Source organism: Choloepus didactylus, chromosome 14 (assembly GCF_015220235.1).
Source record: "Choloepus didactylus isolate mChoDid1 chromosome 14, mChoDid1.pri, whole genome shotgun sequence".
Lineage (NCBI taxonomy): Eukaryota > Metazoa > Chordata > Mammalia > Pilosa > Megalonychidae > Choloepus > Choloepus didactylus.
In genome coordinates this window covers 13,460,935-13,533,023 of record NC_051320.1, presented here as the reverse complement: position 1 = coordinate 13,533,023, position 72,089 = coordinate 13,460,935, and the positions used below count along the sequence as shown (strand labels likewise).

Below are 72,089 nucleotides of genomic sequence, written 5' to 3'. Positions count from 1 at the left end.
TGTCTCCAGGATTTACATATGTTAGGGGCAAAAGCAGAAGGAATGTGCTGGCAAACCAATATCTGCTAGGGGACAGGTTTCACCTCTCGAGAAGGGGGTCGGCCCACGTTCACCACTACACCCAGGAGCCAGACTCACTCTATCCCAAGCACAGGGTTAATTTGTGGGTCCTAGGTTGCCCTTGGACCCACCCCACTACAGGCCCTGTGTCTCCCACATGGCAAATTTAAAATTAAATTTCTTGCTTGGCATGTTGGACTTTTATGATAGTATGACAAAGTTGAGAACTGACATTAAACACAAATGGGACATGACAGAATGTAAATCGTGACATTCAAAGAGCATCTGCCGATGGAGCCAGGGGGAAGACACACTTGGCAAAGCTCATCTGGCTCATAATCTTCACAACTCTACAATGTTTTTAAATAATATTTTGTATTTATTTCACTTGGTTCTCATGGTCGTCCTGGGAGGTAGTCCCGCCCGTGAGAAAACGAAGACACAGAGAAGCGACCTGCCCACAGTCCCAGTGGAGGTCAGCGAGAGCATCTAGATGCCTGCTTCTGGCTTCCATGTTTACTCTCAATCCTTCCCCAAAGCCACAGTTCTGGTTGATGCCAAAAATGCCAATGATGCCGAAAATGCCAATCACATACGGGAAACTCATGCAAAAGATGATGATGATGATGATGATGATGGCTATAGTTAGCATCATCCTTAGTGCTTTATATGTAATATCCCAATTCGTTTTTACAACAGCCCATGAGGTACGTGGTATGATTATGCCACCTTTACAGATGAAGAAAGTGAGGCTTAGAGAGGTTAAATACTTAACTCAAGACCATCAAGTTCACACATGGCAGAGAACAGATTTGCAGCCGGGTCTGCCTCCAAAGCCCGACTCTAACCGCCAAGTCACACTGCCTCATGTCTGGGGTGCCTGGGCTTGCTGTGGCCTCTTGTTTGGTCTGTTCCATTGGTCAAATGCAAAACAAGCTTAGTGGACACTAGGAATTGCTGAGCAATGTTTTGAGATTGCTTTGTTGCCTACCAGATCACAGATATGGGAGCTCAGGCTGAGACCTATTTATGCCAATCATTTCATCAAGGTATATGTCATATAAATAGGCAATGAACAGTCACATTCTAATGAAACAGATCACTAATATTTTTCTTTTCAAACTGGATATTCTGTTGCAGTTAAGTGAAGATGTCTAGCTTGGACAATTTTATGTGAGAATACATGGGATGAGATATGAGAATTGTGGGGTTCAAAGGGGAGCAATTGTTGTATGCGGATGGGATTACTGAGATGTGAGTGGGAAGTTTAAGTTTCAGGCTGATGGTTTCACAGAAAAAAAGTTTGGGTACTTTGCTAAAGTTCCTGCCAGGGCCAACTGATATTAAAGCAACCAATCCCAGGCCCCTGGGACTCCAACTCAATATTCACTATATTTGGAGAGGAGAGCAGATAGCCAAACCTGGATTAGGAGGAAGAGTAAATATGGCCATCAACTGAGGAACTTCACATGAGCAACTCATTGTAACAAGTGGGATGATAAACCTTATCACCCAAACTAAACCGAACTCTCCCAACATTCCATTCATATGACCTCCCTAATCATAAAGAGAGTGGGATGTGGGGAAGACCACTGCTAAATAAGTGTCTGTAATCAAGAAAAAGAATGGAAGAGGAGAAGGAGTGCATGAGAGGTGATTACGAGCCTGGGGTTGGTTGCTGACACTGGGCAATCATATGGCTGCAAAAATCCATGAGAGAGAGTTATCTGAGTCACCTGCAGACGGAGGTGGATTTGACTGGAGCTAATGATGCCTAAGCTCCACGGTCCTTCCATAACGGCTCCTAGCAATGTGTTCCCATGATCCTATATGTTATAAAATAAGAAAAAGTAAGAAATGTTTCTGTCCTTCTACTTAAAGAAGTTCCACCAAAATGTCTAAAATCAAGCCTGATGAAGACTGAGGCACCCCTGCTTACAAAGTTGTTCTTTCCACGTAGCTGCCACCATGCTCCTGTGCTGCAGTGTCAGCTTAGGCCATGCAGGAACAAAAGCTTTTCTGAAATACCAACACTAGTCCTCCGAATTCTTACATTTTTTTGAGGCCACAATTATCGGGAGAAGTGGAGAGAGCGGTCAGCAGCTTGCCCACCACGGTGGTTGGGCCTAAATTAGAGAGTATATTAGAGAGCCTGCCAACTGGACTGGACAAAACCATCCATTATATGTCATGTACCGAGTGGTCCATGGAAAAAGCTATACCCCGAGGTTGAAAGCATACGTCATGGCCCAATATTGAAGTAACTTTGCCAGCGTGCTCTGTGGTAGAAGCCCGATTTTCTCTGTCCCTGAAAAATCTCTTGCCTAATTGCACGTGTTGGAAGCTAAATGTCAACTCATGGCTTTCTTCTGCTGGGGACACAGGTAAATCCATCCCTTTTAACCACAAAGAGGCTGTGAAGACTGAAGAGTCAACCAGTAGGAGCATTGTAGGACAGAACTCAGGATATTCCAGAATTAATTGTCAGACTGTACCAAGGCACATAAAAAAGATCTGTGATCTGCCTCCCTTTCTTCAAGTGGTGGAGGGGGGGGGATGACAAGGAGAGATGACAATTTCTCCCCCAGAACAATGAACCTCTGAGAGCTGAGTAGGAGGAATTAGTGACAATAACATGATGCCTGTCAACTTTTGAAAAACTGGAATCAGGAAACCCAAAAGTAAAATCAAAAGACAAATTAGATAAATGAAAATTTGACACATTACTCAATACCTGCTAATGACAAAAAAAGATTCCCTTTTAACTTTCTTATTGTTTTTAATGCATAATACTTTAAAATCATGAAACATTTTTATAAAAGCATAAAGGGTATTAAAAAATCCTTGCTCTAATATAGAAGAGAGTGACAGGAGCGTGAAGCTCATTCTCGAAGAAAGGCAGAAGCTCATTCTTGAGTCTTTTTTTTTTTTTAATTTTCTAAACCTGTACTCTAAATAATTCAGGTGGAAACAGAGAGAGAAGCCTTAAAGCATACCAATTGTGAGTGGTTTTGCTGTTCTGTCAGAGGTTTTAAGAAACAGATTGCGGTAATGGGAGCAAAAGTGTAAATGATTATCTAATTTGAGTATCTTCCTCAAGGGATTGAAGATCTGAATCATTTGTGTGGTCAGCTGATATAACAAAACCACATGGCCATGTTTTTTTAACTTGATTGAACATTTTAATAATGCTAATATCAATGATAACTTAGAGATAATTGATAATTATTTTAGGAGAAGCTGTGAAAACCGCACGTCCCTAAAGACTGCCCTTGAAGTGACAGTGCATGCTTATTTCCAAACCAGGGACTACAATTTGAAGTACTTGGACTTCATAAGAGAAAGTCTTCAGTCCAACAGTTCTAGATTTCAATCGCATCTCTGCTTCTTATGAGCCATATAACACTGGGCAAGTTCTATAACATTTCCAGACCTCGATTTGGTGTATTGTGTGGATCCAAAGAGAGAAAACATCTACCATCAAATCTGTCACATTATAAGACCAAAATAAATGTTAGGAAAACTTTAGAGAAATGCTTTTCTGACTCAAGCAGAAGGTACGAGAAGATGCTTTTCTGACTCAGGCAGAAGGTACGAGAAGAAGGCCTTCTTATCCAAATTAAGCCCTTCCCACATTCTTTACGTTATGCTGGCAAAGGCATTACTCAAGTTAAATATCTCTGTAAACACGTAAGTTCTTGATGATTAAGGTAGCTATTAACTTGGCAGCTCACAAATAAATGAAACATTTCAATGCTGTTGTTGTTTTGGTTTGCTAAAGCTGCTGAAAGGCAGACACCATAAAATAGGTTGGCTTTTATAATGGGGATTTATTAGTTTACAAGCTTACAGTTCTGAAACTGTGAAAATGTCCAAATCAAGGCTTCATCAAGATGATACCTGGACCGTCTGTCAGATGACAAGGCACATGGCAGTGTCTGCTGATCTCTCCCTTCTCTACTGGGTTTTGTTGCTTCCAGCTTCTGGTTTCATGGCTTCCTCTCTATTTGCGTGTCTTTCTCTCTGAGCTTCTGTATCTTTCTCTCTCTGTGTCTTTCTCTCTGTGTTTCATCTCTTGTAAAGGACTCCAGTAAGAGGATTAAGACCCACCTGGGGCATGCCTCAACTAAAATAACCTAACCAAAGCTCCTGCCTGCAATAGGTCTATACCCACAGAATGGATTAGCTTTAAGAGCGATCATGATCTTCTGGGGTCCATAAAGCCTCAAAACCATCACAGCTGACAAGGAAATGAAATATTTCGCGGCAATCACGGATCTGTCAAGGTCTGAATTCCTGATTGTTAATTATCCAACTCCCTAGATTTCCTTTATCTCTCCCACTCAACCTTGGGAACTCTACTAGTTACTACAACCTCTACTAAACAGAGAGCAAAAGCGAGACAAAGAGGAAAGGGTCACCCAGACAATCAGCTTTACTCTTTCTGAATGGTATTTTAAATAGCAGGGGAGCTACTACTGAACATTGTGTTGGTGATTTGGGCCAAAGTACTAAGACAAGAGAAAGCAAGTGGTATAAGAATTAAAAGTAAGATGTAACAATATTTCTATTTGCATGTGATAGAATTATATATCTGTAACACCCTACCCCCTGCAAAAAAAAAAGAAAATCAATTGAAAACCACTACTGTCAGTAAGAGAATTTAGTGCAGTGCTTTATGTTGATTTTTTTTAAGTAGCACTCACATATAAAACAAAGCCCAATTAAAAAGATATAATGGAAAAGAAGACTATTTTTACATTCAAAGAAAAACTTGGGAGGGCACAAATCTAATAAAATTAAGTAATATACAATATCTAATGAGGAAAATCATAAAGTACTTCTAGAAACTACAAAGTTTATTGAAAAATTGAAAAAATAATGTAGACTTTGGTAGGAAAATCAGTGCTGTAAAGTTGTTAATCCTCCCTAAATTGATTTACAAGCTTAATGCCATCTGAGTAAAATATCAACAGATTTTTTTTTTCCTGAAGCTATAAAAGGTTATAAATTTCATTTGGAAGAACAAACAAGCAAGAACCTTACTACTACAAGGGTAGTAGGTGCAATGGATTGAGGTGTGGTAGAGAAACTAGTTTTTGCAAATATGCAGCTACAACATAAATGATTACTACAGCATCAATAATAAAGTTTCTATAATTGAAAACTATGACTACACAGACAGACCATTGGAACAAATTAGAAAACTGAGAGCAATGGAACAAGATAGAAAATCCATAAATAAACAGAGTTTCAGGTGGAAATTGAGTCTATGAGAAAGACTGTATCTCAAATTAATGGGGAAAGGATGGATTTCTTAATAAGTGGTATTGGAATGACTGAATAGTCATGTGGAAAATGATGAACTGGGAACTATTCTTACAATACATACTAGGGAAAATTCCAAATGGATAAGACATTTAAATGTAAAACAGAAAACCACACAAGTAAGAGAAGAAAATGAGTGAATTTCTCCATTACCTGACAGTGCATAAAACTTTCCTAATCATGATAAAAAGTATAGAAGTAATAAGGGAAAATATTGATAAATTCAGCTACATGATATTAAAACACTTTTGCAGTAATGAAGTACAAGACAAATGACAAATTAGGAAATATATTTGCAACACTATTGTAATATTTAAAGAGCTTCTAAAAGTAGAGAAGAAAAAGACCAATAATCTGATAGAAAAATAGTCAAATGATGAAAATTAAAAGTTCCTAGGAAACAAAGTACAAATGATCCTTCAACCTATAACAAACTGCTCAACTTTGCTCACAGAAAATAGTAAATTAAAATCTACTCTTCCAGAAGATCTGTAAAATCCAAATAATTGACAATATGCCCACCACCACCTTCACCCTCCAATCTTTCACCAATTGCTACAAAAGGTTCAAGAAGTAAATGAACCAGTAAAAAGATCTATGGAAATATTTTTACATTCTTTAAATCCCAGATGGTGTTATCTGATCTCACTTAGCCAGAGTGATAGGAAGAATGGGAAACTGAAGGCAACAGACAATCCAAAATATCAATTTAGCAGATACAGTGCTGCACTCTCCTCCAAGATCAAGTCTTTTCTTTTGAGCTTCAGAAGTAATAAAAGCAACCAAGATGGCTTTGCCTTTCATTTAATAAGCCAGTATCAATCACCTACCATGTCCCAGACATAGGTACCTGTCCTAACTTCCAATCTTACAGAAGGATCAATAATTATCAACATGCCCTGAGTATGTGTAGGGGAGAGCGAAGTGGAGAAGAGGTACCCAGAGGAAGAAAGAGGGAAAAAGTGCAGAAATGACAAAGAGAAACTGGCCAATCAGGAGGCTGAATAGGTTCTCTCAACACAACTCAACAGATGTTCCTGAACATGGTTTGAAGGTTACGAAACCCTTTGCAAATGTCTTCATTGATTATTTTTTCCTAAGACTGTAACTGTGCATTACTCTACCAAAACCTGGGGTTTCCAGGCTCCTTAAGATGGTGTCCAATCTGCCAACAACCCCAGGGCTTAGGTCTTCTGTCGATGCTGTGGCAACCTGTCTAATAAAATGGCCCTTTGCCTGGGACAGAACAATTTCAGCATTAGTTCTGGTCTACATGTCGCTGGCCCTTTAAAATCCTACAGCAAGTCACAAGGTGTCTTTCATCTGCAAAGTCTGGTAAGGACATCGGGGAGACTTTTCTGCATATCCAGCCTCGGGGGTTGAAGGCCAACATAGGAATCCTGCTGCTCCATCACCAATAGCAAGAGACATCAGAAAACACTCTGAAAAGGCAACAGGAAATGTTTCCTACCAACACCCTGCTCAACTGGACATATCCCTTCTGCAATTCAATCTGGTACACTCGATCAGAGATGTTCAGGGTAAATGGCCCTTTGGACATCTGAAAGCAAAATAACCAGGTCTGTCTGTGGGAGATCAGGTGTGGGGCTGTCACAATATTATTCACAGTCATTAGAACAGTTCCAGAAAAGACACAGCAAGGTAACATGGCACCCGTTAGCTGGAGCTGTGAGATTAAACTGACAGGCATGCTGGCATCAGCTGCTGCTGGCCTCAGGACAGGAAGCTGCCAGGGCCCTAGAGGTTTCCCAGGGCCCAGTCCTTTGGCCAAGAAAGAGAAGGAGGAAGTCAAGGCTTTTGTGTGAACTGAAGGAGAGCTTGAAAATAAAATCCCCCCCAAATATGTCATACCCTGATGGTTCACAGCTAGATGCACTCTGAACTTCAGAACTTCTTCTGCTCCCAAGCGTGGAGTCTTTCCGCTGCACTATCCCCTCCGGTGCCAGGTGTAATTGGGCCTATCCTAACAGCAAAATGAAAGAACTGCCTCACTGGATGGCAACACATTCAGCAGCCAAGAATAAAGGCTTTATTTTCTCCACTGATCATTACCTAAGTTAGCTTTTGATAGATTCTGCTTGCCAGGGTTTGCCACCTTGGCCTATTACCAGGGATGTTTGTTTTCTTCCAAATACTGTCATATGCCCTCAGCCCACAGGGGCAGCAAGAAAACAATCTGTGATTGGAAACCATGGGCATATTACAGGCTGGGATGGATGACTGCAGCAGAACTGAAGGAAAAAGATGAAAAGGGAACGACCTTGCATTTCCATTGTGGGCAGAAAAACCCAGACAGACCTGGGGTGACATAAGCCCAAACAAAGCCTCCTTCCAAAACACATTTTATATTTTTTTTAAGATGCATTGTAAGAACTATTCATATCTTATTTTGAAAACTTTTCCTGATTTCCTCATGGGGCTCTTCCTAAACCATCAAAAATTCAGTTCCAGGGCTTTTGAACAATAAGAAGCAAAATACGCTTATGTTAAAAATGTCACACTCAGGGGGGAATGCAGCAAAGTAGTGCACAGAGCTACAAAGCATGATATGATTTCTCAATCCCTTATAACTAACACTGATGGAAGGTAAAAGTGCACGTCCCTCCTCTTTAACCGCCTAAAACAGCCTACGTGGGAGACACACTTCCTTCCTGACCCCCAAATCAGGCTCCTTTAGGAATTCATTGCAATCGCCTTGGCCATAAAGACTCAGGTTAGTTTTCATAAAAATGAAATAAGAGTTTTTCTTTCATTTATTTTAACATTTGTTCAGAAGTATCTGTGATTTTTTTATTCCCCATTCTTATCGCCTTTTATGCCAGGTTTAATTGGAACATACTTTAGGGCGCTGCTATGCAAAGGTGGCCAGGTATTCTCTGGTTGGAAATAGGGAAAGAGCATGGAGCAAAAGTATGCATTTAACAATGCTATAAGGCTGTGCCCCTGATTTAGGCTTGGTTACTGATACAGGATGAAGAAGGCAACAACTGGATGGAAATTTTATTGCATCCAGGAGTGCAAGAAGGAGCTTTTGACTAAAGAACATTTGAAATGACTTCGGAGATATTTCTAGCTTCCTCTCCAGTTTGATTTTTTTAGTGATCTGCACATAGGTCTTGTCTGTAGACACTATGTATATTCTGCAATATAGATGTCTGTTGGGGATTGAATCATGTCCCACACAAGGACATGTTCAAGTCCCAACTCCCAGTCCTGTGGGTGGGAACCCATTTGTAAACAGGACTTTTGGAGATGGTATTAGTTTGGGTGTGCCCAAACCAAATGACGGTGGGCCTTTATCCAGTACGGCTAAAGTCCTTATAAGCCAAGGAATTTGGGCACGGAAGGAGAAGCCAAAGGAGAAACACAAGGAGACGGATCACCAGGAGACAGAAGACTTCCCGAAAGCCAGCGAGCTATAGACTATGAAGAAAGCATGGGCTTGCCAATACCTTGGTTTTGGACTTCTAATATCCAGAACCGTGAGACAATAAATTCCTGCTCTTTAAGCCAACCCGTTGTGTGGCATTTGTCATAGCAGCCCTGGCAAACTGAGACAATGTCTTAACAAGTTCCCTTGAAGAGATGATTTCTTATAAAAAAAATTGGTGTTTTATATTTGTATTAAAAATATGCACAGTACAAAGGATACCTGGCACTGACTCCAGACATGTTTGCTGGAAATGTGTTCAGGCTATTATCTCGAAGACAAACCTGAAATCTAAACATATTTTTAGGCTGTCCTTTGCCAGGACATATTGCAACATCTCAAAAATAGGTGTGACTCAAGGAGAAATGCCTATGCTTGTCCAAAAGTTGGAAAGCACATCCAGAAGTATCTTTTATCAGGATATTTCCTAAACACAAGGAGTAAAATGATTCTAGTGACACCTACAATAGACCCCTTAATTTATTTATTTGCAGGATGAAATTTTAACTAACTGATCTTAATAGGGCACTGAAAGGATCTTACAGATAAATATTCAACAGATATTTTCTGCATTATATTAATATAAATTCATTGTGATTCCAAGGAAAATTGTTTGATGTTCACAAAATACTTCTAAAGAATGAAAGCACAGAAATGCATGACCTGTCTTTGAAAGTTTTTCCTCTATTATATGTTTCAGCCAACAACACAGATCAGCTACTAGAAACAAATACACTGAGACTTTTGGAAGCATGAGGATATGAAGGACACATACCCCTCAATCACAGGTTCACCTTCATGGCAGCTTGCCAAATAATCATCCAAGATTGCTGGGAGATAGAAAACAAATACTGCCTGACGCTTTCTCTGCTCAAACTTGAGCAGTCCACTGTTTGTACTGAGAGGGATAAAGAGCAAAGCTGCTTCCAATAGTTTGCCTGTCAAAAGCTGACTGCCCACATTTCTTCCTCACCCACACCTCATCCTGTCACCCTCACCCCCAGGGCTCAAAAGGCTGCCAAATAGACATGACTCCCAGGGGTGTAAGTCTCCCTGGCAACATGCGACAAGACTCCCAGGGATGAGCCTGGCCCTGGCATCGTGGGATTGACAATGCCTTCTTGACAAAAAGGGGGAAAGGAAATGTAACAAAATTAGGTTCCAGTGGCTAAGAGATCTCAAATAGAGTCAAGAGGCTACTCTGGAGGTTACTCTTCTGCAAGCTTCAGCTAGATATTGCAAATTGCCACTGTATGCCAAGCCCCAACCAACAGTATTCCTGAAGCTCTAAAGAAAACCCAGGGCTCTATCTAAGACATTATAAAAGTTTCACTCACTAAGTTTATTTATCAGAAACTTAAAACCTCCAGATTGTTTCTATGCCAGATAAGCCCTGAAATCCAGAGGTAGCAGTCTCTTCAAGAACATCAACCAGTTGCATTCCCTGACTCCATAATATTGATACCCCTTTTCAACATGAAAAAGTTAGGATGGTCATTGCCCAAATATTCCTGAAGATTGAGAGAAAAAATCTAATGAGAGGGAGGAGTTGTAACAGAGAAGATAAGATTTAACAAATGCTCACGACTACGGAATTATTATAAAGATATTTGTTTTTAGTCTCCATTGTATTAGAACAGTTAGAAGGAAATACCTGAAATTGTGGAACTGTAACCCATACCACACTTTGAAATTTGCTCTGTAACTACTTATTAAACTGTATGTTGAAATTTATCACTCTTCTGCATATATGTTATATTTCACACACACACAAAAAAAAAATGTTTTTAAAAAAAAAGGCTGGCACATCAAGGTCAGGCCACTTTCCCTCCCTCTTGTTTTTCCCCATTAGATGTGAAAAGCTGCTCTCAGCAGAGCTGATATGATTTCTGACAACATTCACATTTGCACATATAAAAAAGTCATTTATAGTGTATATAGTTGTATGTTTTGATTTTATAGTTGGTGTTTTCCTTTCCATTAGTCCTCTTTGCACTCGTTCACCTCCTTGGGCTCAATCTTCTCAACAGTGAAATGAGGAGGCCAAGCTAGGAAAATGGCTAAGATTCCTTGAGTTCATGTTTCCTACATCCCTGTGCCTCTGCAAACAGGGCTTTCAAAAACTACTTTGACTTCAGTTCAATTTAACAAAGAATTGAGTGTGCATTGTGTGCCAATTGTAAGCACCCAAAACAGGAGATGTATAAGTCATATTTCTAACATCCAGGAACTCCCCATCTCCATTTTGATAAGTATGACATGGAACAGTGAATGTGCTATGCAAGCATCAGGTACCAGGATTTTCAGTGCTAGAAAAAAGAGCTGTAAATAAAAAATCCTTAAAGTTAAGTTAAAATCTTGTCATAGATTTTTTCAATTAGAAATCTATCAAAATTCATTTGCACTGGAAAGTCAAGAAACAATATCAACTCTGGTGACCAAATGATGGATTCTAAGCAACATTCCTCACTAAAAGAAATCAGGGCTTCTTGGAGAAATGGCTGTTTCCAGGATTGGACAGGAAATGTTCAACTGGAGCCTAAGACGTCTTGGGCCAGAGAGCAAGGAAGCTGCAGAGCTTTACCTCCAAAACAGAACTAACTGGAAGTAGCCATCACTGGCCGTAATGGGACCACCTAAACACCAAAAACTATTCATGAATAGTTTGAAACACATCAAGCATGTAAAAGCCATGAGTTCTTAAAATTCCAAATTAAAACACCCCACTGGACACTACAGCAAGGATACTAATTTATTATTCTGAAAATCAAAAATAGAGGCATTTATCTTGCCTTTTCTCTATGTGCCATATTTTTTAGTAGGCAAATAGTTGAGGAGGGAAAGATCTTCATATGAGTTCCAATTAATAAATACAGAATGACAATTATAAAAAAATGACTTCACAACCTTAGTGAAATCTTTGACCTGGGCAATGGTAGCCAAAACCATCAGGTGAGAAGCTGATGGGGAATTTTGCATCAGATGGATCAGACTTACAATACCTAGACCCAGTGATTGATTTTAACATCACTACAAATAGGATGACCCAAGGTGAGTAACCCCTGATGTGACACAGTGTAAAAGTACACACCACCACCCACGATGTACGAAATGGAGCCTCCAGATGTCCAACAATTTATGGGAAATATATGGAATAGAGAAACATGTTAAGCAACACCTCAACTTTGCAATCAGCAATTCTACAATACGAGGGAAATTCTACAGGGAAATTAGTTCATTTCTTTAACCTACAAATAGAGGAAAAAGGAAGGATGGGGAACTGCTATCTGTTTAATAATCTTTACAAGATCCGCATACCAAATGTGTTCCCAGATGTTACTCTAATTTGAAAAATAATCAAGTCTGAAAAGTAAACTTTTTGGGGAAATTTGAGGAAAGCTGTATATAGACTGAGTATTGAATGATATTAGCACATTGTTAATTTTATTAAGTGTGATAATGGTATCTCATAACTGTTAGAAATACACACCAAAGTATCTGGAGGAGAAACTGTATGGTCTGAGATTTGTTTTAAAATACTCAACAATTAAAAAGAGAGTTATAGATGAAACAACAAAATGGCAAAAGCTTCACTGTTGAAGTGAAGCTGGATGATCTGTAAATGGGGAGTTCATTTCTTTTTTCTCTCTTTGTATATGATTGAAAGTTTTCATGATAAAAATTTTTTCAAAAGTAAACAAAAACCATGGGACACTTGAGTGAGGGGAATTATGTGTCATACACAATCCTTTCAGTTGACATGCTGCATTACTCCAAATGATTCAGAATCAGAGGCAAGCGAAAAGTACACTGGACTGGACATCTGAAAACTGGCCTCTATCCCTGCTCTGCCATTAAACATCTCTGTGACTTAAAACAGGTAATTTTCTTCTCTGCATCTCAATATCCTCATCTGTACAAGAAAGGGGTTGACCTGAAAAATTCCTTCCAGCAATGCCGGTCTCCGAGTTTCTAAGACGGAAGCAGGTGATGTACAACATGGATCCGAGGGGTCAATCTGCCCTGAATGCAAGTGCATCTGATAGCAGATGTTCTGGGTATTTAGGAATGAAGACCCTTCATGAGGACAATGCTTACTGTATCCAGTGCACTGTGGATGCTCACTAATGTTTAAACACTAGCAAAGTCATTTTAAATACAAATTGCAGGGATGGAATGGTCCACAGCAATCCAGAACACCTACTGTGGCTGAGGTGATACCTAAGACAAGACTACAAATTCATTTTCTCAGCATTCTCTTCCAAATCAACCAAGCTGCTTAAAGAAGGGCACCAAGACATATCATTTCCAAAAACAGGCAGCAACTACACAGAGGTACTAAATGAAATCCAGGACCTGAAATCACAAAGCAAAGAGGGTTTTCAAGGAAGCTTTAGACAGGAATCAAGGAGTCTTGCCCAAGACTCAGCTGAACAGGTTGGAAACGGAGGTCAGAATTGGCAGCAGCAGCCTAAGGGAGCCCAGGATCTGAGTTTCTTCCTGTTCTCACTCGCTCTCTGAGCCCCTAAGACTGGCCCTCTCATCACAGTTTCCTGCCTGCTCCCCCAACTCAGAGGGAGAGTCGGGGTAGCCGAGACCCAACAAGTTGCTTCTGGTCCAACCGGTAAGCCCAGGCTGATGCAGTTGCAGAAGCGCTGTAATCAGCAGGAAGTTAAGCGTAACATGCTGGGAGTGCAAGTGTCTCCATGATGCAACATAGGTAAGGAGCACCAACAATTTACGAGTCTATCCCAAGCACATGGAAGGCATCCTTCCAGCAATTTGTCATCCAGCCATCCTGCTGACCAAATGCTTGAGTCTGAAGTGGATTTTACAGAGAAAGCACAGTACTGGGCACAAGCCATACAATCAATGGATGTTGAATGAGCGAGCGAATGAATGAATGAAAAAATAAAATTGAAAATTGGCATCTTATTTCTATTCTCTCCTACCTCAACCTGTGAAATGGTGAAGGGGGTGGGATGTGGGTGGGGATGCCTTAATTTTTTCTCTTGCTTTGGAGCTTGGAACTGTGGTATCAAGTTTCAGAAGAGAAGCTGTGGTTCCTTTTCGATTAATGATTCCACATTCTTCTATGCTGCTTTCCAAATAAATGCATGGAGAATGACTCACAGTGCAGGTCATCTTTCTGATACTGTGCTATGAACCAAAGAATAAACCAGTAGGAAACAATTTCTTTTCATGCAGATCTTGGTTAAGAGATTGAAATAGATGATTTTTGGTTTTGACCACAGAGTTCCCTGAGCAACAGCTACAAAACTGTTCAGACAAAGAACAATTAAGGGAAAGAGCTTGAGTGAGAAGTAGGAAGGTTAGCCGTATGACAAAGCTAGTGCAATTTGCCCACCTGCTGGTGAAAAGAGGCAAAAATGCTTTCTATTCTTGAGTTATGACAATGGCATAAATTTCAGTGTCCTGGTTACTTTGGACCTTGCTGAAACCAAGTGACTTCAGGAAAGCTCTTCTGGTTACATACTACACCAGTGCAGGATCAGTCACAACTATTCCATGAAAGGCTTTAATTTTCTCAATCCTACAGCTCCCAGGAATTAGCCTGGCCATTTTTTCTTTTTTTTTTTTTTTTTCTCTTTTTCCCTCTTTGTTTCTGAATGACAAGGAAGCCTTGATGACATTGCTATTATGACTAAGTCAGGGAAAAGTAAGACGTCTCCACGCTTAAGAATTCACTGGGGAAATGTGGAGAGAAAAACGTCGAACGTGTTCATGTCTCGGCTAATTCCACCATCCTTTACAGAGGGGAGTAAAGACCAATCCATCAGACAAACCGTAAGAGTAGAATTAGAAGGAGAAAAAAGGCGAGTAGAAGACGGAGACTAGGAAACAAGTCCAGGCTGTTCTGATATCTCTGTTATTACAATAAGAAAGGTGTTAGTAAGAGATTTCTTGTGCACACAGCCACAGGAAACCTGGCTAGTGAGATGGGTAGTTTAAGATGTTTGTGGGAGTGTGGTCCAGACAAGAATATACACAAGAAAGGGCATACAGAGAAGAAAGTTAAGCCGACAAGCAGGATAAAAGCCCAGAGATATATAAGGATGAGAGCAAATAGGAAGAGTGAGGGACTTTTGAGTAAGAAGGCACATTAAAAGAGGTAGCCAGGTAGTTAGACCTGCTTGGGGAAGTTTGCTTAAAACTGACCATCCATGGGCAAGAAAATGCTGCTAGTTCCTGCCATACAACTGCTATACAATTGCCACAGGTACCTCTGGTTCTTCACATTTGTGATGAAGATGTCTTAAATTCCCATGCAAAAGTACATTCCGTGAGCTAATTAGATCTGCCTCCAAGCACCCACAAAAAGCGTGGTAGCAGCTCTTGACTGCCTGTTCTTAAATCCGGCAGGTGCCTTCTGCCAGGCTCTCTGAAGTTCAGTGAGATCAGCCTCCAGAAGAGCCAACACAGTCCAAACAATGAGTTACTTTTGCTCAGTGTCAACTCAGCTCCCTACAAACAAAATGAGAGCAGCGTTTGGTTAGCAATTGGAAACACATATCCAAGGGCAGGAGCTTAACATAAAACAGATTTTTCTGACCACCTTCAATATATGTTTGGAAGAATGAATTGCTTCGTCATAGCAATGCAAATGTCGGTGATTATGAACATGTGGACAGCAGCTTGCCAGCAATTTGTTCTTGTACCTTAATGATGAGACTCACACAGAATCCAAGGCTGGGTGGACTAAGGAGAAATGAATGGTAGTAGCAGGAGGGAACCCTCAGAAGTCCTGTGAGATTAACTCTTGGCAGAAACACGACGGTCTCCTCATTTGCAATCCATTCTTAAAAATTGTAAATGCACATCTCCTCTCACTAATATTAAGACTCCTTAAAGAATGCAAATTTAAAGAAGTTTAATTGAGAGAAAATGAAGATTCCACTACCAGTAAAAGAGGAATCACTCTTAGACAAAGAGCTCAGAGCAAAGAAAATGCCAGTTGGGCAAAAGCAATCTGAGGCCTTTTCATTTCAGAAATCCAGACGCATTTCACATTCTGTTTCACAAACGAGTACTAGAGTCAACCCCGGAAGGAAAAGGTTTTGTTAGTGTACATTCTGAATTCTTTGTAACAGAAGAATCCCTTAGGATTCTTAGAATGTGCAAAGAAAAATGAAAAAGCTGTGGTTGGAGATGTTTCTGAGTTAATATCAGTATATAAAGTATTTGCCTTTGGTTTCCGTTTCGCAAAAAAAAATGTAGTGGCCAATGCATCCATAAAATAAAGTACTCCGTGTGTACCCCACAAGAGAATTGCTGAGTTATTGTATTGGCAAAATCGGTTTTCCTCCGTTTTGTTTCCTTTCTGTGGCTGAAGGAGGAGAGTTCCAGTCCCCTTACTGTGTCCTCGTGCTCCGGGCACACTTGTTTTGTCAGGCTGATTCCCTGCTTAGAACAGACTCTCTCCCTTTCTTTTTCTTTTAACCTTTTATTATAGCAACATACATGCAACTCAATATGTCTTATTTTAACCACTTTCAGGTGTACAATTCAATAGTATTACCTATATTCATAATATTGTGCTACCAGCCCCAATACCCTTATGCCAATATCATTACCTCAAACAGAAACTCTGCACCCATTAAGTCAGTAGTAGCCCATTCCTCTCACCCATCGGCCCTGATAACCTGTAATCTACTATCTGTCTCTATAAATTTGCATAATATAGGCAGTTCACATAAGAGAGATCAGACAGTATCAGTCTTTTTGTCTCTGGCTTATTTCCCTCAACATGATGTCTCCAAGGTTTATCCATGTGGTGACATCTACCAGAACATCATGTCCCTTTTTAAGGCTCAGTATATTCCTTCATATGAATATACCACATTTGGTGTATACATTCATCTGTTGATGGACACTTGGGGTACTTCCACCTTTTCACTATTGTGAATAATGCCGCTATGAAGATCGGTGTGCAGGTATCTGTTCAAGTTCAATTCTTTGGGGGTATATGCCTAGAAGTGGGATTGCCAAGTCATATGGTATAGCTCTATGTTCAACTTTCTGAGGACCCACCAAACGTATTTCCACAGCCTTCTGCAACCACTTATCCCTAACAAAGTTCTCCCCTCCTCTGTGTACTTGCTATTCAGTGCTGCAGGGCTTGATTCCATGTTGCTTCAAGCTATTATAAAATTATTTTAAAAGTCTATTCTCTTCGGCCAGGTGGTAAGACCCCTGTGGGTTGAGGCTTGTTTAGTATCCACTTTGCATCACTCCAGATCTAAAATGGGACCAGATATGCATGAGAAGCTCAAATAAGAATTGATTTTCTGTTCTGCACAATTCTCCAAACACATAATGGAACAAATATGCAGGCTTTTAGGGTATTTTCACACTAATGATTTGATGGTGGAGGAAGAGAACAAAATATGCAACAATGGGAAAAAGCCCATCAAATGTAGTAATTCTGATAATTCAGGAGAATGCATCTACAGGAGAAAAGGGTATATTTGACGAGCAAAGCTAAAGTGCACAAACTTAAACTGGGAAGGGAAACTGAAAATTGAAGTAAGGAGGCTTAGATGGTCAGGGATGTGATTAGCTGGAAGGAGGTTACTTGAAAAATTTCTTTGGATTTTATGAGGATTGCGGTCTTCAAGTAGGAGGATTTCTCTCTCATTCAGTTTTTACTCTTATGGAAAACAATTCGGCATTGATTTAAAACATTCAAAGGAAAGAAAGGAAAACCAGAAACTAAGCCCTAAGGATTCCTTTCATCAGAAAACAGAATATTTAATTAGTAGATATCTAGCAATATTGTGGACCAAGTACTGTAAAGAGACCCATTCCTGCTAAAAACACATAAGATGCTGGATAAAATAAGCATAAAATATATATTCAACTATAAAACCAAACTGGGAAGATAGAGAAATTCCCAATTTTCAGAAATTAAGAATGATTCAGAGCCCAAACAATAGAGAAATCTGATCCTGCAGTGGCCCAGAAAGGGGTTAAGATATAGACCCTGGAGCATGGGATTCTGAATCCTATTGCCACAAGCCTGCACCGCGTGGAAGAGTGAGAAGTTCTGGTATAAAACTGGGAGCCAGACAAAATAAAAAACAAATAGCAACAACAAAGTCTGCCCAGCAGCCTCGGGAAGCTAGAAGAAATGTTGCTGTCTGTCTGGACCATGGAGTTGGAAAAAGACATTTGTAGAACTGCACAAGTATGTTTTGGAAATTATGCCACCATCATGACACACAAACCTGAAGCCAATAAATTAATATAAAAACTGTACCAGGAACACTGAAACCCCAAGGACCCATCAGCAAGCAAGCATAAAACTGCTCGGTTATGTCACTTTCCCAACTTTAATTTTAATTCTACAGCTGTATTTTCTGACTTTGCAAACAATGTTGTAGAACTAAAGGCCCAACACACACTAAATTAAAGTTCCAGAAGTAAAGAACAGAGTGGATAGGAAGGGGCAAAATTCAAAGATACACTGGCTGAAAATTTTACAAAATTAAAGAAACATACGTCTTCAGATTAAATAAAACAAACTGCAAAACAGTTAAGGAAAAATCAAAAAGCTACCAGAGAAGAAAGATACAAAGTAATGACAATTTTCTCAAAGGGTACATCTGTTCAGGTTTCTTATTTATTATTTTATTGTCTGCTTTTTATATACCTGTTAAATACTGTGCTGATATAAAGCCAGCTCCTCTATTTCCCTTACTGATAAAAGAAAATACCTTCAAAACTATCTAAGTTGCTTGTACTCTAATCATTTATTTTCCTGTTTTGAGTTTCAACTCTGATGAGAACCATAATATATCATTTGAGATTCATAAATTCAGAATAATTAAGGTATTCTTTGTACTTAAATGTTGTGATTTACAACTATTTTCTTATAAAATACTCTGCTATAATTCTACTCAGATAACTCTGACATAAGCATACCACCTTAATATACTACAACTAGTTACTGTCTTTGGGTTGTTCATGATTTCCTTATGCAGTGAAAGCAAAGGAATTTCTAACTTGTGACCCTCATTAATTATTATTTAAATTTAAAATTATTTATTTAAAAATAAATTAATAACTACTCATTGACAACCACCCAACATCCAAAAAAAAATCTCACTTATTTATATTAAAGCCTATTCTAGATATAATTTTAATTAAATTTTTATTCTCAGATAACTATGGATTTGTATGGATTTGTGAGAAATAGTACAGAAAGATATAGTATCTCTCCATATCATTTCTTACAAATTTACCAATTTCTTACAAATCCATATGAATTAACAGTATTCCCCAATGGTAACATCTTACAAAACTGTCGTACGATATCACAACCAGGATACTGCCACTGACACGGTCAAGATACATTTTTCCACTAACCACTACCCTTTCCGCTACTCACCACCCTTTTATAGCTACACCTACGTCCCTCCTGCTCCCACCCCCTTCTCACCCCGGCAACCATTACTGCTCTGTCTTCCAGTTCTATAATTTCTTATTTCAAGAATGTGATACAAATGGAATCATACGGCATGTAACCTTTTGGGATTGGCTTTTTTTCCCATGGCATAATTCTCTGGAAATGTATCCAGGTTGCTGTGTGTATCAAAAGTTTGATTCTTTTAATTGCTCGGTAGTATTCCATGGTATGGATATGCCAGAGTTTGTTTAACCATTTACATATTGAAGGACACCTGGATTGTTTCCAGCTAGTATAAATAAAGCTGCTATAAATATTCATGTACAGGTTTCATGTGAACTTAAGTCTTCATTTCTCTGGGATAAATGTACTGAATTTAATTGTTGGGCAGTACTGTAGTTGTATATTTAGTTTTTAAAGAAACTGCCAAATTGTTTTCCAGTGTGATTGAACCATTTTACCTTCCTACCAGCATTGTATGAATGATCCAGTTTCTCTACATCCTTGTCAGCATTTGGTGTTGTCACTATTTTTTGTTTTACCCATTTTGGTAGGTGTGTAGTGTTATTTCATTGTGGTTTTAACTCACGTTTTGCTAGTGGATAATTATCCTGAACATTTTTTCATGTGCCTATTTTCCATCTGTATCTCTTCTTCAGTGATATGCCTCTTCATGTCTTTTGACTGTTTTATAATCGAATTGTTTTGTTTTTCTACTGTTGAGTTTTGAGAGTTCTTTATTTGGCCTAGCTACCACTCCTTTGTTAGATATGTGGATTGCACATATTTTCTCCCCCTCTGTTGCTTGTCTTTTCATCTCATTAACTTTTGCAGAACAAAAGTTTCTAATTTTGATGAATTTATAAATTTTTCCTTTTATGGATTGCACTTTTAATGTCAAGATTAGGAAATCTTTTCTGTAGCCCCAGGTCCCAGAGATTTTCTGAAAGTTTTATATTTTGTGTTTTACATTTATGTCTATGATCCATTTTTAGTGCATTTTTGTAAAACAGGTGAGATTTAGGTAAAGTTTCACTTTTTTTTCCTCCTATAAATGTCCAATTGCTCCAGCAATATTTGTGAAAAGTCTACCTTTCCTCCATTGAATTGCTTTTGTACCTTTGTCAAAAATCAGTGGGGCAGAGGAGGGACAAGATGGTGGCATAGAGAGGAGTGGAATTTAGTCAGTCCCCTGGAACACCTAATAAACAACAAGGAACAACTAGTAAATAATTTGGAATAACTCCTGGGGGACAACCATGACTGTCCACACATCGTACACCAATCTGGATTGGGAGGAACGCCTGAGATCACAGCATAGAATCTGTAAGTAAAAGCTGCAGACCTGCGCTGGGAGGCCCCTCCCCCCACAGCAGGCTAAGCTGCAAAACCTTGCTGTGGTATAAACTAGCAGCAGTCTCCAAGCAAGTGAATATAGCTCAGCTGAACTCCAGCTGGGGTTTTAATTAACAAATGTGGACTGCTGAATATAAGCTACAAACCCCCAACAAGCAGACAGAGGCTTTTAGTGGTGACTGACCTTAAACAACCAGAAGACTCATCTGTCCCAGAAAATCAGGTGTTACCTCTGACTGACGAGTGAAACCGGGGGGCTGTGGACTGGCTCTGAAAGGGGGCTTTCTGTCCCTTTTTCTCTCTCTCAGCCTGAGGGGCTCAGAAGAGAGAGCCACAGTCATTTTCACTTCTCAGAGTTCTAACACAGACAGGGGTGGAGATATCAGAGTCAGAGAAACCATTGAAATGCAGATGCTAACTCCCTATGGGGTGTATATTCCCTAAGAGTAAGAAGGTGGGGCCCAGCTTTCCCTTCAGATCCAGACCCCAGACCCTGGGGGAAAACAGCCAAAACAGAAACTACGGAGGCCACAGCTTCTTACACCAGTCGGGAGTGACAGGCTGACAGGCACCACCTGCCGGGCAGGTTAGGAAAAGCACAGCAACTGGAGACCTCACAGGAAAGTCTGTCATTCCTCTAAGATACACCCTGAATATAACCACATTCTGAGACCTGAACCTTTTCTGGTCTGGGAAAATCTGATTGAGGTATCCAAGGAAACCAGATGCTTAGACAACAGAAAACTACAATCTATAATAGGAAAAAAAGGATACTGCCGAGTCGAAGGAACAAACTTACACCTCAATCAAGATACAGTTGAGATATCGTTTCACTTTAATGAAACAATCTAGTAAAGATTTTCAAAGAAATATGCTAAATCAAATAAAAAACCAAATCGATGAGTTCAAGGAAGATATAACAAAAGAGATGAAGGCTATGAAGAAAACAGCGGGTGAACATAAGTAGAAATCAAAAGTTTGAAAAACAACTGGCAGCATCTATGGAAATGAAAGGCACAATGCAAGAGATGAAAGACACAATGGAGACATACAACAGCAGATCTCAAGCAGCAGAAGAAAACACTCAGGAACTGGAGAACAAGACACCTGAAATCCTAAACACAAAAGAACAGGTAGGGAAAAGAATGGAAAAATATGAGCAACACCTCAGGGAATTAAATGACAACATGAAGCCCATGAATGTACATGTCATGGGTGTCCCAGAGGGAGAAGGGAAAAGGGGCAGAAGCAATAATAGAGGAAATAATCAATGAAAATTTCCCATCTCTTATGAAAGACATGAAATTACGGATCCAAGAAGTGCAGCATACCCCAAACAGAATAAAACTGAATAGGCCCATGCCAACTAATTAATAAGCAAATTATCAAATATCAAAGACAAAGAGAGAATCCTGAAAGCAGCAAGAGAAAAGCAATCCATCCCATACAAATGAAGCTTGATAAGACTATGTGCGGATTTCTCAGTAGAAACCATGGAGGCAAGAAGGAAGTGGTGTGATATATTTAAGATACTGAAAGAGAAAAACTACCAATCAAGAATCCTATATCTGGCAAAACTGTCCTTCAAATATGAGGGAGAGTTTAAAATATTCTCTGACAAACAGACAATGAGAGAGTTTGTGAATAAGATACCTGCTCTATAGGAAATACTAAAGAGAGCACTACAGACAGATAGGAAAAGACAGGAGTGAGAGGTTTGGAGCACAATTTTCGGTGATGGTAGCACAGCAATGTAAGTACACTGAACAAAGAAGACTGTGAATATGGTTGAAAGAGGAAGGTCAGGAGCATATGGGACACCAGAAGGAAAGAGGAAAGATAAATACTAGGACTGTATAACTCACTGAAACCTAGGGTGCTCAACAATTGTAATAAAGTGTAGAAATATGCTTTTAAGTGAGGGAGAACAAATGAATGTCAACTTGCAAGGAGTTAAAAATAGGGTGGTATTGGGGGAAAAAATCTAATCAATGCAAGCTATAGACTATAGTTAACAGAAACTTTGTATTATGCTTCCTTTAATGTAACAAAGGCAATATACCAAAGCTAAATGCCTATAAGAGGGGGACATAAGGAAGGGGTATGGGACTCTGGACATTGGTGATGTTTTCTGACTCTTTTATTCTACTTTAATTCTATCTTTCCTTTCATTGCTTTTTAGCTGCCATGTTTTTTTTCTTCTCTTTTTCTTTTTCTTTTGTCTCTCTACTTTCTTTGATGCTTCCTCCTTCTTTGTGGAAGAAATGGAGAAGTCCTTATGTAGATAGTGGTGATGGTGCTGAATACATAAATATGTGACTATACAGGGAACCATCAATTGTATACTTAGGATGGAATGTATGGTGTGTGAACAAAACCATCTTAAAAACAACTGGTTGATGAAGAAATTTTGAGGGCACTACATTGAGTGAAATAAGTCAGACATATAAGGACAAATATTGCATGGTCTCACTGATATGAACTAATGAAACATATAGACATAAAATATAAGTTAACAGGATATAGAATGAGGCTAAAGAATGGGGAGTGGTTGCTAAACATGAGCAGAATGTTCAACTAGGTTGAACCTAAGTGTTTGAAGTAGACAGAGGTAATGGTAGCACGTTATTGTGAGAATAACAGTGCTGAATGGTGTGTGAATATGGTGGAAAGGGGAAGCTTAAAGTCACATATGTCACAAGAAGGAAAGTTGGAGGTTAAAAGATGGGAATGTATAAAATAGTGAATCTTGTTGTGGACAATGCCCATGATTAACTGTACAAATATTAGAAACCTCTTTCATGAACTAGAACACATGTATGACACTATAACTAATAGCAGAGGGGTATATAGGGGAAAAAATATACCTATTGCAAACTATATACTACAGTTAACAGTATTTTAACATTCTTTCATCAATAGTAACAAATGTAATGTGCCGGTTTGAATGTATTGGGTCCCCCAAATGCCATTGTCTTTATAGTCTTGTGGGGCAGGCGTTTTGGTGATGGTTGGATTTGCGTGGAATGTGCCCCACCCAGCTGTGGGTAGTGATTCTGATGAGATGTTCCCATGGAGGCGTGGCCCCGCCCATTCAGGGTTGGCCTTGATCAGTGGAGCTATATAAATGAGCTGACTCGGTGGGGGGGGGGGGGGAACAGAGTGCAGCTGGGAGTGATGTTTTGAAGAGGAGCAAGCTTGCTAGAGAGGAATGTCCTGGGAGAAAGCCATTTTGAGGCCAGAGCTTTGGAGCAGACGCCAGCTGCCTTCCTAGCTAGCAGAGGTTTTCCGGACGCCATTGGCCATCCTCCGGTGAAGGTACCTGATTGCTGATGTGTTACCTTGGATGCTTTGTGGCCTTAAGACTGTAACTATATAGTGAAATAAACCCCCATTTTATAAAAGCCTATCCATCTCTGGTGTTTTGCATTCTGCAGCATTAGCAAACTAAGACATGTACCATACCAATACTATAGGTCAATAATGGAAGGAGGGTGGTTAGGGGTAGGGGAGGAATTGAGTTTTCTTTTTTTGTCTTTATTTCTTTTCTGGAGTAATGAAAATGTTTTAAAAACTGGAAAAAAAATTAATTGTGGTGATGGATGCACAGCTGTATGATGGTACCGTGGGCAACTGATTGTGTACTTTATATCTTTGGATAATTGTATGGTATGTAAACAATCTCAATAAAATTAAATTTTAAAAAATCAATGTGGCATATTCACCTGGGTCTATTTATGGGTTCTGATTCAGTTCCACTTATCCATTTACCTATCCATCTGTCTATACCACATAGTCTTGACTATTATAGATATATATATATCGTCTCAAAATCAGGAAGCCTGATTCAACCTCCTTTTTTCTTCTTTTTCAAAATGGTTTAGTGATTTTAATTCCTTTGTCTGTTGGAAGTGTAAATTGGTGCAACTTCTTCACTAAACAGAGTATTTTGCCAATACCTGACATGGTGAAAGGTACACATACCCTAATCCAATTTGAGGTATAATTCTTGACAGATTCTGTAATATGTGAACAATGAAACAAATTCAAGGATATTTACAGCAGAATTGTTTGTAATGAAGATAATCCAAAGGCTCATAACAAGGTAATGAGTCATAAATTGTGATTTAGTCATTCAATGACATTCCATAAGGCAATTAAAATGACTGAACTAAAACTCTATATATAATCATAGATAAATCTCAAAAACATAATATATTTCCGAAGGATATATACAGTATGATACCATGAACATGTGATTTTTAAAAACACATAAAACAATCCTGAATATCTTATGAGTGCAAAAAGATGAAGTAAAAGTATAAAGCAGAAAGAAAATGGGTTGATAGGGGAAGCCTGGCCTGGACATCTTACCCCATACCAAATGCAAAATGGGCAGACGAGTTTCAGAACTGGAAATGTCATAGCTCCTTATTTTACAGATGAGTAACTTGAGGCCAAAGAGATCAAGTCCTTTCTAGACTCTGAGATCAGGCTCTTAGTAAAGACTTTCGAGCCAGCAGTTGAAGTTCACTTCATCTTCCACTGCTCCGTGACGCCTCTCCAAGATTTCCAGAAGATACCTTGGAGAAGGGGCAGGGCACTGGTTCCCACAGTTAGTCTGAGCCAGTCACCAGGCACCTGGCTAATGCCAAGGGTGACTGTTCTGCCCATCTTCAGCAGACCCTAGTGGTGTCCTTGAAGGGACAAAAGAGAGGGCCACACCTTCAAGGGATGTGCTGCTAGACAATTAGAATGGGTGAGACTAGCCAGGCAGGGATGGGGACCTGTGGACCACAAACCATCCCAAGACCAGCCACCCTCAGCCTCCACCAGCACCTTCAATTCTGAATGGGAGCAAGGAAAAGAGCCAGATCTGATCTCCAAAACAAGCTGGAAATCCAAAATTTAATGTAAGATCTCTTATTCTTAAATGCTGGAACCCAGCTCAGAATCTTTAAAACATATCACATGAGCCAAGCAAAACACATCTGTGTGCCAACTTCCAACCTCTGGTCACTATTTTGCAACATCTACAATAAAGAGCTTGGGCTGAGGCCTCCTCCTGGCCAGTTTTTATGGCTCCTGAACTCAGGAAAAGAAAACAAGTTATGTTCAAAGCTGCTCCTGACGTTTGAGACATCCAAAATTAAATGTTCACTGCCTAGATCCATTTTGATGAAAAGCAGAAGTTGAAAAACTGATCAGTTTGTACTGCTGTGGTTTGCAAATAAAATTGGCCACCTAGCCCATCCAGTAAGAGCGTGGATGTCAGGGTTAGATTTCTGGGTGATGAGGTGGGAAGGAGGTTGGAAGAGAAGGCCAAACTTGAATGCCCGCAGGACACCCCATCATAACACTTCCCTCCACACTCCTCCTCTCCATAACTCTAATTCCCTCCGCAATCTCCTCTCATCTTCTGCCCAGTGAGGAGCAGTTAGAACAGAAGACTGACAGGTGAGGAGAATGCAGAGGAAGTCAGGGGACCTTCAGCAGATGCAGGCATAATTCCGTTTATTAATGTAAATTGGCAGTTATCCACTCTTTACTATGTTTCTTACCCGACTGTCAGCACTTTGCATTTTAATCCTCGCAACAATTCCATGAGTGAGATGCTATAATTCTGTCCCCTTTGCAGATGAGGCTTAGACGCTTTAATAGCTTAGCCAAGGCCACAAATGACAGGGTGGAGGGACTGGAACTCAGGTGTTCTCCAACCCCAAACCCTGCCCTTTGCCCTTAACCATCGGCCCTCCTACTGCCTCTTCACGTGATTTCAGCCTTTTGTCTTTTATTCTCCCTCTACATCATAGGATTCCACTTCATCAACACCAAACAGTAAATATGAAATAAGTAAAAGATGTTGCATATGTGGAGCAGTTCTTAAAAAGAAACATTTTAAAAGGAGATTTAGAATCTGCCTTCTCTTTCCACTATAATAGCAACAGTCTGTCCAGCAGCCAAGTGCAGGTTCTGAGAAGGACAAGGCGGTGAGCTCATTCCTATTATGTACACAAATTTTTCAAGGATTTTGAGAAGTTTGGGGAAAAAGACTTTTCTTCTCTAAAATGCTGCTGTCTTATAATTTGCTTTTTCAGTATCTTAAATGAAAAAGAGAAACGAGTGTATTATGTGTGCAGGCAATGCTGGTATGTTTGTACATGTTTATGGGTATGCATGTGTGTGGATGTGCATGTGTGTACATGTTTGTACCTTGTTTGGCAATTTGCATCTGCATATGTGCAGGCAGATGTGTGCATAAATGTGTGTTGCCACGTGTGTGTACTTGTGTGTACGTGTGTGTGGGCATGCATGGGCATACATGTTTGCATCTGTTTTGGAATGTGTGTGCACACATGTTGGCATGTGTGTGTATGTGTGTGGGCGTGTGTGCATGCATGTTTGTGCTTGTGTGTTTAGGCATATGCAAGCAAGCACATGTGTGGGGATGTGCATGTGTGTGGGCATGTGTGTGCATGTGTGTGTGTGTGTCACTTTCAAAGTGCCACTCAGGGTAATCAGTGCAGCCACATGCTCTAAGTCCAGACATCAGATCATCTGGATCCATTTGTGTGTTTTATCCAGTTCACAACATTTCTCTAAGTATGATCTGATGATACAACTGCATGAGAATCAGCTGGGGAATTTGAACAAGGCACACCATCCCAGTTGATTTAATGCAATGTTGTTCAAGAACAACTGCTATAAGCTCTATATAACGTATGTATATGCTATAAGCACGTATATCCAGTTCATGTATTGTGATCACATAAGCCCAGGATAAATGGAAAATAAATGGGGAAAAAAGATTTTCAGCATAGCCATCTTGTCTTACTCTTCTTGCATTAACTAAAAGGTGGCAAACAGAAAGTCACACAGAGGCAAGCATCTTTATGTTCTCAGCTTCTGAATTCATTTTGAATTTGACAAGCACATAAAACCTTACATGAAAGGAGGACTTGATTGACTAGCTGAAGTGCATAAGCACGTTCCCCTCCCTCCAGACCTCCCCAATCTGCAGAAGCTGTTGTATACTGCTAATAGCCGAGGTTTACCTTCTCAAGAAGTCAAAGACAAACAGTCCCTCTTTTAAAGTGTTTGAAACTGTTAATACATTTGAGTTCTCTTTGCTTTGTTTATGTGCCATCTGGGCTCAGGAATTCTGTAGCAAATATCCTCAGTGTTGCCAGTGAAGACTTCTTAGATGTGGATGTTTTGTTACAGGTGGTATCTCTGGCAGGTTGGGGTGGGGGGGGTGGGGTCTAAGAGGCCTGACTCAAATCTCTCAACCTCATTTATTTAAAAGTTATACTACCTAAATTGTAAACTTTTCTCTGCTAAACAGCATGCAGGCCAATAGGAATAAACTAGTAAAGCAAACCAGAGTCAAAACCCAGAAAGAGGATAAAAACAAAATGTATGCCTCGCATAGGGCCGCCGTTTTCCTTTCCATCAGCAACAGTCTACAGGCCAGGCCGGGGTCCAAGTCTCAGGGATGGAAGAAGAGCTTTCAGGGAATTAGCCCCACTGGATTGTTCCAGAATATTTCTACTGCCTTTTGGACACAAAGACTTTTTCCTCCCAACCTCTTCTATCTTCCATTGCTTCTCTCTTCTCATGGATGCTACCACAACATGGGACATGGTGAGCTCGTGGCAGGAACCCTTCTGAGAAGCAGTGAGGATGGGGATAGAGAGGAGAGGACAGACGTAGAGGAGTCCTAGAGAAAGGTGATGGTTGGGAAACAAATTCCTGACCTGACTCACCAGATTTTGGGGTTTGCAAAGTCATACGCCCATTGGGAACAAGCAGGTAAACTATATTAGTAAGGAACGGGGACAGTGGGAGTAAGAACTGTGGGAAACCAGAGGGCACGTGAAGGGAACCACCCCTCCCCAGTTCCAGCCAGTTGCTGCCAGTTCAGAACCAAAGTCAAGAGTTTCGTATCTTCCTGTTTTCAAGAGAACCTAGAAATCTTGATTTCCTTACTAAAAGCCTGATTTTTAAATGTTGAAAATTATTTTAATAAATTTAGAAACACTGTGTGCTGGTTTGTATATATTATGTCCCCCAAAATGCCATCATCTTTGATGCAGTCTTGTGTGGGCAGGAAACGTATTGGTGTTAATTGGGTTGAAGACTTTTGATTGGATGTTTCCATGGAGATGTGAACACTCAACTGTGGGCGAGAACTTTCATTGAATAATTTCCATGGAGGTGTGGCCCCACCCATTAAGCATGGGCCTTGATTAGTTTACTAGAGCACTATTTAAGCTCAGACAGAAGGAGTGAGCCTGCTACAGCCAAGAGGGACACTTCAAAGAATGCACAGGAGCTGAGAGAGGAGCTGCAGAGGAGAGAGTTTAAAGATGGCCGTTGAATGCAGACTTTTGCTCTGGAGAAGTTAAGAAAGGGAAAACACCCCAAGAGCAACTGAGAGTGACATTTTTGAGGAACTGCAGCCTAGAGAGAAACATCCTGGGAGAAAGCCATTTTGAAACCAGAACTCTGGAACAGACACCAGCCATGTGCCTTCTGGACTCCATTGGCCATCCTCCAGTGAAGGTACCCAACTGTTGATGACTTACCTTGGACACTTTATGATGTTCAGACTGTAACTTTGTAACCAAATAAGCCCGCTTTATAAAAGCCAATCCATTTCTGATGTTTTGCGTTCCAGCAGCATTAGCAAACTAGAACACACTGTATAGACCAAATAAAACCTGTGTGTGAATATAGCCTGGAGTTTCCAGTTTGGAGCCTCAAAAATAAAAGACTGTCCTATTGACCAAGAAAAGAAGCTCCTTCTCTCTCTAGATGACGCCTTTCCAAAAAATTAAGATAAATCTATAATCTAGTCCGACTACCATGAACACTCAAGATTGGAAAGGAAGCTACTTTCAGCTAAAGCGAATATTCTTCTCATTCTCTTTCTACCTCCAAGGTTCCTTGTAAGTGCGAATCCATTACTCTGACTGCTGTCAGCTCCCACACCCTACATCTGCATGCAGTGCTGTGGCTTCGGAATCCATCCTTACCTCTCCTTACTCCCTCCTCCTAGGCTTCTCTCCTGAGAAAATGCAGGTGAGGATGTGATTTGACACTTACCCTGTTAAGATGAACAATGGATAATTTGGATGCCAATCAAGCATAGAAACATCCACATTTTTCACATCAGTCAAATAATTGTCAAATCACTTCACTTCGCTTCTCAGATATAGTTCAAGCTATGAGACTCCCCAGAGTTTCAAGTTCTCAGTGCTTTCCAATGGTCTTTGAAGCCTACACCCAAATCAACTTGACCTTGAAAGTGAATTCCTTCATTCCAAAAAACTTTTATTAAGTGCTGACGCCATACAAGCTCCTTGCTTGCACTTGGATGGTGAAGAGGAGACTATGAGAGGTTGCATCAGACCAGGAGAGGGGAAATGTGCTATTACATAAAGGCACAATAGCGTTAATACGTATGAAAGTTTGTCCATCCATGACAATTTAAAAAAAAAAGAGCTAGTAACAAACAATTGGAAAATAAACTTAAAATAATACCATTTGCAATGATCAAAAAGTAGGAAATACTCATGGATCAGAAGAAAATACAATTAAGACGTCACTTCTCTCAAAATTAATCTATAGATTCAATGTAATACAACCAAAATCCCAGCAGGCTTTTTTTTCAGAAATTGACAAATAGATTCTAAAGTTTAGATGGAAATGTGAGGCACATAGAATAGCCAAAACAATTACAAAAAAAAAAAAAAAGAAGAAGAAGAAGAAGAAAGGTGGAGGGCTTACACTACTTGATTTCAAGATTTACTATAAAGTTACAATAATCAATACTGTGTGGAGTTCCGCACAAAGAAAGGAATATTCATCAATGAATGGGATAAAGAATCACAGACAGAATTCAGAAATACAGTCAAATATATATAGGTAATTGATTTTCAACAAAGTCCCCAGGATAATTCAATGGGAAAAGAAAAGTCTTTTCAAAATATAGTGCTGGAACAAGTAGATATCTATTTTTTAAAAAATGAAACTTGACCTCTATCTCACACTAGACGCAAACAGAACTCAATATTTATCAAAGACTTAAATGTAGCAACTAGAATTATAAAACTTCTAGAAGAAAACAGGAAAAAAGTCTTCATGACCATGGGGAAGGCAAAGATTTCTAAGGACAAAAAGAATATGAAAGAAAAATTGATAAATTGTTAACCTCATCAAAATAAAAGAAAACTTCTGCTTTTAAGAGACACCATTAAGAAAATAAAAAGCAAGCCTCACACTGGGAGAAAATATTCACAATATATAAGTGTGACAAAGGACTTGTAGCCAGAATATACTAAAACACTTGCAACTCAATTGTAAAATGATAAACAACCCAATAAAATGGGGCAAAATATTTGTATAGACAAAAAATATGAATGACCAAAAAGCACATGAAATGAAGTTCAACATCATTAGCCATGAGAGAAATGCAAATTAAAACCACAATGAGATACCATGACATGCCCAACAGAATGGCTAAAATTAAAAATTAAAATGGAAAGGGGATGATTTCCAGATGTCTCTGCTCACTGAGAGTGAATACAGAAGCAAGGGCAGATTTGAAGGATTGATGGCTAAAGTAGTTTAATACAGGATAAATTTGAGGTGTCTGGGGCACATGTACATCGAGATATGTTCAGGTAGACAGAAGAGGAACCTGAGCTGGAGACAGAGATTTAGAAATAATTAAGCTAGAGTCCAAAATCAAGCCTAGGAGTGGAAAAGCTTTCCCAAGCAGAATTTGAGAATTCAGATGAGATTAAGCCATAGGGAACATCATCTTGTAAGGGACAGATGTAGGAAGAAAAGTCCCAGAGTGAGAAAAAAAAAAGGGACACACACCACAGTAAGACAAAATATTATCACGGACACAGGGTAAGAGAGAGTTTCTAGAATGAAGGAATGGACAACCACGTCTAATATTGCAGCTATGACAAGGAGTGTAAGGACTGAAAATGACTCATTGGATTGTCATCTACAAGGCTATTGTGACTTTAGCAAATGTAATTTCACTGGAGTGGCAGGAGCAAAAGCCAAATTGAGGTGGAATAAAGAATTTATGGGTGAGAAAGAAGCACCAGACCAACAAGGAAGCTAGACGATCCTTCAATGATCTTAACTGTGAGGAGAGAGCATTAGGAAAGAACTTGGGCCAGAAGGAAAACGAGGACAGATTTGAGAAAGTGCTCTTTTGTAAAACCAAGAGAAAAACAAGCAAGTTTATATGCTGAGGACTAAGAAGCAATGGAGAGGCAAAACCCGACAATACAAGAAAGAAAGGAGAAGTCAACAAAACATGCTTCCCAAGGATGTGTGAGAAGGTCAAATACAAAAGCAGAGAGCATGGAATTGGAAGAAGCAAATACACAGAAGCAAGCATGGCAAGAAGCTGCAGGGCCAATTGCCCTGATGGGTGTGTCCTGATGAAGGGTTAAAGTGTCTGAGACATCCTCTAGGGGAGAATGATGGACAAGGCAGGTGATAAGAGGTGTGATACTACACACCCCCTCTCTGCCTCATTCCCACATTTCCTCTGGGGCTTATGAAGCTAAAAACATAAACACATCATGCCTGAGGATCAGAATAAATTCTTTTCATCCCATCACTGAACACATCTCCTTGAGGACATCAGGCTCTATGGTAAGCTCGTGGCGCTAGTGGCCATTTAGAGGGAAGAAGATGACAGTGTCCACAGCCTCTAAGTATGGTGATGGCCCTAAGTGGTCAACTGCTCTTCCCCCAACAGTGATCACAGATTCCAGGGAAACCTCAGTCCTCTGGCCTCGTTATCCCTCTGCCACATCTCGCAGGCTACCATGCTGCTACAGCCACCCACCTGGAGAGGTTGAGGAATCTCTTTCCTTCTCCCAGGCTCCACTGCCAATACCCCCACCCCACCCCAAGCAGAGCCTTACCAAGTGTTGTGGACTGAATTGGGTTCCCTAAAGGAAAGTTTCGGTCCTAACCCTCAGTCCTGTGTATGTGGACCCATTTGTAAATAGGATCTAGGAAGGAGTTGTTATTAGTTAAGGTGTGAACTTATTTAGATGAGGCCAAATAGAATCAGAATGGGTCTTAATCCACATGGTTGAAGTCCCTAGATGCAAAGGAAATTAGACACAGAGGTAGAAGTGAGAGAAACCAGAAAATGAAGCAGATCGCCATGCAAGGAGGCAGAGAAGCAAGCCTACGGAGTGCAGTAAGCCAGCATCAGAATGCTACAGACCCCGGCAGGCAGCATTGGCTGTCGATTCTTTGGGTTTAGACTTCTAGACTCCAAATCAGTGAGACAATAAATTCCTGTTGTTTAAGCCAACCAGTTTTGCGGTATTTGTTATAGCAACCCTGGGAAATTAAGACACCACGTCAGGCAATTCCCCATCCTTACTCCCCTGCACCTTGACAGCTGACTTACCCGATCAGCTCCTTCCCCCTCCCTGCCTTTGTCCTCTCTCCTGTCTTCTCTATTTGTTCCATCCCTGCCCTTCTCTGGAGCCCCGATGACCTGGTCCAAATGCTCTACTACACCTTGTTCCCCCATTATTTGCTCTGCAAAAATGTTGGAGCTTAATGCCACATAATGGAATCCAAATGAAAAACTAAATGATAAGATTGTGTGTGTGCTGTCGAGAAGTCCTCTTCTCTTCAAGAAGCAGCTTGTTTATGCAGTTACCATAAATTGCTCTATCATTATAATTTTTTATTTGCAGCCTAGGATCCACAGACTGTTTCCTTCAACCATTATCAAAATACTCTACTGGCTTCCTTTCATGATTTGAAAGCATCACTAAACCAACCAAATGGTAGCTCTGAAAGAGGTCAAGAACAGCACAACAGCCCAGGATCTGAGAAAAAAAGGCATTTTGCCTCCTAATTTCCAGCTTAACACAGCACAATCAAAAGGGCTATTAATATAAATTCATGCCTACAATGTGTATATTAGGTTTTCCTTTAATCCATTCAACAGATCGGACTTACCATCCCCATTGTACAAACGAGAAAAGGGAAGTTTAGAGAGTAACTTTCCCAAGAATACACATCAATTGATAGCAGAGCAAAAGGAATCAAAATTAGCATTCTCTGATCTTCACTCGTAATAGCAAAATAATTGTTTTCCTCAACAAAATCTTGCACTAAGAAGCTAATTTCTAGGATATCTGCTAAGATGCTCCCTTGAGTTTGCTATTCCACCAAATATATCATCAGATAAGAGCTTCAGAGTAGAAAACAGTGTATGTTTTGACCCTTCTGTTCTCCTCTGCCTTCATTTATGCCACACAAGACCACGTTCTGTAGGCTAATTTTTACAAGATTCATGCACATGCAAAAACATTTTGGTCTTCGGTCTTTGTTGATATCCATATTCAACAAAGTAGATATCGAGACAGTAAGAATGGAGTTACAAAAGAGCATCTACAAGGATTTGAGCTCTTTCCCTACATAATTTTACGAAAATGTTTGCCTTTTGAGTACACCCCATAAACATGGGAGCCATGGAAGGTGTAACTGCACATAGGAACAATATTTTTTTTAAACACTTGCTTTTGCTAAGTTCTATGCTGTGGATCATTCCTTCAAGAAGCCCCGAGCCACTGCTTGACTCCAATGATCTATTATTGCTCAAAATCTGTTAAGAACTTTTCTTCTAGCATTGCTTCAATTGTGTAAATTGCTTCCTTGGTGTTTTTTCATTCAATTATTAATATTAATATTAATTATTATTCATTTATTAATTTAATTAATATTAGAAGTGCCTTTTGTGCAGGTCCTAAAGATGGGATGTGGAATTTGGTTTGGGAAACAATAAAACAAAATCAAATTCAAACTCTTAAATAGATTTTTGACTAACTGAGCAATACAATTTTTTCACATGGCTCTTTCTCTGGTGTGACTATTAAATGACTGGAGTACAATTCCAAAAGTCATTTTTAAAAGTCAAGCTACTCAATAATCCCTATATTGGTTGAATTCACAGCTATATCGCCTTTTAATCTAATGAATCATAATATAACTTGTTTTGTTTATGGTCTAATTACCTGTTCTTGATTCTAAGATTGATCTTTTCCCTCTCTGAGAGTTGCAGGCCAAATTGAGGGAATGTATTTCAATCCTAAGTTTACAGTATATAAATGGCATGTTTGATGTGCTTTGTTTGGTTTCCCTTTCCTGCTATTCTGGTGTCCTCTCCCCTCACCCCACCTCACCCCTTCTCTCCCTCTAGCACAGTTTCTATTATTAAACTCAATTTTACGCAACTTTGTTCCAGGTTACTTATTCTCCCAAGGTGAGTTATCCTGCTTCCTGGATTTTTGAAAATGAGAATGCGCCAACACTTGCTTTCCTTATAACGGGGATTTATCACACCATTAAAATATCTCACTCCAACCCATTCCACTTAAAAGTCTCTCTGCTACCATGTTCTGAACCAGGCTGAAAATGAATCCCTGTACAGGGATACTTCGTGGTAACATGCCCAGCTCACAGAATCCCATTTTGCAAAACACACGCTTAGATTGTAACTGAAAACAGGCAAATTTCCCCTGCCTCTGGCGTGCCTCCAAACATCTGAAATGTTAGAACATGGCCCTTTTGTGCCGAAACATTACACAATCCCCCGAGCGCAAAACTGCCTGTTTCCACTACTATTATTTTAAAGAGAGAGGGGTAAAGAGAAGGAATCAGAGCTCTGTAATAAACTGTGTGTTGGGGTGGCAGGGAGGGGAAGGGAGCAGAGACACCTGAAAGATATCATTCAATTTAGGCATCTTCCATTCTGGAAATGAGGGAAGAGAGCAATAACAAGATTTTCTTTTTTTTTTTTTTTTTTTTTTTTTTTTTAATCGCTCCTGTAAAACTCCCAGAATACTTAAAGACTGAGTAAAGTACCACTTATCATCAGGGTTTTAAAGGTCACATCTCCAGGTCTCGAATGAATCCCCTTGTCTCATACTTGGGAACCCCTGATTAGAAGGCGGCAAGGTCTCGATCGTGACCCAAGAATCAGAATTCTCTGGATTGAAGTATTTAAGACATTTATTCCTTCCCTTTTTTGAGTCTTAATTCTGGACCAACATTCTCCCAGAATGTAACTAAAAGTCAAGTCTATTAGTGCTTAATAAATTTTTAAAGGGTCATGAAAAAAAGGACAGAAGCTTTCCTTTCCGTTGGAGAGAGGGGAAACTGCTAAAGACACCATCCTCGCCTATAAGGTCCAGGGAAACGTGCTTCTCCCTTAAAGCCGTGATGGATGTCCTTCCTCCGGCCGCCCGCGCTCCGGTTTCCCGCCGCTGCTGCAGGGCTGCGTCCTGAGCCGGCCAGGTGAGGCGTGCCCCGAGCCGCGGAGCCGTCCTCGGCAGCCCAAACCTACGCAGGAGAGCGCTGCCCTCTAGCGACCGAACTGGGGGGTGCAGTGCGGCCCGAGCTTTGGACGAGCTGAGCGGCTCCACTGGACCCCGCGACGTTTGAAATGGTGGCTTGTCCTTTGCAGAGGGACACAGTAAAGCCCGGGGACTCTTTCTCTGTGTTTAGACTCCGGAACTGTTTCTTGTTTCCCTCTACGGTCAGGAGGAATAGTTGGATGTATAGATGGATGAATAAATAGGTAAACCATAGAGGTACGTTAGACAGGCGAATGGATGGCTGACGGTTAGAAGCGCGTTTGTGGGGTTTGCTAATGTGCCAGGCACAACCCTACGTGCTTTCGTTCCTTGTTTCGCTTGATTTTCTCTGGGACCCTGAATCGCATACTACCTCTGTCCCCATTTTCCAAACAGGGAAACTAAGGCCTTAGGGAAGGTCAGTAGCTTGCCTTTTGGCAAACTTTTGCAGGGTCAGGAAGGAGCCAAGTGGGTCTTTATGGCCAGCTCCAGCCTCTACCGTCGGCGCTCGGCCTCTTCGGTGCCTCATCGCTCGCCGGTGACCGCGCTCCTGGCTTGCTGACGTCGCCCCCACCCCGTCATCCCCTCTCACTCGTGAAACACCCCAGGACATCTCTCCACCTGGCCCAGCGGCCCTGGGCAGCAAGCTCCAGACAGCGAGTACCCACGCCTCAGTCCCGCCGGAGGAGCTGGACCAAGCGGGTCCCTCCAACCCCCGCCCCCGGCGGTGGCTGAACGCGCGCCCCGCGGCTGGGGCGCGCGCAGTGCTGGGAGGCTGACTCTGCTTCCACGCTTGCCGGGGAGTTGCGCTAACAGGAAAGCTCAAGAGACTTAAGATTCCCGGAAAGTTTCAATCATTCGTAACCATTTATTGAGCGCCTACTACGCGCCTGGCGCTGTTAGGCGCTGCCTGAAGGACTCGGAGGCAAGTGCGGGGCAGACGGTTAGATAAATGGCGACAGTCGGGACGGCTGTGCTTGAGCCGACGGGGACCAGCAAGAGCGCCCGGGGAGGAGCCGGGGAAGGGCAGGACACCCGCGCAGAGAGTCGCCGGCACGTTTCGGAAATCTAAGCCAGTCCATGCGCCCCCCTAACGCCCCCACTGTGCATTTCAGTGACGTGATCCCACCCCCCGCAGCCGTGCAAAAGTCATAACGACCCTGGGTTCCTAGCAGGCAAGCCCTTCATTTACTGGAGGTGAGCAACCAAGCGCACCTCCCACCACCACCACTATCCCGGCCCGGCCCCGGGGGGCGGCTCGCGAGTCTCAGACGACCGCCCCCTCCCGCGGGCTGCCGCGCGGGCTGGCGTAGGGCCTGCGTCAACGGCAGCCCTCCGGCGATTGGGGCGCGCGCGCCTCCTGCGGGTTGGGACTAATTATAAAGTGGCGCGAGCCTCTGCCAGCCCACCACGGCGACGCGAGGCAGGCGCTCGGAGCCCGGCCCCCAGCGCGGCCCCGCGGCAATTGGAGGACCGCGACGGTAAGGACTGCGCCCGCCCTCCCGCTCCACCCGGCCCGCTGCTCCCGGCGCGCCCTCCTCACCGGTCCTCTTCTCTCCTTTCTAGAGTGGTTCCTGGCGCCCGCGTTCTCCAGCCAGTCCTGCTCCATCCGAAAAGCCGCAACGTGAGTGAACTTGCCCAAAGCTCGCGTTTGCTGCTTGCGCTTAGGACCCGTCTCGCCTGCTCTGTATTGCTCTTCGTTCCATTGCATGGGGTTCCCCAGCTTTCTCCTGGTCCCTATTTGTCACCCGGGTCAATGTCGCCCCTCCTGCTCCGGCTCTCGCACTTGATCTCGGGCGTTCTTTCCAGAACGGGCATAGAGGGGAAGAGTGCGCGCCGTCCCGGTAGCCGCTGTACATCTGAGAGGTTCCCCGGTCTCCCACAACGGTGTCGGCTGGGTGGGCGGGGCCCTGGAGGGAGGGTACCTATGGGCTTTGGGTTATCGAACCCCCAGGTGGGGCTGCCGCGGCGAGGGCTCCCTCTGCGCAGGGCAGCCTCGCAGCGCGCATCCCTCTCTCCCCGCAGCCCATGGCGCGGTTCCTGAGACTCTGCGCTTGGCTGCTGGCGCTCAGCCCCGGGCTCCTGGCCCCCGTGCGGGCGGAATGCAGCCAGGACTGTTCGTCGTGCAGCCGCCTGGCGCACCCGGTCGACATCAACCCCCTGGTGAGTGTGAAGCGGGGAGGTTGAGCGGGTCGCCGCGAGAATCCACCGCCCGCTGCGCGGCGCGTCTGGGGCACAATCGGTCGGAGCCGCGGCAGTCCGGACCCCCAGTGACCCGGGTGTCCCGTCTGTTCCCGGAACACTGACCGAATTCCGCCCTAGCTCTCAGTTTCCGGGACGTGCGCCTGTCTAAGGTCGGGTAAGGGTGACTGTGTATGTACAAAAACCAGATCTGTTTATCCCGGGGATGCTGACGCCCCGAGGTGGGCTCCTTTCAGCACCTCGGAGAGAACTAGATGGTCGCCTCCTCTGGACCAAGGAAGATGCTGTCATCCCAACTTCCAACTTAACCCTAAGGGCTCCGTCCCCACACAACCATCCTCTCGTCCTTCCCGCAAATCTAGCGGTATCAATGTCGTCGGGTTTTATTACGTAGTCTCTCTTCGATTTTATTTCTCTAGCTCTTGTAATCTCCGTCCCTCAAGCCCTTGCCCTTACTTGTGGATGGGAGAGAGCAAAGGGCTGGGAAGGGGATCAAGAGAGAGGAAAGAACAAGTGCAGTAGACAGTAATGGTCTTACAGGCAAGTGACGCTGGTGTTTGGCTTGTGTCTTGTTTTCACTGTACTTTTGCAAAACCTACTAAGACAACAGTTTCCCTCTGCTTCGAAAATAAGGCACAGGAGAGGAGAGGTGGCCAGCTGAAGAGGTGGCAACAGCCCAAAGAGAAACCATGTCACAGGGGACTTAGAAGGAAAAGCTAGTGAGGAAAGAATTTTCATTCTCATCATAGCGCATTGCTCTTGAATCACCCTGGTGCTCTGATTGAGAATCTCTGGCTTCAGAGCCCAGGAACCTTCATTTTAACTAGCTCCCCAAATAGCTCTTTGGCAGTCTCTTTGCAATTTGATGCAATTCTGCAACGACTTTAAAGCTCAGTAGATAGTTATTTATTAATCCAAGGACTGAGCCTTTGAAAAAAATTGTTTGTTGTAGCTGCATAACATGGGGGAGAAAATTAAGAAAATGATTCCAAAAAATAGGCAAGGCATCTGTTTCAGATTAAATGTTTGTTGGTTTTGTTTGAATTAGATGAATCCATTCATTTTCACATGACCTTAGAGAGAAGACACATATTAGGGTTTTATATTCAGACTGTGAGAAAAATGTTCCCCCTTAGATAGAAATATCCTTCATCCACTTTTCTTCTCCCTGCTGTAGACCTGAGCTTTTAAGCCATGCCTAAAATTGAGCAAGTGGCTACAAACAGAAAGATAGCTCTCTAGGGTAAAGAACTGTATACACAGAAGGAGAGAGAGAAACCCAAAACATACATACATAAGACCCCACTTCCTGAATCCATAACTTCCTCCAACCCCATACACCTTGCCCACTACTGGACATACACAGAGTATAGCAATAAGCTCCTCTTTCGCTCGAGTTCTAATAAAGATTAGCTGGATTCTAGTACAATTTTTAAAATCACACAGTCTGACCTCAGAGTAGTGTCAGATTTATTTAAATTATATGATTCAGTGACTAGGAATGACCTTTAACAATGCATGTTCAAATATTTTCTTATTTAATCTGCTGATTTCACCAAGCTCCCAAAATACTACTAATCTTTCTTTCTCCATTGTTGAGGAATTTGAATAGAGCTCATTTTCTAGCAGATAGTCCTTCCCTAGATATCACCAATAATTGTGATTTCTTTCCTTTTTTTCTGCCCCCTTCACCATTTAATTGGATTTGGGGTGGGGGGAGATTACTGCGCTTTTGAAAATTGTCCTTACTGCTTTTTATGCTGTTGTTTTTGTAGCTTTTTTTTATTGTTTTTATCCACATGCTGGTATGGAAGGCACATGTAGTATAAGCGATTTGGAAAAAAAAAGATAATAAGGAATCATTAAATAAAACCTATCAGTTTTGTAAAAAGTTATTTTGAATAATACAGCATGGATACATTTTGTGTTGGGATTTACACTTAGGGTTGTTATTTTCTCAGTGACAAGGCTTTGTTTATGGCTATGTTGCCCCTTTGGAATTTTAGCTAGGATGCAAAAGAAAAATGGAAAATGAGGTTGCCTAGCCAAAAGATGTAGGAAAATCACTGTAACAAATATTTATTGAGCTTCTACCATACGAGAGTCACCGGTGCTTGGTTCTGTGGAGTATGCTTGGATGAGCGCACATGCAATCGCTGATGTCCAAATTGAATTTACCATCTAGTAAGGATAATTTACCGTCTAATATGATGTTGACCACAGAACACAGAATGTGATAAATACTATAATAGATGCATAGATGGCTATAGGTACATTTAAATTAGCACCATTTCTTTAATATGAGAGTGATATTCCGATTATCTGTCATTATTTGTTTTCATAGAATCTCAAATCACCTACTTGAAAAAGCCTTTTGATAAATGAATATAAAATATTCAACATTGGTTTGTGGCAAAGAGACTTTTAAATTTCACTTTAGAATGGAAATATTATTGCCACTTGAACAGCTAAGGTTTACTAATGATGTTTTCATTCTCAGTTAGATATCAAGAATAAAACAGAACTGTTTTAATTAGATTATCTTCAGATTTTTTTAATGTACTCATATATTTAATTTTCTTAGACACAAAGGTTAAATAATCATTTAGAGCTGATTAGATGTGTACTCTAAAGAATTTGTTGCATGAATAAAATGCTTTCTGTCATTTTGAAAATAATATGTGTGTTATCAATTAAGGTACCAGTATATTTTTAAAAGGAAGGAAGGACCTGATTTTTTCATCTAAATCAAGGGTTCTTAACCTGGATTCTATAAATAGACTTCAGGAGGTTATGAAAAATCCTAAAAGGCTAATAAATATCATAAATATTTTATAAATATTCATGCCATATTATGACTTTTATTGTGCCCAAGTGATGTGCTGAATAGAAGAGAATCTTAACAAAATCATTAGAAAATGTAGCCTAATTCTAACAATGATTAGAATTTAATTATTGTACAATAAAAAGGAAAGAATTGTATGCTGATTATTCCTATTTTATTAAATAATGTGATTTTCATTGGAAAAGATTTTTTTATGCGTGTCAGTAACTAAATGCTGGGGGGGGGATGTGAATCACTTGAATATTTGAATATGTATAACTTCATATGAGACTCCATCATTATGAACATTTGGTGGAAGATGATAAAATATATTTTAATAAATCAATGGAAAAAGAAAAGAAAAGCATATCTACTTTCAGAAATTCCATATATCATAACACAAATAATTCATAGGCTTTAAATTGAGTTTTTAGGATGTCTTTCCATACTTATTTTGAAATTGTTTTCCTTTAAAGATTGAAAGTGTTAATAGTAATATCAGATACTATTTCAGATAAAATATTAATACAAGAAAACAAACAAACCTTATGTTATAAATATTGATCTTATCTGGAAGTGAAGACGTTAAAGGAATTTTAAGGGAAATTGTCCCTAAGGAGGTAAAGAAAAATCTCTCCCTTTTGATTAGAAAAATCCCAAACAAAGTAAAATAAGTAGTGGGAAATTATCCAGTAAAATTAGATTGTGAAAGCAGCCAATCTAAGTTAAAATTGGGTGGAAAAAATATTTTAAAACATTGAAATGGCACAGATACACAACCTGTCAAAAACCCAAAGACAAATTTCTGATTCGATTCTATTAATTCCCTCCACTTTCCCCCTTTCAGTTTCTGTTTCATTTGTCTGTCCAGTGTGATGAGAAGTTTTGATAAGAAAATGGGGATGATTGTATTATATATGGGTTTTCAAATCAATGGAAGTCTTCTGGGGTCCACCAAAATTTGTGTTTACCTAATGAAATCCAGGAAACCTCTTCCTATGGTTAAACCGAATTATTTTTTCCAGGCTTGCACACTGGAATGTGAAGGAAAACTGCCTTCTCTCAAAACCTGGGGAACCTGCAAGGAGCTTCTGCAGCTCTACAAACTGGAGCTTTCCCAAGACCACACCAACACCCTCCAAGAAAATGGCAAACAGGAGGAGAGCCATTTGCTGGCCAAGAAGTATGGGGGCTTCATGAAAAGGTATGGCGGTTTCATGAAGAAAATGGATGAGCTTTATCCTGTGGAGTCAGAGGAAGAGGCCAATGGGGGTGAGGCCCTGGCCAAGAGATATGGGGGCTTCATGAAGAAGAATGCAGACGACGACGCCCTGTCCAACTCCTCAGATCTGCTGAGAGAGCTGCTGGGAACAGGGGACAATCGCGAGAGCAGCCACCACCAAGAGGGCAGTGAGGACGACGGAGAGGTGAGCAAGAGATACGGGGGCTTCATGAGAGGCTTAAAGAGGAGCCCCCAACTGGAAGACGAAGCCAAAGAGCTGCAGAAGCGATATGGCGGCTTCATGAGAAGGGTGGGTCGCCCCGAGTGGTGGATGGACTACCAGAAAAGGTACGGGGGCTTCCTGAAGCGCTTTGCCGACTCTCTGCCCTCAGATGAAGAAGGTGAAAGCTACTCCAAAGAAGTTCCCGAAGTGGGGAAAAGATACGGAGGATTTATGAGGTTTTAGCATCCCCTCTCCTCGGTGACCCCGGGCCCCAGCAAGCCTTCCTCTCTCCCCCAGTGACAGACTGCCTCGTTCATTGTGGTTTATTGTCATGTGTTACTTGCATTCCATAGTTTGCTCTATTGACTGGATAACTATACAACCTGAAAGGTGTCATTTCAGGTTCTGTGTTCTTTTTAGAGTCTTTTAAACTCAGTATTAGTCTACTGCAGTTGTGTCGTTTTCGGCTGAAATAATTGCTGTTACCTTCTCCTTTATTTTCAACAAAAACATTAATAAATGCTTACGTGTATATAGATATAATAAACCCATTACCCCAACTGCATAATGTTGTTGTGATTCTCTCTTTTTCTAAGGCTCTCGATAGCCTTTGAGGTTCCATGACAGATTCTAGACACAGAGACAGTAAAATCATCTGCTTTTGAAAGAATAACCATTGGCAGTTTTCTCTTCCAACAGCTGAATCTGCAAAACACATTTTCGTTTAATTCCTTATACATAAAATCTTAGGTGAGTAAACACATTGGAGCTAAATAGAATATATTTCCGCAGTCATTTCTGGAAATCATATACCCCAAGATAAACCAAAGCCTACTAACAGAATTGGCTATACCCTATCTAGAGAAACTTGCATTTACATCTAGACGTGTATGTCTCTTTTCTTCAGCAAAGTATTGTAGAAGCTGATAGGAAATCAGACATAATTTAAACCCATTTTACAGATGAAGAAACTGAAGACCAGAAAGGGTAAGTGGTTGACCCAAGACTGCCCAGCAGTTGAAGGATAGAAATGGAATTAAAACCTCAAACTTGTTGATTGCAGCCAATGTCCCTTCTCCTAAAGCTCCCATCTCCTCTCCCAGTCACTACCAAGAATTGGAAGAATTTGGGATTATATCCTGTCCACTGTTGTACAACCCTACACTAGGAATATAATAGGTCTCCAATACCTAGTGAATGGATATATGAATGAATGAATGAAATGCCATGACCAGATAATCAGGAAAGGTATTCTGAGTGTTTTGGATGGCTCGTAGCAGATTTTTTTATCATATTTTTTAATTGTAGAATATAACATATATACATAGAAGTGATATCTCTCCAAGTGAATTTTAACAAGTAGTTAGAGAACAAATTTCAAAGAATATTATAGGTTACTGTTCCACAGTTTCAGTCATTTCCTTATTGTGGAATACAACATATATACAAAAAGGTGATAACTTTCAAATTACAATTTAACTAGTAGCTATAGAATAAATTTCAAAAGATGCTATGTGTTACAGTTCCACCATTTCAATTCTTTCCTTCTAGCTATTCTAGTACCCCAGCAACTAAGAAAAAGAAAACTATGTAGAGATTCAGTATTCATAATCCTTTGTTAAATTCCATCTTGTCTGTTTTAAGACAAGTTTAGTCACTTTCCCCAATTTTCAGGGATGCCTAGGCATTGACCACCCTAAGTTGTTCATGTTATAAAGGGAAGTCAACTTTAAGAGAAAAGGGGATACATCTAGCTGATGTTCTTGAAGAGGCTATTGCCTCTCGGTTTGGGGGACTTAGCTGGCATAGAAGTTCTCTGAAGAATTTAAGTTTCTGAAGAATAAGCTTAGGGAGTGAAACCTTTATAGAGTATCAGAAAGAGATCCAGGTATTCTTTAAGGTTTTCAGGACTACTGTTGACTTGGGTTCATCATAGCAGATTTTAAAGGCAAATTCCCATTACACAAGGAGCCTGCAAAAATGACTTCATATGAATAAAACCATTTGGGAAAACATTCAGGTACAAGAAATGTAACATTTCCTCGTTTTTCTAATTGAACTACCCACAACTCAACCCGCATTACTTAGTCATTTTTTCCCCACCAAGCTGCTTCCTTGTGTTCATAAGAAAAAAAAATTTTAGCCATTTAGGAAAACTGAGGATGAGTCTCTGGTCTTCAGTCCATCAAGCCTGCCCCATCAGATACTCAAGCCCTCCAGAAATCCTTCCATCCGGTCCAACTTGGCCAGGTACTGTTAGAAGACCCTTCTCCTCTTGATGGGTTTAAAAAGTCGGGGGGCCCCACCACCCACAGATCCCTACCACCAATCTGCCTTCCTGATCCTTGGTAAGCTAATTTTTCCTTCCAGCTGGAGCCTTGGGAGCCCTCCTCCTTCTGAACCAGAGATGCAAGATTGGAAGCAGGGGATAAAGGTCAAGTGACACTTGGAAATCAGTGTCAGGAAGCAATAAGGACTGAGGGGAACCTAGCATTAGCCAATTACTTTGCTTGAAAATGCCATCCTAGCATTGCCAGACTCTCCCAAAGAAACCTGAAACCTAGATTTTTATGCTAATGTCCAAAGTTTTTAATTTTGGCAACTGATTCTATTTAAAACAGAGTGGGAACCAAACATGACACATCTACCGGTCAGATTTGAAAGACATGGGAGCTAATTTCCTGAGAAAAAAAGTGTCACTTCATTCCCTGGAGCAGAGGATTTCTAAACCTTGGAAACACAAATTCAGTCTGCACCCTTGAGAGGATGAAGGAAAAGTGCCTTTGTTCCCTCCTGATAAATATACAACTGAGAAAATAATATAATATCACGATCAGATGAGTAAACTTTTTTTTAAATCAAATACATCCTTTTTTCTAAGGAGCTGTTTCTTTTCTATTTTCATGGTAGCCGTGGACCAAGCTCAAACCCTGGTTAACAGAGAACCATCTTTCTTGAAGTCATTTTGAAATAAAGGGTAAGGCCCAGAGTAAGAGCTTTCCCGGAGGCTCCGAATCCTCTGCCCCCTGTTGCCCCTGCCCCTGCCGAGGGACCGGGTGGGGCAATGTCACTCGCTTCTGCTTTTCCTCATCTCCCTCAGTGTGGTGCAGGCTTGGAACCTCGATGTTACTCTGTAAATGTTAAGGGAGGAAGGAGCACGGCAGAGGGACAGGAAAAAGAGAGAAAAGCAGATAACGGAAGAGAGGGAAGGACAATCAGAAGAGATAGATCGAGGTGGCGACAGCGCAGCCTCTGCCCATGTCCCACATTTAACACCAAACGAAACACAATCCCTGCCCCGCCCCAGGCCGACCTGACTATCCACAAAATGCCCCTCAAGGCTGCTGTGCAGACCCCACGATGTCCCCAAGATCCCCCAGGGCTGTCCGGCCTTGGATCTGAAATTCCATCAGAATTTTACTCCTTTAACTCTTAAAGCCTTTGATACTTTCAAGAATTTCCTATTAAAATTCTGAGATGCATTTAGTTAAGAGTCACCTGGGATGCCATTTTACATGAGATAACTGGCTTCTGGCTGTTGGACTCAGATTGTGTTCAGCATAAATGTTCTGAGTTCCTTAAATACAGAAAGGACTAGGTTAAGATTCCCTTGAGGAGTTTCAAGAAAAATCGAGGCTGACTGCTAAGAACGAAGAGGCACGTTACCTGCAGAGGGCGCTAACGCTCCATTCTGTGCCTTTCCTAGTAATCGGGCTCCCTCTTTGTCTCATTTCCACTAACTCGTGACCCCTACAAGCCTGAGCCTTTGTCTTGGTTCCTTGTGAGGGTTAATAATGGGGAAACTCTGGGGCCAGCGTGACTGCATTGAAATCCAGCGCCACTGTTCACTAGCTGTGTGAACTGAGGCTCTCTCTGACTCTGTTTCCTCATCTGTACCCCAGATAAAGTGCTGAAACCAGGGCCTTGCATACACTCAGCACGTGACACGTGACGTCTGTTAGCTATTGTCATTGCTCAGCACCCCAGTCCCTTAGTTGGATCTCATCGGGGATTGTCCCCCACCCCGCCCCACTTACTTTGGTTCCTTCAGGGATGAGGTCCTATTTATGAACCTTAGTCCTGGGCAGAGTCTGATAAGGCCCAGGGCAGAGGATTTTCTCTCCTGATCCAAGGAGGCAGAAACTACTCACAGAGCCCCCTTAACACTCATCTTCACTTTCTCAGTTATCTGCAATAAACAGGTAAAATCTGTGTAATCAAAAAGTTATCCAAAGTATCATGCATGGAGAATCCGAGCCTTGAGTTGCAGAAGTTTCTTCTCACAAGAAGATGGATACTTGTACTGACAGTTTTACCTTTTTCTTGAAAACGACAGCATGTATCAACTGATTTGTTCAACAAATGGATGAAGCCTGTTGGTTGAATATCTAGCAGAGGGACAAGGAGGGCAGTGCCCCGAGATGAGAACATGCTGGTTGTTCAAGGAACAGGACTGACGATGTGGCCCTAAGGAGGCCACGGAAGGGCTCTGGGCTTTATTCTCTGTGTGATAGCCAATGATTCAAGTTCAAGAGCGGTGAGTGGCAAGATAGGCTGGCATGTCTAAACCTCACTCCGCCATGCAGAGCAGATTTTCTCACTCTTCATTATGCTGAGTGAAGAATGTATCAAGGATCTGTCATCATCTTGCACCAGTCAAAACATCAGTTTTTCAGGTTTACCTGAAAAAAAGTTACATAAAACTTCAAGTATCTTGTAATAAAAATAAAATGAGTAAGTTTTCTTTATCAATTCTTACACCAAAAATCAGAACTTGCAGTGCACACTCATTACCTTGGAAATGAAAAACAAACACACAATTATAGTATAGACCATGAATGTGTGTCTCTGCAGGGAGGAAAGTGCAAAATCACATCAACAGAGAACAATAGCTTAAAGCTGTCCATCAACATCACGTGCTTACACTTTTTCTCTTAACTTTTTTTTATCAAGTATAACACTGTGTTAGCATTCTCCAGAGAAAAAAAACCAACGTGTGTGGTGTGTGTCTGTGTGTGTGTGTTTGTGTGTGTGTATGTGTGTGTGTGTGTGAGGTTTATTACAGGAATTGGCTCATATGGTTGTGAGGACTGGCAAGTCCAAATTCCACAGAGGAGGCCACAAGCTGGAAACTCCATGAAGGTAAAGTTGAATTCCTCGGGAGAAGCTGGCTGACTGAAGTAAAAGTAGAAATTTTTCTTTCTTAATATTCTGAAATCCTCCGTTCCAGCTTTTAAGACCTCCAAACAGAGGAGAATACCCGCATCACTGAGGGTAATTTCATTTGTTAATTGTAGATACAATCCACCATAGATGCAATCAGCTGATTATAGGTATAAATCTATCCATGAAATACCTTCACAGTAACTGTCAGGCCAGGGCTTTCTGGACCAAACAATCAGGGCCCATAACCTAGCCAAGTTGACACTGAATTTAATCATCACAAATGCACACACAGAGAAGTCCATAAATCATCCGTGTACATCTAACTGAATTGCTGTGAAGCAATCACACCCAAGAAGCAATCATCCATGTCAAGAAATAGTATATCACCAGCACCATAGAAGCCCCAATCCTGCCTCCTCTGAATAACTAGCTCTTCCCTTCACCGCAAAGGTAACCACTCTCCTGACTCTATAACTAGATTAATTTGCCAGTTTTTAAAGTTCATATAAATGAGGGACTCACAGGTTCTGATGACTGAGTTGTTTCAAGGAGCTGCTTAATCCCCAGCCTTGCAGCGAGGCGCCATCTTCCTCTGTCACTAGGGGAGTTCCTGGAGGAGTCAGGTTCCTCGGTGCTTTCTTCCTAGAGAACCCAGAAGAGCTCAAGGACCTCCTGCATGCCCTCCATGCTCCGCCCACTTGCCTGCCCTCATCTTTGACTTCTAGAAAGGAAACTGGAAGGGAGAGGGAGTTGAGGGAGTTGCAGGCGGGAACTGAAAGAGCCAGCTTCCCAGAATTTATCCATCAAGCAGAAGGGCAGATCATCTGTGGATGGAAAGGGGGCTAAGAGGAGGGTAGGGTCCCTGAAAACATGAAACCAGCATTGAGGAAGTAGGAGACTAAGCTCTCATTAAAGAACTGGCAGGAGCTTAGGTGAATTTGGACTTGCAATAGAGCATCTGCCTAGTGAGTCTATTTTTTGTCCTTTTCATTACTCAAGTTATTCCTTGAATATTTATTGAGCATATACTACAGGTCATGCACTACACAAGGCTTTAGTTTTCAGAAGTGAAAAGTAACCTAATTTCTCTGCTTTCTCAAAACATATAGTTTAATATCTACAGTGGGATAGTAAAAAACAAACAAGATAATTTCAGATAATTTTAAGTGCTATGCTTGTTTTGTTGTAAGAAAACTCTAAAAATGACAAACTATATATTGTTAACAGTGACATTCCTCCATCATCTGCCCCACCTTCCACAGAGGTGATGCAACCAATGTTAACAGTTTGGTCTCTGCCCTAAATGTTTTTTATTAATGAATATACACATATGCATGCATGGAAACACTCATGGTTTTACTTTTGTTTTTAATATGAATGAAGTAACTCGGTATGTATTACACTGCCATGTTTTTTCACTTAATATATCTTAACAATGTTTCTATGTCATTATGTAGGTCTACCTAATGCCCTTTAAACTACCGCATAGTATTGTGTAATATGGATGTTTTCCTTTGCTTAACAATTCCACTAGTTATTAATTGTTCACAATTACAAGCAATGATGCAGTAAACATCCTTGTAAATATATATGCACTATACATCCCATGACATATAAAAGTCACATGTAATTTGTGTGTGTGTGTGTGTGTGTGTGTGTGTGTGTGTGTGTGTGTGTGTGTGTACTAGGGTATACTGCAAATATTTCAAAGAATTAAATTCTAAAAGTTGAATTTCTGGATCAAAGGACATATATATTTAAAATTTTATAGTTATTGCCATGTAGCTTCCAAAAATACTGCACCAATTTATATTCCCATCTACATGTGCCTTTCCCTGGTGTTAAATCATTTAATTTTGCCATGATGATGGGTAAAAATATTGTGTTGTGTTAAGTATCTGTTTACTAGTGAGTCTGAGCCCCATTTACAGTAGCACCAAAGAATGCAATACTTAAGTATAAACCTAACAAAATATGTACAAGATCTATATGAGGTAAACCATAAAACTCTGATGAAAGACTCAAAGAAGATTGAAATAAATGGTGAGATATTCAATGTTCATGGATAGGAAGGCTCAATATGATTAAGATGTCAATTCTTCCCAACTTGATTTATAGATTCAGTGCAATCCACCTCAAAATCCCAGCAAGTTATTTTGTGGATATTAACAAACTGATTCTAACATTTATATGCAAAGAAAGGCAAAAGACACATAATAGCCAACACAATACCAAAGAAGAATAATGTCAGAGGACTGACAATACTGGACTTCTAGGCTTACTATAAAACTATGGGGATTGAAGCAGTGTGGTTTTGGTGAAAAAATAGACAAATAGATCAAAGGAGCAGAATTGAGAGCCCAGATACAGGCCCGCACAAATATAAGTAGACTGATATCTGACAAGGAGAAAAGGCAAGTCAATGGGAAAGCAGTCTTTTGAACAACTGGACATCCACATGCAAACGAATTAATCTAGACACAGGCCTTATGTCTTTCACAAAAATTCACTCAAAATGGATAGCAGAGAGACTGGTGAGCTGTATGTTTTAGTTACTCCTCCAGGAAAGTAGGTAGAAAGCCAGGAACTGCGTGGACTGGACACCACAGAGCAATCTGTCTTTGGGCATACTTCATACAACACTCATGAAAATGTCGAACTGCTGAGATCTGCGAAATCTGTAAGTTTTTGAGGCCAGGGGACCCGCGCCCCTCCCTGCCAGGCTCAGTCCCGTGGGAGGAGGGGCTGTCAGCTCCGGGAAGGAAAAGGGAGAACTGCAGTGGCAGCCCTTATCGGAAACTCATTCTACTGATCCAAACTCCAACCATAGATAGACTGAGACCAGACACCAGAGAATCTGAGAGCAGCCAGCCCAGCAGAGAGGAGACAGGCATAGAAAAAAAACAACACGAAAAACTCCAAAATAAAAGCGGAGGATTTTTGGAGTTCTGGTGAACACAGAAAGGGGAAGGGCGGAGCTCAGGCCTTGAGGCACATATGCAAATCCCGAAGAAAAGCTGATCTCTCTGCCCTGTGGACCTTTCCTTAATGGCCCTGGTTGCTTTGTCTATTAGCATTTCAATAACCCATTAGATCTCTGAGGAGGGCCCTTTTTTTTTTTTTTTTCTTTTAATCCTTTTTTCTTTTTCTAAAACAATTACTCTAAGAAGCCCAAAACAGAAAGCTTCAAAGACTTTCAATTTGGGCACGTCAAGTCAAGAGCAGAACTAAGAGAGCTCTGAGACAAAAGGCAATAATCCAGTGGCTGAGAAAAATCACTAAACACCACAACTTCCCAAGAAAAGGGGGGTGTCCACTCACATCCATCATCCTGGTGGACAGGAAACACTCCTGCCCATCGCCAGCCCCATAGCCCAGAGCTGCCCCAGACAACCCAGTGTGACGGAAGGGCTTCAAATGACAGGCACACACCACAAAACTGGGCATGGACATTACCCTTCCCTGCAACCTCAGCTGATTGTCCCAGAGTTGGGAAGGTGGAGCAGTGTGAATTAACAAAGCCCCACTCAGCCATCATTTGAGCAGACTGGGAGCCTCCCTACACAGCCCAGCAGCCCAGAACTGCCCTGAGGGGACGGCACTCACCTGTGACATAGCACAGTCATCCCTCAACAGAGGACCCGGGGTGCACAGCCTGGAAGAGGGGCCCACTTGCAAGTCTCAGGAGACATACACCAATACCAAGGACTTGTGGGTCAGTGGCAGAGACAAACTGTGGCAGGACTGAACTGAAGGATTAGACTATTGCAGCAGCTTTAAAACTCTAGGATCATCAGGGAGATTTGATTGTTAGGGCCACCCCCCCTCCCTGACTGCCCAGAAACACGCCCCATATACAGGGCGGGCAACACCAACTACACACGCAAGCTTGGTATACCAATTGGGCCTCACAAGACTCACTCCCCCACTCACCAAAAAGGCTAAGCAGGGGAGATCTGGCTTGTGGAGAACAGGTGGCTCGTGGACGCCACCTGCTGGTTAGTTAGAGAAAGTGTACTCCACGAAGCTGTAGATCTGATAAATTAGAGATAAGGACTTCAATAGGTCTACAAACCCTAAAAGAACCCTATCAAGTTCAGCAAATGCCACGAGGCCAAAAACAACAGAAAATTATAAAGCATATGAAAAAACCAGACGATATGGATAACCCAAGCCCAAGCACCCAAATCAAAAGACCAGAAGAGACACAGCACCTAGAGCAGCTACTCAAAGAACTAAAGATGAACAATGAGACCATAGTACGGGATATAAAGGAAATCAAGAAGACTCTAGAAGAGCATAAAGAAGACATTGCAAGACTAAATAAAAAAATGGATGATCTTATGGAAATTAAAGAAACTGTTGACCAAATTAAAAAGACTCTGGACACTCATAGTACAAGACTAGAGGAAGTTAAACAACGAATCAGTGACCTGGAAGATGACAGAATGGAAAATGAAAGCATAAAAGAAAGAATGGGGAAAAAATTTGAAAAAATCGAAATGGACCTCAGGGATATGATAGATAATATGAAACGTCCAAATATAAGACTCATTGGTGTCCCAGAAGGGGAAGAAAAGGGTAAAGGTCTAGGAAGAGTATTCAAAGAAATTGTTGGGGAAAACTTCCCAAATCTTCTAAACAACATAAATACACAAATCATAAATGCTCAGCAAACTCCAAATAGAATAAATCCAAATAAACCCACTCCGAGACATATACTGATCACACTGTCAAACACAGAAGAGAAGGAGCAAGTTCTGAAAGCAGCAAGAGAAAAGCAATTCACCACATACAAAGGAAACAGCATAAGACTAAGTAGTGACTACTCAGCAGCCACCATGGAGGAAAGAAGGCAGTCGCACGATATATTTAAAATTCTGAGTGAGAAAAATTTCCAGCCAAGAATACTTTATCCAGCAAAGCTCTCCTTCAAATTTGAGGGAGAGCTTAAATTTTTCACAAACAAAGAAATGCTGAGAGAATTTGCTAACAAGAGACCTGCCCTACTGGAGATACTAAAGGGAGCCCTACAGACAGAGAAACAAAGAAAGGACAGAGAGACTTGGAGAAAGGTTCAGTACTAAAGAGATTCGGTATGGGTACAATAAAGGATATTAATAGAGAGAGGGAAAAATATGGCAAACATAAACCAAAGGATAAGATGGCCGATTCAAGAAATGCCTTCACGGTTATAACGTTGAATGTAAATGGATTAAACTCCCCAATTAAAAGATATAGATTCGCAGAATGGATCAAAAAAAATGAACCGTCAATATGTTGCATACAAGAGACTCATCTTAGACACAGGGACACAAAGAAACTGAAAGTGAAAGGATGGAAAAAAATATTTCATGCAAGCTACAGCCAAAAGAAAGCAGGTGTAGCAATATTAATCTCAGATAAAATAGACTTCAAATGCAGGGATGTTTTGAGAGACAAAGAAGGCCACTACGTACTAATAAAAGGGGCAATTCAGCAAGAAGAAATAACAATCGTAAATGTCTATGCACCCAATCAAGGTGCCACAAAATACATGAGACAAACACTGGCAAAACTAAAGGAAGCAATTGATGTTTCCACAATAATTGTGGGAGACTTCAACACATCACTCTCTCCTATAGATAGATCAACCAGACAGAAGACCAATAAGGAAATTGAAAACCTAAACAATCTGATAAATGAATTAGATTTAACAGACATATACAGGACATTACATCCCAAATCACCAGGATACACATACTTTTCTAGTGCTCACGGAACTTTCTCCAGAATAGATCATATGCTGGGACATAAAACAAGCCTCAATAAATTTAAAAAGATTGAAATTATTCAAAGCACATTCTCTGACCACAATGGAATACAATTAGAAGTCAATAACCATCAGAGACTTAGAAAATTCACAAATACCTGGAGGTTAAACAACACACTCCTAAACAATCAGTGGGTTAAAGAAGAAATAGCAAGAGAAATTGCTAAATATATAGAGACGAATGAAAATGAGAACACAACATACCAAAATCTATGGGATGCAGAAAAAGCAGTGCTAAGGGGGAAATTTATAGCACTAAACGCATATATTAAAAAGGAAGAAAGAGCCAAAATCAAAGAACTAATGGATCAACTGAAGAAGCTAGAAAATGAACAGCAAACCAATCCTAAACCAAGTAGAAGAAAAGAAATAACAAGGATTAAAGCAGAAATAAATGACATAGAGAACAAAAAAACAATAGAGAGGATAAATATCACCAAAAGTTGGTTCTTTGAGAAGATCAACAAGATTGACAAGCCTCTAGCTAGACTGACAAAATCAAAAAGAGAGAAGACCCATATAAACAAAATAATGAATGACAAAGGTGACATAACTGCAGATCCTGAAGAAATTAAAAAAATTATAAGAGGATATTATGAACAACTGTATGGCAACAAACTGGACAATGTAGAAGAAATGGACAATTTCCTGGAAACATATGAACAACCTAGACTGACCAGAGAAGAAATAGAAGACCTCAACCAACCCATCACAAGCAAAGAGATGCAATCAGTCATCAAAAATCTTCCCACAAATAAATGCGCAGGGCCGGATGGCTTCACAGGGGAATTCTACCAAACTTTCCAGAAAGAACTGACACCAATCTTACTCAAACTCTTTCAAAACATTGAAGAAACGGGAACACTACCTAACTCATTTTATGAAGCTAACATCAATCTAATACCAAAACCAGGCAAAGATGCTACAAAAAAGGAAAACTACCGGCCAATCTCCCTAATGAATATAGATGCAAAAATCCTCAACAAAATACTTGCAAATCGAATCCAAAGACACATTAAAAAAATCATACACCATGACCAAGTGGGGTTCATTTCAGGCATGCAAGGATGGTTCAACATAAGAAAAACAATCAATGTATTACAACATATTAACAAGTCAAAAGGGAAAAATCAATTGATCATCTCAATAGATGCTGAAAAAAGCATTTGACAAAATCCAACATCCCTTTTTGATAAAAACACTTCAAAAGGTAGGAATTGAAGGAAACTTCCTCAACATGATAAAGAGCATATATGAAAAACCCACAGCCAGCATAGTACTCAATGGTGAGAGACTGAAAGCCTTCCCTCTAAGATCAGGAACAAGACAAGGATGCCCGCTGTCACCACTGTTATTCAACATTGTGCTGGAAGTGCTAGCCAGGGCAATCCGGCAAGACAAAGAAATAAAAGGCATCCAAATTGGAAAAGAAGAAGTAAAACTGTCATTGTTTGCAGATGATATGATCTTATATCTAGAAAACCCTGAGAAATCGACGATACAGCTACTAGAGCTAATAAACAAATTTAGCAAAGTAGCGGGATACAAGATTAATGCACAAAAGTCAGTAATGTTTCTATATGCTAGAAATGAACAAACTGAAGAGACACTCAAGAAAAAGATACCATTTTCAATAGCAACTAAAAAAATCAAGTACCTAGGAATCAACTTAACCAAAGATGTAAAAGACCTATACAAAGAAAACTACATAACTCTACTAAAAGAAATAGAAGGGGACCTTAAAAGATGGAAAAATATTCCATGTTCATGGATAGGAAGGCTAAATGTCATTAAGATGTCAATTCTACCCAAACTCATCTACAGATTCAATGCAATCCCAATCAAAATTCCAACAACCTACTTTGCAGACTTGGAAAAGCTAGTTATCAAATTTATTTGGAAAGGGAAGATGCCTCGAATTGCTAAAGACACTCTAAAAAAGAAAAACGAAGTGGGAGGACTTACACTCCCTGACCTTGAAGCTTATTATAAACCCACAGTTGCCAAAACAGCATGGTACTGGCACAAAGATAGACATATAGATCAATGGAATCGAATTGAGAATTCAGAGATAGACCCTCAGATCTATGGCCGACTGATCTTTGATAAGGCCCCCAAAGTCACTGAACTGAGCCATAATGGTCTTTTCAACAAATGGGGCTGGGAGAGTTGGATATCCATATCCAAAAGAATGAAAGAGGACCCCTACCTCACCCCCTACACAAAAATTAACTCAGAATGGACCAAAGATCTCAATATAAAAGAAAGTACCATAAAACTCCTAGAAGATAATGTAGGAAAACATCTTCAAGACCTTGTATTAGGCGGCCACTTCCTAGACTTTACACCCAAAGCACAAGCAACAAAAGAGAAAATAGATAAATGGGAACTCCTCAAGCTTAGAAGTTTCTGCACCTCAAAGGAATTTCTCAAAAAGGTAAAGAGGCAGCCAACTCAATGGGAAAAAATTTTTGGAAACCATGTATCTGACAAAAGACTGATATCTTGCATATACAAAGAAATCCTACAACTCAATGACAATAGTACAGACAGCCCAATTATAAAATGGGCAAAAGATATGAAAAGACAGTTCTCTGAAGAGGAAATACAAATGGCCAAGAAACACATGAAAAAATGTTCAGCTTCACTAGCTATTAGAGAGATGCAAATTAAAACCACAATGAGATACCATCTAACACCGGTGAGAATGGCTGCCATTAAACAAACAGGAAACTACAAATGCTGGAGGGGATGTGGAGAAATTGGAACTCTTATTCATTGTTGGTGGGACTGTATAATGGTTCAGCCACTCTGGAAGTCAGTCTGGCAGTTCCTTAGAAAACTAGATATAGAGCTACCATTCGATCCAGCGATTGCACTTCTCGGTATATACCCGGAAGATCGGAAAGCAGTGACACGAACAGATATCTGCACGCCAATGTTCATAGCAGCATTATTCACAATTGCCAAGAGATGGAAACAACCCAAATGTCCTTCAACAGATGAGTGGATAAATAAAATGTGGTATATACACAGAATGGAATACTACGCGGCAGTAAGAAGGAACGATCTCGTGAAACATATGACAACATGGATGAACCTTGAAGACATAATGCTGAGCGAAATAAGCCAGGCACAAAAAGAGAAATATTATATGCTACCACTAATGTGAACTTTGAAAAATGTAAAACAAATGGTTTATAATGTAGAATGTAGGGGAACTAGCAGTAGAGAGCAATTAAGGAAGGGGGAACAATAATCCAAGAAGAACAGATAAGCTATTTAACGTTCTGGGGATGCCCAGAAATGACTATGGTCTGTTAAATTCTGATGGATATAGTAGGAACAAGTTCACAGAAATGTTGCTATATTATGTAACTTTCTTGGGGTAAAGTAGGAACATGTTGGAAGTTAAGCAGTTATCTTAGGTTAGTTGTCTTTTTCTTACTCCCTTGTTATGGTCTCTTTGAAATGTTCTTTTATTGTATGTTTGTTTTCTTTTTAACTTTTTTTTTCATACAGTTGATTTAAAAAGGAAGGGAAAGTTAAAAAAAAAAAAAAGAAAGAAAGAAAAACAAGGAAAAAAAAAAGATGTAGTGCCCCCTTGAGGAGCCTGTGGAGAGTGCAGGGGTATTCGCCTAACCCACCTCCATGGTTGCTAACATGACCACAGACATAGGGGACTGGTGGTTTGATGGGTTGAGCCCTCTACCATAAGTTTTACCCTTGGGAAGACAGTTGCTGCAAAGGAGAGGCTAGGCCTCCCTATATTTGTGCCTAAGAGTCTCCTCCTGAATGCCTCTTTGTTGCTCAGATGTGGCCCTCTCTCTCTGGCTAAGCCAACTTGAAAGGTGAAATCACTGCCCTCCCCCCTACGTGGGATCAGACACCCAGGGGAGTGAATCTCCCTGGCAACGTGGAATATGACTACCGGGGAGGAATGTAGACCCGGCATCGTGGGACGGAGAACATCTTCTTGACCAAAAGGGGGATGTGAAAGGAAATGAAATAAGCTTCAGTGGCAGAGAGATTCCAAAAGGAGCCGAGAGGTCACTCTGGTGGGCACTCTTACGCACACTTTAGACAACCCTTTTTAGGTTCTAAAGAATTGGGGTAGCTGGTGGTGGATACCTGAAACTATCAAACTACAACCCAGAACCCATGAATCTCGAAGACAGTTGTATAAAAATGTAGCTTATGAGGGGTGACAATGGGATTGGGAAAGCCATAAGGACCACACTCCACTTTGTCTAGTTTATGGATGGATGAGTAGAAAAATAGGGGAAGGAAACAAACAGACAAAGGTACCCAGTGTTCTTTTTTACTTCAATTGCTCTTTTTCACTCTAATTATTATTCTTGTTATTTTTGTGTGTGTGCTAATGAAGGTGTCAGGGATTGATTTAGGTGATGAATGTACAACTATGTAATGGTACTGTAAACAATCAAAAGTACGATTTGTTTTGTATGACTGCGTGGTATGTGAATATATCTCAATAAAATGATGATAAAAAAAAAAAAAATGGATAGCAGACCTAAATGTAAAATACAAAACTATAGGCAACATAGGAGAAAATCTATTGACCTTGAATGTGGTGATGACTTTTTATATAAAATTTTAGAAGATGTATGATTTTTAGAAAACACTGTGTGATGGTTTAAGGCAGTTATGCACCCCAGAAAAGGTCATGTTCTTTTCTCCATCCTGTGGGTGCAGATCTATTGTAGGTGGGACATTTTGATTAGGTTATTTCAATTGAAATGTGACCCACCTCATTCAAGTTGGGTCTTAATCCTCTTACTGAAGTCCTTTATAAGAGGATAAAGGACAAACAGATAAATGCCCAGAGAGCTCAGAGAAGTCCCGGAGAAGTAAAGAGATGAAATTACGAGAAGTTCACAGAGAAACACCCAGAGAAGTTTAAAGAAAAAGCCACAGAGAAGCCAGAAGCTGAATCAACGAAACCCAGGAGAGGAGGACAGGCATAGCTCTGCATGTGCCCTGACATCTGACAGAGGAGCCCAAGCTCTGGGTAACTGGTCTTCAGAGAAGGATGCCTTAATTGGGACATTTGCAAGACTTTAGAACTGTAAGTTCGTAAGATGACAAATCCCCATTGTAAAAGCCACCCATTTCTGGTATATTGCATTTTGTCAGCTTTAGCAAACCAAAACACATTGCTAAAACATTTAGATTTCATTAGAATTAAAAACTTATGCTCTGGGAAAGACACAACTAAGAGAATGAAAGACAAGCCACAGACCAGAAGAAAATACTTGCAAAACATGTATCTGATAAAGGATAAAGAGTTTATATCCAAATATACAAAGAACTCTTAAAACTAGTGAGTCTGGACTTCATTACATGTTTGCTGAACATTTTCCTATGAATTTATTGTTTACTTGCTTATTTGCCCATTTCACTCTTTGGATGTTTACACTTTTTATTGATTTATATAGGTACTTTTTAATATATTATACCAAATAATCCTTTTTTTCTGTACAAATTAGATTATGTAATTAAGAAATTGAGGCTTTTACATGTATCTTCAGCTGTACATGTAATGCCTCCAATTACAATTCTCTTGAAAAACCCTTTGGAATGCAGCTTTCTGAAAACTCTGGGGATCACATAAATTGTGTTCTATGTGGGAAGTTACTCCAAGTAAGAAATGAATCTAAATGTCTCTTGATGGTAGTAAGTCATCCTTTGTACTATAAAGCACAAAAAAAAGTGGAAGAATTTGAGAGTTGAAATACATCACATAGAAACTTCTTTGGGAATAAATAATTTCCTAAGAAAAGCTGTTAACCACCAAGCCCCAAAACGGCAGCATGGTTTGGTAATGGCTGCTATAGAAGACAGAATGCATAGAGCCTGTGGACAGGAGAAAACTGAGCCAGGGAAAGAGGATGACGTTGAAATGGTGTGCTATCATTAGAGTTGTCTAAATTAAAGGCCGAAAGTCCCCTTGAAGCAGCACAGGAAGGGAAGCCAAGTTGATGATCTCCTGTGCCTAAAAGTCTTCAAGTGAAACATTAACTTAATTTTAAATGACTGAGTCTTTGCTGTCATAGGGCAGTAGGTAATCTGTCAAGGAAAAATCCTCTATAGAATTTGATCAGAATTTAAAAGACATTATAACACAGCATTTCACTTCAGATTAGTCAAGCACGATAAATCAATTGCACTAGAAAGTTAGTTGCTGATTTATCCTATTATTAAAGGGTCCACTTCCAGATTCTTCCCTGCTTAGGTTCTCCCTTCCAGTCAGGGTCCTTTATTATAGCTCTTCTAGAACATTCTTTTTATTTGGTTGGTTGGTTTTGTTTTTTCCTTCACAGCACTTGTTTCATTTATGATTTGTTAATTTGTATGGTTAATTTCCATCTCAACAAGTACACAGCTAACTCTAGGAAAGTAGGAACTAAGTCTGTTTACCTTGCCACAGACATTCACTAAATATTACTGTGAGTTCAGGCTCCCAACCAAACTCATAGCAAAAATATGAAAATTATTTTAATTTAAAAGACATAATTATACTCAGAAAAAAATACGAACCTATGTGCAAGCTGAAACAGAAAGGAAACTCACAGCAGAGAGCAGGAGTTGAAAAGGTGGTCTCCTGGGCTCTAAGTCCAAAGTCAGACAGAGGTAGCCTTCTACTTTAACTTCTTTGTGATAGTTGGACCAAGTGGCAAGGTCCCAGAGCCAGGATCACTTTTAATGACCTCACCTCAGACAGGAGCTGGTCTCTGCTATCCACTGAAAGGAGGCTGAAAAAAGTCAAGACTATAGACCAGTTCTACTGGTTCTCTGGGATGGTAGGAGGAAGCAGTGCAGTTTAGGAACCGGGATCTTGGCACAACCACATTGGATTTGGTGACCAGATTTGCTACGTTATTGAAATCACCCTGGGGAAGTGGCCCCAACCCACCAATGTAAAGTCTTTTTCTGTACCCAAACTGCAAAACTTCTAGACAAGTGAGAGTAGGGACAGTAAGACAGAAAAACAAATACGTCCATTCAATATGAGTCATGCAATGAAATTCTAACATGCATAAGGAAAATAAAAAGAAAGAAGGCCAACAAATGCAGTAGTAATGATGTCATTCCTGATGAAGTGCAAATATTAAAGAAAATCGAAAAAAAAATTTTAAAGAAGCATTTCAAGATTTTCAGAGTTGAAGATAGGAAAGCCATTCATTAAAAAGAAGCAAGTAATTATGAAATTAAAATGTGTCAGCAATAAATTATATATATAGTCAATGGAAAAAATCTACATTCTAAAAAAGTCTAAATTGTAGACTACATACTGTGAAAGACAGCATTACTTGATAGAAAAGCCAATGATGAGGAATTCACGCACAACAAAATAAAAAAAGGAAGTTTTAAAAAAAAGAAAAATAAATTAATTAACAAGAATAGGTTGAATGGCTCCAATAAATACCTTTTCGAAGTTCCAGAAGCAACAGACAAAAAATAATGACTCTTAACACCCACTCAGGTGGCTATAATCAGAAAGACATGCAATAACAAATGTTGACAAGAATATGGAGAAATTGGAATGCTCATACATTGCTGGAAAATAGTTTGGAAGTTCCTCAAAAAGTTAAATATAAAGTTATCATTTGACCCAGCATTTACACTCCTAGATATATACCCAAGAGAATTGAAAACATATGTCCATACAAACATTTGTACACAAATGTTCATAGCGGATATTATTCATAAAAGCCAAAAAAGTGTAAATAACCCGAATGTCCATCAACTCATGAATAGTAAGCAAAATTTGGTATATCCATACAATGGAATATTACTCACCCACAAAAAGGAATGAAGTACTGATATATGCCATAAGATGGATGAACTTTGAAAACGTTATGCTAAGTGAAATAAATCAGATATAAAAGTCCATATGTTGCATGATTCAATTTATATGAAATGTCCAGAATAGGTAAACCTATAGACATGGAAAGTAGATTCATGGTTGTCAGGGGCTGGGGGTAGGGGAAAAAGGAGTGTGAATGCCAGTGGTTGTAAGGTTTCTTTTTGGAGTGATGAAAATATTCTGAAATTAGATAGATTATGATAGTTGCTTAACTGGGTGAATATACTAAAAACTGTTTAATGCTATACATTAATTCCATGGTATGTGAACTATATATCAATAAAGCTGTTATTAAAAAATATAGTGGCTGAAGAAATTTTATGAAACTGAAGAAAGGATATTAGCCAAAGATGGAAAACATGAAGAGAATATCAAGCAGATTACATAAAAACAAATCCCTATCTAGCCACAAGAATACAAAACTTATATCATCAGTTAAGAGAAAATCTCCTTGACCAAAAGGGGAAAAAAGAAACATAACAAGCTGAGGTTACAGTGGCTGAGAGATCCCAAATAGAGTCGAGAGACTATCCTGGAGGTTTTTCTTATGCAACCTCTAGCTAGAGATCCCAAATGGGCACAGGATGCCATGTCCTTACCAAAAGTAGTCCCCAAATACCTAGGTCCCTACCTGAGATTCTGTAAAATATTCACTCGCTAAGTTTCATCTCTCAGAAATTTAAATCCACCAGAGTGTTCCTATGCCAGACAATTTCCAAAACCCAGAGGCAATAGCCTCTTTAAGAACAACAACCAGATGTGGCCCCTCTCCCCATACTGTCAATACCCCCTTTCAATATGAACAAGTTAGGGTGCTCACTGCCTAAGACCCTGAAGATGGAGAAAGGGATTAAGTGAGAGGAAGGGGTAGCAACAAACAAGATAATATTTTTAAAAGGTCTATGAATGCTGAAACTATATAAAAATGTAGATATATTTGTTGCTGGGGTGTTGGAATAGCTGGTAGGCGGTAAATGACATGGTGGAACTGTAACCTGTAACATCCTTTGAAATTTGCTCTAAGACTACTCATTGAATTGTGCTTTGAAAGTCTTCACCTTTCTGCATACACCTTATATTGCATAATCAGGGAAGAACTAGAACTGTAACCCATCACAATTTTTGAGATTACCTATATAACTGCTTGTTGGGCGGTACATCGAAAGTTAACACCCTTCTGCATACATGTTATATTTTACAATAATGGAAATAGCTGAAGTTGTGGAACTGTGACCCATGATATTCCTTGAAATTTGCTCTCTAACTACTTGTTAAATCATAGTTTGAAAGTTATCACTGTTACGTATACATATTAAAGTTCACAATAAAAAATGCATTAAAAAAGTAAAAAAAAATCAAATCTAAATAAAACACGAAAGGTTAAAGAAAAACCATCTATAAAGGAATAACTGGCAGACAGGTTATTCAATTACAATACATGTTAGAAGACATTCAAAAATATCTTTTAAAAACTAAGGTCAGTGGGGGGAGAGGAGGAAAGCAGAGTCAAGCTAAAATCCTATCTCTGGTTAAACTAGTATTTAAGCTTGAGTGTAAAATGGAGACATTTTGACAAATTTAAATATTAAGAAGTTTTACCACTCTTTCTGAAAGATATGTTAAAGGGTATACATATTTTAGCAGCAATAATAGTGACAAGAGAAGGAAAGGGTGAGCAGAAAGAAATAAGATCAGAACAGGTAAGCAAAAAAGTTAAATCTAACTAACATTGGGAGTCCTTTAGAAATTATCACTTCCCTGCTCTGGGAAACATTAATGTTATTTAGCACTGACTATTTCTAAAAGCAATTTTGTATATTTTTAAAATGAAATTAAAACCATAAAATAACAAAATAACAATGAATAGGCAGAAAACTCAGTGAGTATAAATAGTGCTAGACAAAACTATTTTCAAGAACAGATAAAGAAGAGAGCAAGCTATTCACTTCCTTTTGCGAGGCGATTATAAGTTTTAATCACTTTATTGAAGCATAATTGATATGCAATAAACTGCACACATTTAAGGTGAAAAATTTGATGTTTTCCCAAAAGTATACACCTGTGAAACCATCACCACAATCAAAATAATAAATTTAACCAAACTCTAAAAGTTTTCTAATGCCACTTTGTAACCCACACTTTCCTTTCCCACCCTGTCCCACCACGCCCAATCTGTTTCTGTCACTAGACATTAGTTTGAATTTTCTACAATTTTATGTAAATGGAATCCTACAGCATATAGCCTTTTTTGTTTAGCTTCCTGCAATCAATGTAACTGTTTTGAGATTCAGCCATGGCCTGCACACATCAATAGCTCATTCCTTTTAATTCCCTTTTATGGATAGACCACATCTTTTTTTCCTCCATTCCCCCATTGATGGTTTTTTTATTGTTTCCAGTTTGGAATCAGTTTTCTAGTGGTATCACCTGTTCTTTATTCTCCTTTACTTCTTTTTCTGCCTACTTTTGAATTAACTGAGTATTTCTAAGTATTCCATCGTATTACCTTTGTGCCCTTATTAGCTAATTTTTATGTTTTTAGATGTTGCTTTAGCACAAACATATTTCCTTAACTTATCACAGTCTACCTTCAAGTAATATTACACCACTTCATGTGTAATATAAGACCCCTACAACAGTATACTTTTATTACTCCTAATCTCTATGCTATGGTCATATATCTTAGTATGTATGTTATAACCCCCACGATACATTATTATTTTTGCTTTACACAGTCAGTTCTCTTTTATAGAGCACTAAAAATGAAAAGGAAAGTGGTTTGTTTTCCATTGTTGTTCTTTCTTTTGTGTGGATTAAGATTTCCTTCTGGCATCATTTTCCTTCTGCCTCAAGGACTTCCTCTCAGATCCCATTTCTTACAGTGGAGGTCTGCCGGTGATGAATTCTTTCAGCATTTGCATGTCTGAAAAAGTGTTTATTTTACTTTGCTTTTGAAAGATATTTTACCTCGGGATAGAATTCCAGTTTGAAGGTTTTCCTTTTTTTAATAAAAATTTTGCCTCACAGTCTTCAGACATACGTGTTTCTGAAAAGTATGCCAATCACCCTTTATATTCTCCTCTGTATGTAAAGTGTCTTTATTTTTCTCTGGCTGCTTTTAAGAATTCGTCTCTCTCACCAGTTTTAAGCAATTTGATTATGACGTGCTTTGGTGTAGAGTTTTGTTTGTTTGTTTGTTTTCATTATTTCTTCTGTTTCGGGTTTGTTGAGTTCCTTAAACCTGTGAGCTCACAGTTTATACTAGATTTGGAAAATTTTGGCCAATATTTATTCAAATATTTTATTCTATTTATGCTCCTTCCCTTGGGACCTTCAATTGCACATATATCAGTCTGCCGGAAGTTGTCCTATAGCTCACTGGTGCTCTGTTCATTTTTACCAGGACTTTATCTCTGGGTCCAGCACTGTATTAAGCACTTTGCGTACACTGCCTCATTATCTCTCATTACAAACACATAAACTAGGCTGTATTGTTGCCCCATTTAGAGCACTAACAGCTAAGTCACTCACCTAAGATTGCATTGTTAGTATCTGACATACCAGCTTTCTAACCCAGACCATCCGCTTTCAGAGTTTGTAACTGCTCTTATAAAGAGAACACAGAGAACATTAAGAGATATCTCAGGAAACCAACTACATTTCTCCTTCTCTTGTTTGCCACCAAAGCTTGCTGCTCAACACATCTCAGAAGCAAAATCTGGCTACAATTCACAAGCATGCTTTCCAAACCCTTGTACTGCTCTTTCAAAAAACTTTCAAGCTGTCTAATACCGGGTGGCTTCAACCATGAACTCCAAACATTCCTGGTACCCACTCTAGAGTGTCATCACAGGCCCCAGAGGGAGTGGAAAGAACTGGAACTTGGCCCAGTCCATGAGCCAACCCACCAAGTCAACCCTAGAACTTTCAGTCATTTCATCACTAATATTTTACTAACTACCATTAACTAATATTTCACATTCCACAGCCACCCTTTCTTTACACTTCTTGAGAGGTGTTTGACATTTCACCAACTTAGAAAGGTCAGAAAGGAGTTCCTGCCTGGAGCAAGAAAGTGATAAAAGCTTAAAAGTGTCTCCAAATATACAAAAAAACATCGAATATGAGCCACAGGTTCTGTCAAATAAAGACTCATTAACATAATAACTACATTGAAAATATGTTTTCAAAAGAGTGAAACTGGGGGAGAGGTCATATACTCTTGAAAGAATCGGAAAGAAGGTAGAAAAGTAAACATTTCCATGACATTGGTTTTCTCAGATGCAACTTGCCCAGAGGTTATCTCTTCCCAGTCAACCAGGAGAGTGGCAGAATTAAAACATATATCCCAAGGAAGCCTGGACCCGGCATTGTGCAATTGAGAAAATCTTGACGAAAGGGGGGAAGAGAAATGAAACAAAATAAAGTTTCAGTATCTGAGAGATTTCAAATGGAGTCAAGAGGTCACTCCGGAGGGCATTCTTATGCACTATATAGATATCCCTGTTTAGTTTTTAGTGTATTGGTATAGCTAGAAGAAAATACCTGAAACTATTGATCTGCAACCCAGTAGCCTTGATTCTTGAAGATGACTGCATAACTATGTAGCTTACAAGGGGTGACAGTGTGATTGTGAAAATCTTGTGGTTCACACTCCCTTTATCCAGTGTATGAATAGATAAGTAGAAAAATGGGGACAAAAACTAAATGAAAAATGGAGTGGTATAGGGGATGGAATGCTTTGTGTGTTATTTTATTTTTATTGTTATTTTAATTCTTTTTGGAGTCAGGAAAATATTCAAAAATAGATTGGGGTGATGAATGCACAACTATATGATGATACTGGGAACAGTTGATGGTGCACCATGGATGACTGTGAGGTATGTGAATATATCTCAATAAAACTGAATTTTAAAAAATAATAATCCAAGGAAGGTAGTGAGGGTCATTGTACCAGGGGAGGAAACTGGGTGATGGGAACCAACAGAGCTTCTCCAATCAGAGAAACAGGTTGAACAGAGGATTAGTCAAGACAAGACCTCTTAGTTATGCCTACTCATTTTTTTTTTAACAAATATTGATGAGGCATTCTATTAGATGCTGTCTGCTTGAACAGGTGCTCAGAGGGGAAATACTAAATGACAAAACCAAAGTGAGGCTTGCTCAACAGATATTGGAGCAGGAGGGAGGAATTAGGGGATGGTCAAAAGTTGGGGTTGAGGCACAGCACAGTATAGAAGCCATTGTTTTGGTTTGCTAAAGCTGACAAAATACAATATACCAGAAATGGGCCGGCTTTTAACAATGCGGATTTATTAACTTACAAACTTACAGTTCTGAGACCATGAAAATGTTCAAATCAAAGCATTAACAGGTGATGCTTTCTCTCCAAAGACCAGCTACTAGCGATCTTGGGCTCCTCCATAAGATAGCAAGGCACATGGCAACATCTGCTTGTCCTTCTCTCTCAGGGTTCATTGTTTTCAGCTCTTGGCTGCTTCTCTCTCAGCTCCTCTGGGGCTTTATTCTGTGTTTTATCCTCTTATAAAGGGCATTCCAGTAAGAGTATTAAAACCCAAGTTGAATGACATGGGTCACATCTCAATTGAAATAACCTAATAGATTATAGGTCTATAACCACTTCATTCTGTTTCCCCAGGAGGCTACTGAACTGGACTCCATCAGTGGTACCCATTGCTCTCTGGCTTCCACTTGGGTTCCACAAGTGCAATCACCAGCAGATCACAGGAGAATAGATTATTTATTCCTATACCTTCCACTCTGCAGGGCTGCCCCAGGCAAACTAAGGCCCTGAACTAAAAGGTCTCCGATTCTAGAGGCTGTCCCTTTCTACATTCCTCTCCACCTTCAGTTCTGATAGTGCTCCCTGCCTTTGCTCCTTTAGGCATAAGAGTGGCAAAGGAGCCTAATTACTGCTGTTGCTCCTTCACCATCCTAAGTGATCTTTCCATTCCCTGCCCACACCTCTGTAAATAGTCTCTTTATTTACATGAGCTCCCCTTGAATTATCCTAATTTGAGTGATTCCTGCTGGGACCCAGGCCATTTGGGTGCTGTACTCCAGTGTATGAAGATGAGAAAGTAGAAATGCTTTAGAGTGGAGAAGAAAGGACCACAGAGAAGCACCACCCATGCTGAGGCTAGCACCTGCTGGCAAACCAGGTTATTCCATATGGTCAGCACTTTGCAGAGCCAAGCTAGTTAAGGAGACTAGAGAAATGGACTGATGAGATCACAGTGGGGTCAGAGGGGTGTAGCATTCCCCCCACAACCAGAATAGTGACCATTTCCAAGTACACTGTGATTAGAGTGATTAGAGGGCTACTCATCAGGCATACCACTTTGGGCCTATCCTTCAGTTCTTAGAGAACCCCAAAATATACTGTAACAGCATTTTAGTCTGCTCATGTGCAGAAAGACTCAAATCCAGGAATGAGATCATATTTTCTGAATAGAAAACACACAATAATTATAATGGTTATTTTAATAAAACATAACTTCTAGTTCCCTTAACACTTGGAACTTACTGGATCTGAATTGCTATAGAATATTACATTCCTCTACCCCTGTTCCTCTTAAATTGACTTTCTTCCATTGGAGTTATTTTTACCTCTGTATTTTTAAATGTGTGTGTATATATAAACATTCATATATATAAGTGTGTACATTTATATATATATGTGTGTGTGAACATTTTTCAGATATGGTGTGACAGAAATCAGTACTAGGCTGTGAATGGAAGGACAGGATCTAGCTTTGGGTCACCTGTAGGTCTTACATATGACCATGAATCTCTCCAAGCTCCAGAGTCCTTATTTGTCAATTAGGGAGGTATAGTGGGTAGAAGAGTGTCCCATCAAAATATAAGTCTACGTTCTAACCCCTGTGAATGTGACCTTATTTGTAAATAGAGTCTTTGCAGATGTGATTAAGGATCTTGGGATAGGATCAATCCTGGATGAGCCTAACTCCAATGACTGGGGTGATTATAAGAAAGGAGAGGCCTCAGGAGAAGCAGGTGATGTGAAGTGGAGGCAGGGATTGGAGTGATGTCTCTACAAACCAGGGGACACCAAGGATGGCTGCAGCTGCAAAAAACTAGGAGGGAGGCAGGGTAAGGTCTTCCTTGGAGTCTCCAAAAGGAACCAACCAACCCTGCGGACACCTTGATTTCAGACTTCTGGACTCCAGAACTGTGGAAGAATAAATTTTCATGGTATTGAGTTACTCCGTCTGGTAACTTGTTATGGCAGCCTGTGGATGCTAAGACAGGAGGGAGGGCAGAGACAACCACATTTGAATATTAATGCTATTGATGTCTTTATTTTAGGCCACAGCTTAGAGCCTGGGCTGGTTGCCTGTCTTGCTCTGCATAAATCAGGATGCTATAAATACAAAGCCTAATAATTTGACAAGAAGGCAATGCCTCTGAAAACTGTAAGAATGTGAGTCAGATTTACATTTCTATTGTCAACTAAAAATATTTCTTGAAAAATTTTGTTTAGTTCTTTTCTACCACCATTAGTTTAGTCTCAGTTCAGGCAAAAAACACGTGCTACATTTAACTTTTTACCGACTATGTTGTAAAAACTACAAAACAACTTGTGCAATTATTAAGATTTCACAACAGCCCCAAACACTGTTCTATCAAGTCTTATACACCACTTTATTAGCAAATTATTTGGCTTCAACTGACTCTAGTACTTTAATGCGATATACCAAATTTCTGGCACTAGACCAGATAACTTCACAAGACCCATTATTGTCTTACAATTCTATTTCAGATTCAGGGAAACAAATTTCAGCAAATTCAAAAAGGTAAAAGGAAAACAGTTACATACATATACTAAACTTTTCTTTAAGTGAAAAAAACTATCAAAGTGTTAATCTTTTTTTAAATTCAGTTTTACTGTGATATATTCACATACCATGCAATCATCCAAAGTGGACAATCAATTGCTCAAAATTCCATCATACGGTTGTGCTTCATTATCACAATCAATTTTTGAACACTTTCATTACTCTAAATAAATGAAAATAAGAATTAAAAAAAGTATTAAAGAACACCTGAAACATCCCATCCTCCCCAACCCACCCACCCCCATTATTCCTTTAATTTTTGTCCTCATTTTTCTGCTCATCTGTCCATACATTGGGCAAAGGGAGTGTGAGCCACAAGGTTTTAACAATCACTCTGTCACACCGTGTAAGATACATAGTTATACAATCGTCTTCAAGAACAAAGGCTACTGGTTTGCAGTTCAACAGTTCTGGTATTTCCTTCTAGCTATTCCTAAAAACTACAAAGGGATAACTATATAACACATAATAATACCCTCCAGAATGACCTCTTGACTCCACTTGAAATCTCTCAGCCACTGAAACTTTATCTTGTTTCATTTCTCTTCCCCCTTTTGGTCAAGAAGACTTTCTCAATCCCACGATGCCGGGTCCAGGCTCATTCCCAGGAGTCATATCCCGCGTTGCCAGGGAGATTTACACCCCTGGGAGTCAGGTCCCACGTAGTGGGGAGGGCAGTGAGTTCACCTGCCATGTGGGCTTAGAAAGAGAGAGGGCCACATCTGAGCAAAAAAGAGGTTCTCTGGGGGAGTCTTAAGCACAATTATAAGTAGGCTTAGCCTCTCCTTTGCAGTAACAAGCTTCATAAAGGAAAGCCCCAAGATCGAGGGCTCAGCCTACTAAATTGGTAGTCCTCAATGCTTATGAGAACATCAGTAATTCCTCAGGTGGGGAAGTTTAATATAAAAGTGTTTATCTTGAGCATAATTAACAGCACTGAATTATATGTTTGAATATGGTTAAAAGGGGAAATTTGAGATTGTATGTATGTTGCTAGAATAAAACTTTTTTAAAAAGTGTTTTATCTTTAAAACTGTTGCTCATTTTTCCCCCACTTGAACTCAAGAATTATGTCTTATGTGCTTTATTAAATGACAGAAATTCTGGTTCACCCATTGTCCTGGTTTGCTAATGCTGCCGGAATGCAAAACACCAGAAATGGACTGGCTTTTATAAAGGGGATTTATTTGGTTACACAGTTACAGTCTGAAGGCCATAAAGTGTCCAAGGTAGGGCATCAACAATAGGGTACCTTCAGGGGAGAAAGGCCATTGGCATCCGGAAAACCTCTGTTAGCTGGGAAGGCACGTGGCTGGCATCTGCTTGCTCCCAGGTTATGTTTTAAAATGGCCTTCTCCAAAATGTCACTGTCAGCTTCCAACGGCCATCTTCAAAATGTGTCTCTCAGCTGCAGCTCCTCTCTCAGCTCCTGTGCTTTCTTCAAAGTGTCCTCTTGGCTGTAGCAAGCTTGCTCCTTCTGTCTGAGCTTATATAGTGCTCCAGTAAACTAATCAAGGCCCACGCTGAATGGGTGTGGTCACACCTCCATGGAAATACTGAACCAACAGGTTCCAACACAATCCACAATAATACGTCTGCCCCTATAAGAATGCATTAAAGAATATGGCTTTTTCTGGGGGACATAATATGTACAAACCAGCATACCCATTAATCAATTGATAAATAACTTTTGCATACCTACTGAAAATTCCTACCTGGTAACAATGTGCATAAATCAAGTTAAGTGCTCCAAGAAATACTAGGCTACGTAAGATCTGTTTTCGATTCTCTGAGTACACTGCGTTTTTCCTCCATCACGTGTAATTGAAATTAAGTATTTTTTTCTCAATTAGTTGTTTTTCTACTAGTCTTCCAAAAAGCTTCTAAAACAAAAAGAACTCTTTGAGCTTTGTCAGAGCTATATCCCTGGAGCCAAGCACACAGATCTCACAAAACAGATATTTGAAAAATACCTGTTGAATAAATGAATGGCTTATAAATTAGCTGGGAAGACAGTGCACATTTCTATTTGAGTTAGGTATCAGTATAAAGAACAAATGGACAGGTCAAGCAAGAATTCAGAGAAAGGAGTATCACCGTGAGCTGAAATGGAGGGGGTGGAATCTGAGCTGTGAGTGGAAGGAGGATGCAGTCATCCCAGGAAGTGGTGTGTGTGAAGAAGCCAAAAGGAGAGGTTTAAAGGGGGAATTCAGACTAGACCCCATATCAAAAAGCGAAGACCCTTATGTAAATTCAGTCATAGAAGGGTAGCCAAAGTTCTGAAGCACATTACGCTCCTTAGAACACATCACCTGGGTGGACTTAGGAGTTAATACTTTTTATAAATTCAGTAGCCTGGATTTTAAAAAAAATATATGGCAAAATATTTTTCTGGCACAGAAGTATGCCAGTCAATGCGTGAAGAAAGAAAGCTAAATTACAAAATCACCATTTTTCAAGGCCCAAAGTAATAAGCAATTCAGACCCAGATCCTGAATGTAAAACATTAGATGTTTTAAAAGTTATTAGGGAGAAAGACAGTCATGGGGAGCTCAGGTACGATCCCACAGACTCTTAATCGTAAAGGAGAAAATATACTTTTGCCACAGAGGATACTTGTGGTTTCTCATTTTTTCCTAGTGACTAAGCTAATAATCATTAACAGTTTTATTGACATTAGGACGTTATGCATTGTAATAAGAAGTCTTCAACATTATGTACATTTTCTTGCCAATAATGTTTTAATTTGAGTATAATCAAGCTTTTAATGCTAACTGCAAGTTTATAGAAGATATGGGGACAGTGACTCAGTTCAGTGAC

General features: G+C 40.2%; 1 protein-coding gene across 1 annotated transcript; it reads left to right on the top strand.

Moving 5' to 3' along the window:
• Positions 1-37,412: 37,412 nt before the first annotated feature.
• Positions 37,413-43,085, top strand: PENK (proenkephalin). Its single transcript, XM_037803286.1, has 4 exons — positions 37,413-37,530; positions 37,616-37,673; positions 38,075-38,212; positions 42,101-43,085. The coding sequence occupies exons 3-4, from the start codon at positions 38,078-38,080 to the stop codon at positions 42,761-42,763; spliced, it is 798 nt and encodes a 265-aa protein (XP_037659214.1). The 5' UTR covers positions 37,413-37,530; positions 37,616-37,673; positions 38,075-38,077; the 3' UTR covers positions 42,764-43,085.
• The last annotated feature ends 29,004 nt before the right edge of the window (positions 43,086-72,089 follow it).

What these genes read in the sequence shown, in the direction of transcription:
- PENK (XM_037803286.1), top strand. Translation starts at nt 38,078, where the DNA reads ATGGCGCGGTTCCTGAGACTCTGCGCTTGGCTGCTGGCGCTCAGCCCC. An exon ending in CGGTCGACATCAACCCCCTG is followed by an intron (nt 38,213 to 42,100) that starts GTGAGTGTGAAG and finishes TATTTTTTCCAG; the next exon opens with GCTTGCACACTGGAATGTGA.